The 72,089-nt window shown below is 46.6% G+C and overlaps 1 protein-coding gene and 2 long non-coding RNA genes across 3 annotated transcripts; 2 read left to right on the forward strand and 1 right to left on the reverse strand.

The window, feature by feature from the left end:
• Window positions 1-33,384: 33,384 nt before the first annotated feature.
• LOC139052621 (putative nuclease HARBI1) lies at window positions 33,385-34,668 on the forward strand. Its single transcript, XM_070529693.1, has 2 exons — window positions 33,385-33,897; window positions 34,528-34,668. Exons 1-2 carry the CDS (start codon window positions 33,385-33,387, stop codon window positions 34,666-34,668), a joined length of 654 nt encoding a protein of 217 aa, XP_070385794.1.
• Window positions 34,669-37,210: 2,542 nt separating this feature from the next.
• LOC139052640 (uncharacterized) lies at window positions 37,211-52,865 on the reverse strand. Its single transcript, XR_011510005.1, has 4 exons — window positions 52,597-52,865; window positions 43,933-44,050; window positions 40,543-40,762; window positions 37,211-37,869 (listed from the first exon to the last, which is right to left on the reverse strand). It is a non-coding gene; the product is annotated as an uncharacterized lncRNA (long non-coding RNA).
• Window positions 52,866-53,402: 537 nt separating this feature from the next.
• On the forward strand, window positions 53,403-56,947 carry LOC139052627 (uncharacterized). Its single transcript, XR_011509993.1, has 2 exons — window positions 53,403-53,688; window positions 54,865-56,947. It is a non-coding gene; the product is annotated as an uncharacterized lncRNA (long non-coding RNA).
• Window positions 56,948-72,089: the final 15,142 nt, after the last annotated feature.

Genomic DNA, 72,089 nt, shown 5'->3' on the forward strand with positions numbered 1-72,089 from the left:
AAAAAAATAGTTTCAGTATCTCCAAGCGACGGCAAACAACATTACCTTTGTTCTGTCCAGCTACGCGGCATTTGCATATTTTTTTAAACTCTGGCAAAAGTTATCTGGGACAGCCTGTATATAGCTGCGCATCTGTCATTGTCCCTCAATGTACACCGGTGGCATCATGCTGCAGAGCCCGAACTCAATTCCAACAACAAAGGGGACGGCCCATCTTTTGCATATAAAATTATTTCACTGAAAGTAAGTATTACTTCTAATGGCACCGGCGACAGGTACCCGGCAGCAACCATTAGACGAGTTTCAACTAGCCAGATGGTGCACGCTCCGCTGTCGTAGTTGCTTTGACAGGCTTTCCCGCGCTTCTGTCACGATCGCTTCTAATTTCTGAGCAAATCATCTTTCGGACCTTCTCTCGACAGCAATGGTTGGCTTATGTGCGACGAGCTTATTGTTGGTCGGTTGATGGCTGTGGACGTAAACGACTAACTTTGCCACACTGCCGCTTCATGCGCTTCTTATTTGGTACAGTTTCCTTTGCGAGGCAATTGGCATTAACTCATCGCCTTTCGTGGCACCAAATCAAGCACGAACTAGCGTGGTCACAGCTAGTGGACTGTGGCAGCGCGTCTGTGTGTTTTGTGCATCAAGCCTCAGTGTAGCTAGGACCGCAACTAGAATACATCCATCTTCAACAGTACCACTATACATGCAGAACAGGGACGGCAAATGACAGTGCAGTACATGTGCTGACTATTGTCTGAATTTCACAACGAAGCTGTCTATGGCTATAGATCCTAGGGTTTATTCGTGGTATACCATCGAGAAAAAATTATCATCATCTATAGCTCATACAACCAAATGCTAAGGTTCATACGCAATGGCTCATACCCCCGCATGGCAGAGGCCACAAGCACTCAGCGAAGTGAAGCGAAGAGTGCATGCATTCTTTAGAATCAAGCATGCAACATACAGAACATACGTTTCAGCAAAGAACAAGCTCAAAACAAGCATCTGAACCACATAATTGATAATAAGGTGCTGTTGCGCCTACATGCAATGTGAAGCACGTATCACTCCCCGCATACGTTTCCCGGTAAAGTTTACTGTTGCGCAAGCTGCCACAGCGACGGCAGTTTGACTGTAGCGCAGGAAGAAGGCAGTGACGTAACCACACACTCGTACGTAAAAGAAGAACCCGCCTATCAAGCGATTTGTGTTGTAACAGTGCTAAGCGAAGGCCACGTATAGTCAGTGCTCCTGAAGAGTAGTGCGAATACGAGCCGTGGCGAATTTCTCTTCACTCTGGCCTACTTTTTTAGGTGCACGAAGTAGCGGAGCAAGCCAAATCGCAGGCCATCAATACGTCTTAGGCTAATAATTAGGAAAAGTGCATATGAACGTAGCCAAGTGAATAATTTAAACCTACGTCGGAATGGGTTCACGTTGCAGTTGTTTGCAGCTTTGCGGTCCAACCACCTTCAGAGTGTGGATTGGAGACCATCTTTATTACGTGAATTCTGGCAGCTTATATACGCCACTACGTCACTCCTGCAACCCGCCCCTGCACAGACGTAGTCTGCAACGAGACACTAATAATTTCCATATGGTGGCACAGCATCAGAACCAAAACTCACGCAATAAGCTTATCTTCCAGATAGTCCATTTTGCCATCGCAGAAAGTAATGAAAGGGTAGCTAAACTGCACGCGTCACCATATTTTATTATTGCGATAGGAATTATATGGACACTCCAGGCCCATTTCTGCCGTCGGCGTGAGGTTCCGTATAAAGTCCAAGGGCGATAATATCGTTGCCGCGCACCGTATGCTATATGTGCGAGGGGAAGCGTGCGAGGGTGAACTGGCGATCGCGGCTCAATCTAGACCACGCAAGGGAGGGAAGGGGGGACGAAGCGCGTTGACTCCGGGCGTCCGCGCGCGCCGGCCGGGGTCGTATTTTTACAATTGCTCGTAGGTACAGCAGGGCGTGGCGCTTTTGACGGCGCTCGACGTTTATGCGCAGGCGCGAGTAAGAGCGGGTGCGAGAGAGAAAATCTGGGGGCCTTTGCTTCTTGGATATGTGACTCTGCCTATGGACAAGAACGGCACCGAAAGCGGCGCTGCTGCGCCGGCGTTGAGAGCGCCGCATGCGAAGCAAAATTCTATTAGCGGGTGGTACCCCTCTCCCACCTCTCGTTCGCACCGCCTTGATTGCCTCCTAAACTGCGCGTGTTCGGGAACATTTCGTGCCGCGCGCGGTGTGTACCTACGTGTGTGCGCGTGGACATTTCATACGAAGGGCGATGTACAGTCTGTTTCCTATTTAGGGGAAAACTCGGAGTGCATTGCATCGCGATGCGGCGAGTGCTTGAGTCAGGCGGCGGCAGCAGCTCCCGCAGGTGCTCGAGGGGCGGGATCTTGAACGGCGTCGTCTGCTATGGTTGCGCGCGGTGGCCGCATTGTCGGGAAACGTTCCACTGCCAGTTGCAGGGCGCCGATCTCATGGTTACTGCGGGAAATGAGCCGGTATTTTGTACTAAGCATTGTGCGACGCCCACTGATACGCCTCGAAAGTAAGTTCATCACTGCAGGGCAGTCATAGACGACGTACCGGTTCCATACATTCTTGACGGCCCGTTTCTGGAAGGCGACCATATATTCTAACGCGATAGGTCGCCGATCCACACTGCTCGTGTTGTGCAAGAACTGCTAGAAGAGTTCGCAGTCACTCTCTTGGAGTGGCCGCCTCAATCCCAGCGCGCCAACATCATTTAATATGTCTGGGGCTCGTTGAAAGTATCGCTGGCGCATCATACCCTCTATCAGTCGCCCGAGGATAGGCTTCGATCCACCATCGTCAGTGACTCAGACGTGCTACAAATGAACACGTCCCTGATAAAGTCATTCTACACTTCACTGCCTTCCAGGGGTGCGATCGCGCAAACAGCTCGCTTTTGCGTTCTCTCGCTTGCCCTATCGTGATTCGTTGGCGCCCGCGCGTTTCGTCACGGCCGTCATTGCGCCGTTGCGGGACCACAAAATGCGCCTACGTCACACTCCTGTCAATCATTCCAAAACCGAGTGGAATCGGCCGCTATCGTGGAACGTCCGACAAGGGCATTCGTTTCGAAGAATGAATGGCCGTTGCCATAGCAGCGCCAGTAGCAGACGATGCGCCTGTCGTCTGCTCATAATGTCGGCGCTCGCCGAACATGGCTGGCCCTGGCGGAGGTCCAGTTTTTCGAGATGAAATTCGATCCGCCATCACAGAACGTTAGCGATGTTAATTATTGAAAACAACTGTGATCACAGTGAAATTAAATGTTGTGCCTGCGCTGTGATAAATATAGTTATTTTTTAAATTTTGATTTATGTGAGCGCATTTGTCGAGAATGCTCGCGGTTTCACGTTGTGCTCAGAGAATGGCGTTTATTGTTCGGTGGTTTGGCACTCACTAGTCACGATTGCCACTCCTATTGTCGCACTTTTGGAGTCTCTCGGGCAACCTCGGCGACGCATCTTTCTTGACGCATTTGACGAGCTTACAGAGGAAGAGAGTTCCGCGAGCACTTCAGACTCTCGAAGAGCACTGTGCGGTGGCTCTGCGTGCAATTGGAAGACGCCATCGGTGGCCTTCGGACCGGTGGCATCACGACGCAAGACAAGGTGCTTCCTGCTGTCCGTTTCTTCGCGACGAGGAGCTTCCAAATTCCATCGACAGCGAAAAATTCGTATCCATTGGGCAGGCTTCCGTGAGCGAGAGCATTCATGCAGTTGCGGAAGCAATAACCGTGGTGGACCGGCAACAGGGTTGGGTGAGCTTCCCGTTGACAACGGCTGGCAAGGCTAGTGCAAAGGCGGCCTTTGCGGATCGCGGCCGCATTCCCGGTGTAGTGGCCTGCGGCGACGGGACGCTCATAGCGATAAAACAGCGTGAAGGACTCAGTCCGGGCGAGACTGCGGGTTCATGTGAAGAAAAGGGTTCTACGCATTGAATACCATGATCGAAAGTACTCACGATCTGCCATTTTTTGCACGCTTTCATTTTTTTTAGTAGGCTCGCACACTCCCGTCACCGTGGAGGTGCCAACCCAATTGAGGACACGGCCACGAAGGCCGGGCAGGCGGCCTCCACCCGTGCCGCTGCAATTACGGACAGCATTGTAAATATCGCGAGCAACAGAACCACTCCTCGCAGTCACCTTTGACTTGCGGAAGCTGCGGCGGCAAAACACGTGCCATTGTTCCGCTGTCTTCGTGGCCGGGCCTTCTGCGTTCAGCAGGGCGGCAAGCTCGCTCCAGAGCTGCTGCCTACGCTCGACCGTGCACTCTTGCGTCAGCGCGCACGATGTCCGCACAAGGTACGGGTGGCCCTCCATGAATGCGACCGACAGTTCGCGTTGATGCGGCGACACGTGCCGGCCAAGTCCTACATTTTTGTGCGACGACATAACGATTCGCAGTCGATGAACAGTGATCGCCAATTGAACTACAGAGGCTCTATAATTGAACTGCGCGCTCACACCAATTTGTTTTGGCGTGTGCGATGCCACCTAGCGGACTAAACCAAAATATATGCCGCTTAAATTAGTTTTCTTCTCTCGCATGAAATTTCCGAGGCAGATTATATGTTGGAACAGTAAGAATGTTTGTCTTATATTACGTGTTTAATTATTAAAGCACCACAAACATTCTGCACTTAATATATCGTCCCCGATCGAAGCCCAAACTGGTGACGTAAACTTCCGGGGCTGGACTCGCTCGTTTATTGGCTGTGCTCTCCCTCCCGTTCTCACAAATCTTGCGGACGGCCCACTTTGTGACGTCGCAGCCAGACCGAACGAACGGAAAAGCGAGCTGTTTGCGCGATCGCACCCCAGGATGAGCGCTGTCATCGCTGCCGTTGGGGACATGACGAGATACTAACTGAAGTTCCAAGCGTGATGTGTCCAATTCCCCGCCGGCGGGCAGGGTCTGTCTGGTATAGTGATTGATTGTCGATAAAAATCACTTGCAGCTCACTGTCTTAACCTAAAACATTCCTTTATACGTATCCGTTTGTTTCATCGTGTTCGACCCCCATAGTTATCAGTGTTGAGTGCTTCGTTTTCCTTTCGAATCAAGCAAAGACTGAGCACGTTGCGCGCACATCTTGGTGTGTCTTGTCGCTGCTCATTACGGTAGCACACACAGTGAAGAAATATACGTGCACGCGCTCAGTACCCCGGCCTTTCGAAACAACAAGCGAAGCATGCTGTCAAAAGTAGTTTGTGGAACTCCATTATCGCCAATGAAGGCTCAGAGTTTGGCGGCGCACAACGTTTAGTAAAGAATATCAGCTCAGTTCCCGCAGTACCGATGAAATCGGTGCACTCCCCTTGACAGTAGCACTCTTTCCGACAACGCGGCCAACGCGCGCCGCCGTCGCAGACGACGCAGATCACGACCCTCGAGCGTCTGCGCCTGCTCGAGCTGCTGCCACCGCACGACTCCATTGCTTGCCGTATCACGATGCGATAGGTTCCGAGTTTTCTCCTAAGTGTGAAACAGACTGTACACGCTTCTATTTGTCCTTAAGAAGATTGGTACACTTGACAATTATTTTTATGGCTGCAATGCGGTGAAAGGGCAGCGTCCGCTTTGCCATGTCATTATAATCATTAACCAGTACAGTATGCAAGATATTAGAACATATTATTTTAAAACACGTAAACGCATATCTAGACGTAAATGATATCCTAACCCCTTGTCAGCACGGCTTTCGTAAAGGCCTTTCTACTATTACGCAATTAATTAAATTAACACATGACATATCCAAGAGCATTGATAACCAGAAACAAATAGACCTCATATTTTTAGACTTTTCGAAGGCATTGGACCGCGTGTCACACACTAAACTTCTTGCAAAGCTAGAACTAACTTTGGGAAGCGGCCCTATTCTTGATTGGATCAAAAACTATCTTAGTAATCGCACACAATTTGTTGAAATTAACAACGAGAGGTCCGCAACAACTAACGTTACATCAGGAGTACCCCAAGGAAGTGTCTTAGCCCCAGTATTATTCTTAATCTTTATTAATGACTTACCCGCATATGCTTCACAGAATATCAAACTTTTTGCAGATGACTGCGTTCTTTTCCAGGAAATTAACTGCCTTGATGACCATAGAACTTTAAATAACGCCATAACAGCAGTTTCCCAGTGGTGCAAGGACTGGCAGATGGATATAAATCTAAAAAAGTCTGTTCTATTATCTATAACCAGAAAAAAACATACATCAGCCTTCCAGTACACCCTTAACAACATTCCTCTTGTATCTGTTCATGAGCATAAGTACCTTGGTGTGACACTAACATCTGACTTCAGGTGGGATTCTCACGTTAACAATATCACATCAACCGCAATAAGACAGCTCTTCTTCATTAACAGACGCCTTAAACTAGCACCATCCGAAACAAAGTTACTCGCATATAAAACACTCATAAGACCGGTACTAGAGTACGCCAACACCGTTTGGTTCCCGTATACTAACAAACTGATCAAAAAACTTGAAGTGGTACAGCGAAAAGCGCTGAGATACATATATAATAAACACTCCATCACAGACTCACCAACAGCATTACTGAAACGGGCAGAACTCCTAACCATGCATAACAGAGCTAAGCTTGCTAGACTAAAAATCATGTACCAGTTAATACACAATGAACTTAAACTGCCTATTATGAAATACATATCAACGTCCTCGAATAGAATAACTCGCCATAAACACACACACACAGTAAGCGAACTTCCATTCCACACTGATATTTTCAAATACTCTTTTTTTCCAAGGGCGACACGCGAATGGAATAATCTTAGCACAAGTACCACTGACAGCTCATCCTTAGATACGTTTGGTACCCTGATTGCGCATCAACTATACGCATTGCAGCAATAATTCTTCACATTATTCACATTATTTACGTAGTTCCTTGTTGCCTTATTATTTTAACGGTGTTTGTGCTTGACTATAATTACGGCAATGATGCAATACATTTCCTTTCTTGTTGGCATTATTGTAACCTTGATTGTTGCGCGATTGTTATTACGTCAATACTGACCTTGTAACTGGCCTCTGTAACTGCAATTATCTTTGTCATAACCTCTCCGTTCTATTTATTCTCTTGTATTATCCCGTAATCAAATTGTTATATGCCCAAGTTTTTTATTGTATAAGATTTAGTAAGTAACACCTTATACAATGTTCCTATGTATAACATAGAGCCCTTCCTGTTACAATCCCTGATGGGATTCACAGTATCAATAAATGAAAAGAAAAAATGAAAATGTAAGTGACACTGAGCAGGTAATTGGAAGCCACATCGTATTTGCCACTGGAAAAATCGTCAGCACATACGATGCGGCACATACGAGCTAAAGTCATTTTTGCAGTTTCTCACAATATGTTTGCTACAAATCCGTCTTGGCTCTGATGGCGACAACGGATTTCCATCGACACTGTGCGGAAATAAAGAAAATATATCGCTGCATAGCACAGCTACGACATGCGCACACAACTTTAACTAGTACGTCCGCTACAATATAGAATAGAGGCAGCAATGTAAAGAACTTGGCCATTTTTGAACAGTGCTCAAGAGACGAAAGTTGAAAGTATTAGTAATCATTCCTGCTTCAGCAATGCCGGCGCGACCAAGACGTGGGCGTGTATAGTCCAGTAACTCGAACGATCGGTGCAGTGGTGAAGCGGGAATGAACTCCGGTCATGTTCAATGCATCGTGCACATATTCAATTTCTGAGCACGCGTGAACTTCGGCTCCTGCTAGCGCATACAACAGTAGTGGTTTCCATTCTTGGGCAGCGCACACACAAACGAAACATGAGAAAGAAGACAGGACAAGCGCTCGTCGAATAACTTAGTTTTTATATGAATAAAAAGATTATGTACCGAGTAATTATTAAATTCACGCGTGTTGCATATAGAAACCGCCCTGCACTGAGGAGTGATCAATAGACGATCTCGCCTCGTTTGCCAGTTGTTTACTTCGCTCGGCGCACCGCAGTAATCCAAGTTTGTCGTGTGCTTTTTTTCCTACCATTTTCTTGTGAATCGGCAGAATTTCGCTGGTGGCATCAACCCTTTCGTGTTTACATTGCTGTCGAGACAGTTAACAACACAATAATAATTTCCGGTCATCCGAAAAGGCGCCGTCGCAAGCAAGAGATGTTTCGCGTGCAGCGCGAACTGAACGCGGGCGCAACCGCTAAGGGAAGCGGCGGCGGCGGAAACCTACACCCGTTGGAGATGAAAAATTACGCCAGGGGAGAAACGAGCGCTGGAGTCTAGGATGAAACTTGGCGTGCGGTCTTCCTTAGGCACTACGATGAGGAAGTTCCTTTGCCCATGTAGCGTGCGTTTGTCCCTAGGCGTGTCGGCATGTCGGAGGTGGGTCGAGTTTGTTTACGCTCCGCCGCTGACTGCCCGCGCGGTGAGGCAGTGGGTACGGACGCCCCATTTGGTGATCACTGTCTCTGAAGGGGCAAGGTTCTGACTGGTGTTGCATAAATTGCGAGTCAATTTGTTAGTCGCGACGATAGATTGCATTTTTTACAAGCACTGCTCCAGGAGGGCACATGTAACCGGCAAACCGAGGCCTCAGGAGAGCACCTGAGGTTATAATAATGCAGGCGGCACAGGATCTCCGGGACACCCAAGCGGTAGCTGGGAGATCAAAGCTCGAAGCAGGGCCCGTCTCTGGGTTTGGGGCCGCGGAGGCCGAAGCGTGCTAGGGAGTGTGTCCACTATCGCGGACAGCCAATTTTAACAGACAGCGCCCCGCGACTTCTGCCGGCGCGCCTAGGGACAAGCGCATACAACACGCGCTAAAGAAATTCCTCCATAGTGGCTATGCAGAGCCGTATATTCAAGGAGCAAAAGTCCCCACATTTCCTCTTTTACACCCGCTCTTACTCGTGCATGCGCGCAAGCGTCCGTCGTCTCTGCAAGTGCCACGCGCCGCTGTACCTACTAGCAATTGGAAATACGCGCCCGGATCTCTGTATCTTGAAAGCCACCTGTGACGTGGACGCAGTGTGCCGCGCGCTGTGTTTCCACAACTTAGGTCGCGCTCTTCCGAGACGCAGTACGAGCGTCAATTCAGTCGCTTCTGCTGCCGTGCTTCCTTGCTTGAGCTTCTTGACAGCGAGTTTCCAAGCGCGAGGTTGCGGGGTCAAATCCCGGCCACAGCGCCGCATTTCGATGGGACTAAATGCGAAAGCACCTGTGCACTTAGAGTTATGGGCAGGTTAAAGAACCCCAGGTGGTCGAAATTATTCCGGAGTGCCCCCTTACGGAGTGCCTCATAATCAGGTCGTAGTTCTGGCAGGTAAAATCCACAATTTAATTCAATATAATTTAATTTAATTTTAAATAGCTAGTTTCCGCGGTCGTCGAGTGAGATGTGTTCATGTTTCCTTGTACCCGCGTGCCAGCATGCTAGTTAATTTAGTTAGTATGCCTATGTTTACAAGTTTATACGGCCGATAAAGCTGCTATCCTTAGGTCGATAGCTCTCCACTAATTTGCTGTCGCAATTGGTGCTTCACAGTTTGGGCGAAACTGTGACTTTTTTGTGTGTGAAATTACTCGTGAAACAGCCGAGGCGTTTAGAACAATAAAATAAGCCACGAGTTCGTTTTACGAGCTTTGCGCGATAGTTGTTTATGCTAGTAATGTAATGAAAGAACCTGTGTTGCCGGCTGGAAACGAGGGTGCTTACATCAGGTCCATCTGTAGTTAGCCGAAGACGTGCATCTGGCAATACATCAATCCATTTCTTGCAACCTATTTTAAGCATTGCGAAGTACGCAGCTGCACAAGAATAGGATGTCGCGAATGGCTCGTGTTATCCTTTCTACGAACGACTCCTATCAGTGGAGCGCCTTTGTAGAAGCAGTTAACGTCAGACACTTTGAACCGAGAGCTCAAGGATTGCACTTTGAGAAACACTGTATTAAATCACGACTTCATAACCTCGACGAGTGAACTTGAACTTTTCGATATGGACTGAGGTCTAGCACTAGTAGTCACTGGCTCGATAGCGTACTCTAGTGTTTCGCTTTATTCTACGGGTCTCGTGCCACCCACAGCGTCGCAACAAAGTTCATAACACTGAAGAAGGGAGAATGTCCGATATCGCGTCTTATACCTCGCTCTATATTGTACAGCCTCCATCCATTTCGGAAAATATGCTTTACATCATTCATACGCTGATCAGCGAGGCTGGAATCCACATGCGTCTAGTCCATATCGTTGAATTTCGGAAACCCATGCCGCACATATGGCGGGGCACGGGCGAACAGCTCTCAGGCACTTCTACTGTAGTCGTTATCGGTAGCCGAAGAATGTCGCAATTAAGGCGCGACGAGCAGCCGTTTCCGCAAATACCCAGGTTTTTCTTGTAGTGGCTTTGGTTGTAACAAAGTACTACGCTTTTGAACATGATTTGTTAGCAGTGAGTATATTACCAAAATAGTTTATTCAAAACCCTTGCGCAATTTTGAGTGGATAAAAGTATTAGGCCATGAAGTAAAACTTCTAATCAACGACATTACAACATTTCAGTACAATTTGCATTTGAATGACCCCAGATGCCAATCAAAGCGAATGAAGTGTTTAGCTAGTGTGGTACCAAGGCAAAGTAATATTATATAGCACAGTCGTTCGCATACACGTGAATTTGCAGGCCTCAGTGTATCTAGTCAAGCATCCTTTAAATCACATATACTGAGCACACAGTTGACCACAGGCGAATATGAAATGAAAAGACAGAGTGGCAAAAGAGCACACCCACATAGCTGTCGAGGCACCGGCACTGCAAGGAAGAGACTCCTGTTTGAACCGCACCGATGGCACCGGCTGTTGGAATCTCAGCGCTGCCACCGGCTGTTGGAACCTCAGTGCTGACACCCGTTGTTGCAAATGGGTCGCAAGCCCCAAGGGTAGCGTTGGCCTGGCGGCCTGGGGCACACTGGAAGCATCCGAAGGTCCCAGCAAAGCATGAGGCGACTGCTAACAGAACAACTTGTTTATTCTAGCATCGCAAAGAGCGGGCGGTCAGGTCGACCGAAGTAGAGAGACGGGAGAGCACGTTACTCAACAGAAGAAATCGGAGCCTCTCTCCTGGCGTCCGGGGGCAGCTGCTCTTATACTCTTGGCGTCGCGGGCAAGAAGGAAGGTCACGAGATGACACCACGTGACAGCGGCGACGGAGCGGCGACGGACGGACTGAGAGACACGTTGGGACAAGGAGGTGACGCATCAGCCGGGCCGGCGCCGGTCAGACCTCCTCGCTTCACACTGGGGGAGCTCCTCTCCCCGGCTGCCGCGCTTTGACAAGCGTGGGCACACACACACACACACGCACACACAAGGACACGTGGCACTGAACATGCCGGGACGCGCTCGGCGGGGATGCGTCGCGGCCGCTTCGAACGGGCCAAAATGTCCGCCGCTTTGAACGAAGCTCCGGCGAACGTTGCATCCGCGCAGGCTACACCGCGCGTCGTAGGCGAAACGTAACAGACTGCCCCGCCGGGGGAGGGAGATCCCGATGGTCAGGGGACTGCATCCGCTGTCCGGAGGGATGTCGCTCGATGATGCTCATAACCGAAGTCGGTCGTCCCTCGGCGTTTCTTGAGCGCAGCGCACCGAGAAGGCCTCGTTCTCACGTTCAGGTTCACACAGGACACTGCAAAGTGACTTCGGGAGAGTTCTCATTTTTCTCTCGTTCCCAGCAAGCGTTAGAACTACGCCGAAACTCAGCCGCTCAGTCAGCAAGCACGGCACAACCCTCACTAAGCCATGCCAGGCTCTTTCCCCTTTTATACTACTGCCTAGTTCCTTACAGTAGTCTAGCAGCACTCAGAATGCGTCCACAAATCGGAAAATTGCACTAGAAAGCACATCATCACTTTGAAACACTACACAAAAGCAATATGGTAAAAATCCTGCCTCAGGAAGAAAAACATCAATAACAAACAATTTTGAGGCTGATTCCCACGTTAGGGGCTTCGACTTAAGCCATCGGCGTTACCGTTGAGACTCCCCTTTTTGCAACGCACCTCAAAGGAATATTGTTGCAAAGCGAGGCTCCAGTGCAGGAGGCGGCCATTTGTGAAAGAGATGGTCTGCAGTCATTGGAGAGGGCAGTGATCCGTTTCGAAGCATGCGAAGCGGAGATCGCAGCGAGCGACCGTACACTAGCTCAGCTGGCGAAAACCACATAGCGGCATGCGGCGCGGTCCTTAATGCAAACATCACCCCAGGCAGAAATAGCTCCCAGTCAGTTTGTTGTTCAAACCACAATGTTCTCAACACGCGCTTCATGACGGAGTGGAGCTTCTCAATGGAATTCGACTGGGGGTAGTACACTGAGCTGTGTAACAGCTTTACCCCGCACCTTTCGAGAAAGGCTGTCGTCAAAGCGCTAGTAAACACTGTGCCCTGATCTGATTGGATTTCCGCAGGAAAACCAACTCGCGCAAATATGGACAGTAGTGCATTGACTATCTCAACTGAGCTGAGTTCTTTAAGCGGCACTGCTCCAGGGAACTTCGTCGCTGGGCAGATCACAGTCAAAATGTGTCTGTACCCCGTGGCTGTTACCGGCAGAGGTCCCACTGTATCAATAACGAGCCGTCTAAAAGGCTCCGTAATGATAGGTACCAACTTCAACGGCGCCCTCGATTTGTCCCCTGGTTTGCCCACCCGCTGGCAGGTGTCGCATGTCTTCACAAAGTGGTCTGCGTCCCGAAAACACCCTGGCCAATAGTACTCTTGCAAGAGACGGTCCTTAGTTTTCTTAACTCCTAGGTGTCCGGACCACGAACCTCCATGCGACAAGCGCAACAGATCCTGACGATAGCATTGAGGCACGATCAGCTGATCGAACTCCACTCCCCTGCGGTCTATATACTTCCGGTACAGGACCCCACCTCTTTCCACAAAGCGAGCATTTTTCTTGGTGATACCTTCCTTGACAATGCAGCGTATGTTTTCTAGGCTGCCATCCTTCTTTTGCTCGGCTATCAAAGCCGACCGGCTGACTTTTAGCAACCTATTAAGTTCGTCTGACGTAGGCACTATGAGCAAATCTGCAGATAGCTCTTCTAGCTTTCCCACATCGGACATTTCCTCTCCAGTATCTGGTGCCTTCAACGCTACAGGCACAATTTTATTCAGTTCGGACGTGCTCTGAATATCAGCTTGCTGCGCCTCTGACCCTTTCTCATTGTTTGACAACGTCGGCCCAGCAACTACCGCCTTTGCAGCGAGCTCCCGAACCTTCGATCTGGTTAAGGCCTGAACGCTAGCCTCACCAAACAAAAGCCCCTTCTCGCGCAGGAGGTGATCGGACCTGTTCAAAAATAGGTACGGGTACTGGGCGGGCAGCATAGATGACACTGCCGCCTCCGTCTCAAGTGCTCCAAAAGGACCTTCAATAAGCACTTTTGCTACGGGCAGACACACGCTGTGAGCTTCCACGGCTTGCTTGATCCATGCGCACTCGCCCGTGAACATATCGGGTTCTACGTAAGAGGGGTGAACTACATCCATCGTAGCTGCGGAATCGCGAAGCACTCGGCACTCTTTCCCGTTCACGAGGAGGTCTCGCATGTAAGGCTCGAGAAGCTTCATGTTCTCGTCAGTGCTGCATAACGACAAAAACACGACTTTTGTTTTTGTTTCTGGACACTGCGCCGAAAAATGACCCGGCTTCTGACACGTATAACAAACGCGCGCTTGCCTCGTCTCGAACCGCTTTCTGCGTTCGGCTTCGGCTGCCGCCGTCTCCTTACGTTCGGTCGGACTGCTTTCACTCGCGTCCGCACTACGTGTGTCCCCCTTTGCTCTCATGGGCGTGAACTTCGGCCTCTCAAACTTGGAGCCAAATTCACCCTTTTGACCGTCCTTAGCTCCGCGAGCCCGACGCGTCACAAACTCTTCGGCTAGCTCAGCGGCTCTAGCCACCGTACTAACGTCTGGCCTATCCAAGACCCAGTAGCGCACGTTCTCAGGTAACCGACTATAAAACTGTTCTAGCCCGAAACACTGCAGAACTTTCTCGTGGTCACCAAACGCTTTCTCTTCTTTGAGCCACTCCTGCATATTTGACATTAGCCTGTAGGCAAACTCTGTATACGACTCACTTTTGCCTTTCTCATTTTCTCGAAACTTCCGACGGAACGCCTCCGCCGACAGCCTGTACTTTTTTAGCAGACTCGATTTCACTTTGTCGAAATCCTCTGCCTCCTCTCTCTCCAAGCGAGCGACTACGTCGGCCGCCTCGCCGGGTAACAAAGTGAGCAAGCGCTGTGGCCACGTTTCCCGAGAGAACCCCTGCTTCTCGCACGTTCGCTCAAAGTTAACCAGGAACAAACCAATGTCCTCTCCAAGCTTAAACGGCCGCATTAGGTCAGTCATTTTGAACAATACCATTTCTCCTGCACCGTGTGCCTGACTTCCATTACGAGCGCGTTCCATCTCTAACTCGAGACGCTTCATTTCCAAAGCATGATCGCGCTCTTCTTTTTTCTCTTGTTGCTCTCGCTCTTTTTCTTTCTCTTGTTGCTCTCGTTCTATCTGTTCTTTACGTTCACGCTCATCTTTCTCTTGTTTCTCTCGCTGTTGCTGTTGCTGTTCTTTAAGTTCGCGTTCCTGTCTTTTTGCCGTCTCCCTCTCCTCAATGGTCTCAAGGCATTCCGACAGCTCGTCATCCTCAGCTCCTAACTCAAGAATAGCCCTTAGCAGTTCTGGTTTTCTGAGTTTGTCTGAGACATCCAGACCCAACTCTCTTGCAAGCTCCAACAATTTCGGTTTGCGCAACGACTTCAAATCCATGGCTGCTCTGAATGCTGCTTTCTCTACTGCCTACTATTGTCTTGCCGCAAACTAACCCAGCAGCAACGACAACCACAATTACCAGCTATGTTTCTGACACTAACAAAAGCCTGGCAAAACTCAGAAGAAGAAAGTCCCGCACTCACCAAACCTCGCAGCCAAGAATTCAGCGCAGTCGCTCCCCTGCAGGCAACCAGTCATCACACAGGGCTCGTTGCACTGCTCCCGGATGGTCGTTGTGCTGCTCAGCATACAGTCAACCGCATATCTTCGCTGCTGGCCTCCGTTGTCGCGATCTCACCGCTGGCAACCAGCTGTTTGAACCGCACCGATGGCACCGGCTGTTGGAATCCCACCGCTGCCACCAGATGTTTGAACCGCACCGATGGCACCGGCTGTTGGAATCTCAGCGCTGCCACCGGCTGTTGGAACCTCAGTGCTGACACCCGTTGTTGCAAATGGGTCGCAAGCCCCAAGGGTAGCGTTGGCCTGGCGGCCTGGGGCACACTGGAAGCATCCGAAGGTCCCAGCAAAGCATGAGGCGACTGCTAACAGAACAACTTGTTTATTCTAGCATCGCAAAGAGCGGGCGGTCAGGTCGACCGAAGTAGAGAGACGGGAGAGCACGTTACTCAACAGAAGAAATCGGAGCCTCTCTCCTGGCGTCCGGGGGCAGCTGCTCTTATACTCTTGGCGTCGCGGGCAAGAAGGAAGGTCACGAGATGACACCACGTGACAGCGGCGACGGACGGACTGAGAGACACGTTGGGACAAGGAGGTGACGCATCAGCCAGGCCGGCGCCGGTCAGACCTCCTCGCTTCACACTGGGGGAGCTCCTCTCCCCGGCTGCCGCGCTTTGACAAGCGTGGGCACACACACACACACACGCACACACAAGGACACGTGGCACTGAACATGCCGGGACGCGCTCGGCGGGGATGCGTCGCGGCCGCTTCGAACGGGCCAAAATGTCCGCCGCTTTGAACGAAGCTCCGGCGAACGTTGCATCCGCGCAGGCTACACCGCGCGTCGTAGGCGAAACGTAACACTCCTCTTGTGAATCTGAGTAAGTAAATATTGCACAAATTAATACAGGAGTTTAACTTTGGACCCTGAATTTATTATCCATGAAATGAAACAAACTTTGCCTGCTCCAGTGGCTCATGGATCTGGCTCTCAGATACCGGTCCCTGCGTACTGTGCAATGTCAGTGCACGTTAAACAGCCCCAGACGGTTGAAGCTTCATGGCAGCCATCCACTAGGGTGCCGATTTATCACCTCTTTCTTTCACCGCCTTCATCACAATTTCCCCATGACACAGTCCACCTGCTTATGGTTTAGAATTCCAAGGCTTTAGAAGGAAGGTCCTAGGGAACAACCCAACTCAGCAATGTTGAGTAGTGACCTAGTCTACAATATTCCCGGTTTTGAAAATGTAGTTAATTAAAAAATAAACTTTAATTACTGGCTTCAGGAATAAAAAGTAAGAAAAATGTAGATCACACTGAGAAACAACAATCTAGGCTGTTTCCAACCCAATACCATTGAAGCATGTCTTTTCTGACCTGAAAAAAAATGTCCACAAAATGCACTGCAGCTGCCAATGCCACTGTCAAGCAACTGTTTTTGTATGCTGCAAACAGACGAGTAATGGGAACCTTGTTAAAAGTTTTATGTCAGGAATGCGGGTGTGCGCCGGTGTATGGATCCTGCCGGGTTCTTGCCAAGCACAAAGATAAAGACGTGCGAGAGATTATCGAGGCTCAGGCTATCTGACGGAATAGTGACACGTGTGTTAGTGCCCCTTCAGTCGACTTGTTATATAAGGAGACGGCTTTTTTGGATGGGTAAGATTTGGATAAGGTGGCGCCACTGTGCATGGGTTATATAGGTGTATTTCCTGAAAATCAAGGTTTCGAAGTTAGCGCATTGTGGTGTCATCTCCCTTCCGTTCTTGTTTGTTGGCGCTAAATATGCTTTCAGTGTACCAACGCGCCCAACAAATGGCAATGCTCAAAAATAGTTCAACGCAACGTTTTTAATGTGATCCCCAACTTTGTATTCATGAAACCAAAAATGGGAAAGTTAATTGATCCTGATTAATGAACTTTGCAATACTAGATACACATCTCCCTCCCAACAATTATCAGTTGGTTGCCGTCACCTAGAGCATGTGCTTTCTAAAACCTTGGCTCAACTTTGTTGAACAGCTGGTACGCAAAGGTTCACGCAATAATATATTGTGTGTACACATCCATTACTACATTTTTACATTTTTTTAATTGCCTTAGCTGCACTGAACTTGCAGATCCTTACGATTTAGTAGTTCACAGGCTGCAAAAGGCATTCTGGGAGGTGTTGGTGGAGTTGGAAGATTGTATGGCTCAACAGACTGATCTGAGCTGCTATCGAACTGTCGCTTTTTCTTCCTCCTCCTTGGCTCGTCAGGGTCTGTATCCAAGTTTGACGTGAGCTCTGCATAGGAAAGTTTATTTGTTGCTTCTTTATAATTGTCTAGAATAAAATAGATCTAATTATTTATAAAAAGCAAACCTTAAAGTTCTGAACAAACTGGTACAAATTTCCTTAATAAAAATGCAGAACTTACCATACATACCAAGAATCACACATGAGGTTTGAATCCATTCTGAACCTGGCTCAGTGCAGCTTCTCACCATCTCTCCCACATTTTTAGCCTTTTGTGGCCACATACATATTCCACCACGTATCCAGCTGCGTCGTACTGCAGCAAGAGCATCTCCTTCGTCAGGAAACTTGACAATGGCAAAATCTCCTTCTTTGAAGAGAATAATAAAAGTTAGCGTAACTCATGATTCACTTCTTTACAAATGATAGGCGCTCAGTGGCAAGCGGAAGAAATTACGCTGATACTTAAAGATGCATAGTAGTCTGATAGCAGTCATTCACATGAAAAGACTGTCACCTTTCTGAACCAATGAAATGAATGCAATATGGAAAAGGATGTGAAAATTCAACATACAAGCAACTGCAAAAAAAGAGTCTGCGGTGGTATATTTAACTAGAACAAGAAACAGAACCTCGCTTAGGCAAAAGGGAAGAACTACTGGTTATGGTTGCTACATGACACTACAAACATTTACGTAGCCTTTGCTCACTTCACACATCATTCCCTGCCCATTTGCTCAAGTCCATGCAACCAAACTCACAATACAACCACTGTATATTTAAACTATAATTATTGAAGTCCAGCAACCCAATCATTTAGTTTCAAATCCCTTCTTCTTTAATGAAAATAGCTAATCCTCTTACAAGCATAGTTTAGAGTAAGACAACCATATGTACATTAATTATTGGTATAGCAACTGTACAGGCTCACATATATGCCGGGATGTACTCCAAGTATCTGTTAGAATAACACACATCACTGGGGAAGAAACAGCAAGGCATCCCTAGAAAATAATATTTGCCAAAAAAACAATGTGTTAAGGAATGAAAACCAAAATTATCATAGAAAGAGCAAAGTCTAAACTCTATTTATAAGCTTGACTGCCAGGAGAGATTTGCCAATATGAGCATAACTTCGCAGACTTATCTCCCGAAAAGAGGCATATCCAGAAAAGCAAACATAAGTGAAACACCAGGGCAACATTATTGAACATGTAAAAGAGGAAAAATGGCAAAACTATTGCCAAATGGAAGCTTCACACACTTGCACAATACTTCAGAAAATGGCCACACATAAAGAGGAGAGGGGTTAGAGGCAAAGAACACACTGAGAAGTGATGACGAGCAAGGGTAGTCATAAAGGTCACGTTTAACAGAAAACTTATGACCAACAAGAAGCACTTATCTATAGCGATACTCCACCACAACGTTCACAACATCAAACACTGTTCCATCGAAAAGCAGACACGTGTTGTTAGGGCATGCCACAGTCGAAGTGAAACATTGGTGTGTTACAAGCTTACGGTACTGCTGGCCCTCAAAATGATCTTTTAAAGGACGGCCATCATTAGGAAAAAGCAATGTTGGCTCTGCTTGCTTCCTTCTTGCCTGTGCATTCCTCGATGCAGCCCTCTCCTCACGAACTCTCCTGCAGAGCTGCTCTAGTGCCTTACCGGGCTTACGGTGAAGCCTCTTTAATCTCTGCATGAAATTCTCAAACGGGAAGGCACTCCAACTGTCTAGATGCCCCAAGTTTCTAGCATCATCTGCGAGGTGTATAACACCGTGGACATTATCAGACACAAAATCTATCCCGTATATGCCCTTAAAGGTGTTCACAAAGTGCTGAAGCAACTGTTCACTATAGTCTACAAACTGTACACACAATCTAGGGGAAGATAGGATTGTAATTGCACAACGTAAAACCATGAAGATCCCATGCAAATCACTTCGTGCAAGGTTATAAAAGGTTACAGGCCCCAGGTAAAGCAAAAGGAGCCGAAACTCTGTTGCCTTCCACCTGTCTAGCTCACTCAGTGGCCTTGGTCTGCGGCTAAACTCGCATGGTATACAATCTGCAAGCTTTTCAATTCTTTTAGCAATCTTATCTTTTACTTGAGCGGCCATTCTGAATGAATATTGACCTCGAAACCAAAGCCGCAGCAGCTTATGCAAAACTCCTATGCACACCAAGTACTTCTAGTCAAGAGGAACCTGTTTAACTAAGGCAAATGAGAGGTTCTCTAGAATTGATGTGCCAATATGTGGTCCTCATCAGTGTGCTCCCTAAAGCGGACATCTGTTCTAGGGGCCGCATTCAGTTCTGGGAAGCACATTCGGCCATTAACAAACCTGCCCTCTGTTACACACTTTGTACAGCTGATGTATCCCCTGTGCCTTTTTAGTGACAGCAGAAATGCACGGGCAGGGGCATCACAAACTACAGCAAGGATTTCTACTTCGACGACTCTTCCCCTAAAAGATACCCCTCCTTCTTGTGCTTCACTGAGTTCTGTAACAAACTCGTTCACGAACTCATTGCTATTTGCAGGTTTGCTGTGCCAAAGTACACACCAATGGGAAAAGGCTCACTACTTTCAACGTTCTTCAATTGACACAGTATGGGCCAAAACTGCGCCTTGGGCTCTTAGTCAGAGGCAAGCCATCTATGTTAACAATGAGTTTTAGAAGTGGAGGTGTGGTGCACGTTTGCCTCAAAGCATGTTGTAGGCCAGCCACGAGACCAAAATGGTAGTACTGTCCGTTTCCAATACTGACTATTCCTTCAATTCGCCTGGGCGTTCCTAGCATCGACACAGCAGACCTTGGCAGTCAAGTAAGTACAGCTGGAGATGAATTTCGGAGGTCTTTCAGAAGCGCTGTGAGGCAGCGGTGTGAAACAATGAATTTAACTGCCCAAGACTTCAAATGGTCTTTAAGGCACCCTGTTTTCCTGTCGCTTACACTACACTCAACCATCGCCGGCGGCAGCACACGAGAGCGCTGAGGAGCACCAGGGGATAGACATGCATCGAGTTCATGCTAGGGCGTGTACGCCACTGAAACATGCGCTGAGGACGGCAAAAGGTCTGAGAAAGAATCACATATCTCCAGTTCTCCGTCTGAGTTGTCTGAATCAATTTCTGCTTCGCAGGGCACCTGCAAGCTCGTGCACAACAGCTGCGATGACGCAACTTCGAGGCTGGCATCTACAGCAGGAGGGGGACGCTCCGTACGGCTCCCATTGGCCGTTTTCGAGCAGACGCTCTTTCGACGCTAGCGCCAAGGTCCCCTTCAGTTACGGCCTTAACCAATGCGCGACGCAGAAGCAAAATGGCGGCGCACATGATTGTTTACGTTGTCATGGCAACAGCAAGAGCAGCCGCGCGGCACCTCCTCTCCCAAACGTTTTTCTTTCCTTTTTGTTTTTATTATGCCGACCCGTTCCACTCTCCTTCCCCCACGCCGCGTGCGCCACTCACTTTTTTTTTGTTTTTACCCGTAAGCGGCGCGTTTTTTTTATAGTGCGCTTGTTACGGTACGCCACGCACCAGCTCGCAAGAAATGGCCGCGCTACGCCGCGCATTGGCATTGCTTGCGAGCTGGCGCGTTGTGCGCCGTGGGCTATGCGTTAACACGCACGCAGTCTTGCCCATACTTATATTATACTAGCATGTGCCGGGACAAAAAAAAAAATTCCACTTCCAACACAACAGATGTTTAGTCTCGCTTTATTGACTTCATTTCCGAAAACAGATTTTTCTTACAACGTGGTGTGATACACGCTCGAAAAATGAGCAAAAGTGAAAGGTGCATGACATATACAAGAGTACTAACGACAATAGTTCACAGATAGTAAAATAACAAAAGAAAGCGCTAGAAAACGCGAAGGCCGTTTCATGTACACACATAAAAAAACAAGATTTTTATATAACGTCCACAAGACCTAAATGTAGACGAGCTCCTGATATGTGCACTAAGATATTGCACAAAATTGGACGACGTGTATGACATAGTCATGACAACTTAAAGAAGGGAAAACTCACTGGTAATGGCAAAAACAATGACACGCAAAAATACCTGACAGATACAATAAAATGCTAAAATTGTTTGATTGAGAGCCATACCAAAAGAAAGCTTACTTATAAATGTGCACGAAAGTGTATGAAATGCTGTGAGATGTTCATTACTGCTGAACAAATTGAAAAAAAGAACATGGCAGAAAAAAATAGCATTGTACTAAAAACTGAAACACACATTATCACATTATTTTGCACTTGGCCACAACTTGAGTAACGGTGGCAAGGGGAACACAAGGTAGTCGGCTTTTGCAGCAGCACATAGAAAACACTCGCAGAAAGGCTTATTCCTCAATCAAAGACCAGGTAAAACAAGCCAACACGACTTTTCTTTCTACCCGAATGCAATGCTTAGCAATAAAATTACGTCACTTAAGGCACCAAGTCGTACCTACTGGGCTCTCCTTTGTATATTAAACACGAGCTGCAAAAATCTGCATGTAGGACACTTGCAATGCTCATGCTTTCCAGAAGAAAAAAACAGCGTATCATGCCTACACATGAAGGTTGTTCGCGCGGTTTTCCCATTGGGGGTTACTGAGATAGTACACAAACACTAACAGTAATTTTTCAGCTGTTAGTAGGTTTGTAGAACGTAATGCACAGAAAAAGCACTGAGGGCGGTATGGAAAGCTGGGCAAGTTACTGAAGTTGCAGAATGAGACTTGGCACAGAAAAACACAAGTCACAGACCAGGTGACAATGAAGAAGAACATCTATTTGTCAGCTTTCTCTACCGGGAAGAGGCAAGTGTAGCACAATCAAGGCGCAACGACGTCCGAAGCCTCATGGAGCACACAAATGGACAGGGCTGTGTTAGTGTACATGCGCCTTCTGATGTCCTTGGGTCTGAGCGCTCACCTGTTGTCTTTAGGCACCCGGAACAAACTTGCAGGACTTGTTTTTGAGGTATTTGTGCACCACTGCACAATGCACGAGCGGTAAGAGTCGTGAAACGGGTGAAACATCGCGGAGCACAAGCACACAGCTACCGAGGACCACAGAACTGACGAAACTAGCCACTTCGGTCAACACACAGCAGCGCACGCATATCGATGACAGTAGATAACAAAAATAAAGCGTTACGTAAGCAGCCGCCGGGCCGGCGGGGACGGCACGGCGGCGCGGACGCGTAGACAGTCGAAGGTGAGGGAGTTGCGAGGGGGCGTGGGGAGAGGAGTTGAGCGGGGGGAAGGACTTGGCCACCTGGATCGGCGCGTGTGCGCGCGATGATCTACGAGGCCATGCAAGGGAAACGGATTTCGGCGTTCGCCCATTACAGAGATGGCGCTAATTTCCTGTGCCACCTAAAGCCCCTTGATAACTTGAAAGTAGCGACACTCTCCTCCAAATGGCGCTTTCCTCCTCGATTCTCCTCGCCCACCGGCTGCGCACGGCACGCTATTCCTCCTCGGCTCCCGCGGACGGGCCGCAGGATTCTATGGAGGTGTGTTATTTTGGGGCAGTTGCGCGCCCCAGTGGGGTTGAAATTCTTTAGAAATGCTAATAACAGCATCGATAATCCTGGAGGCAACGTTTATGGGGAGTTTGGTTTTTTCTTAAAGCCGTATGAGTGGAGCATACTGGTTTAAAGGGAGCTTTGAGGCGAGTTCTATATTCCAGACAATTTTTCTGCCACACGATCAGACCCTTTACTTCATGCGTCTGATCTAGTATTGCTTGTGACACATCGCTTTGTTTGTGGCTTATTAAGCGAAAGCCTTAGACCTCTGTTTCAAGGTCCCGTTGTGAGCTACAGAAAACATCACGTGACCGAAGGAAGGCGGGAAGCGAGCCAAAGCATATGCAGCCGCGTATAAGAGATGATTAATGGTTAGCAAAGTAATGATTGATTATTGATTGGATTAAGATGAATTAAGATTAATTAAGGATTAAGATGAATGATTAAGGTGGATTAAAGTCGATGAAGGTGCATTAGGTTGAATGAAGGTGGATTAAGGTGCATAAAGGAGGACTAGATTGGATTAAGGTCGATGAGGTTAATTAGGGTGGATGAAGGTGCGTTGAGGACGATCATAGTGGATTATGGTGGATTAAAGTGCATAAAGAATGGTAAGGGTGGATTAAGAGGGATTAAAGAGGATTATGGAGAGCTAGGGTGTATCAAAGTTAATGAGGAAGCATTAGGGTTGATTAAGGAGGAATAAAGTGCGTTAAGGAGGGTTAGAGTAGATTAAGGTCGATGAAGGTGGATTAAGGTGCATTAAGGAGGACTTTCAGGATTACGGTGGATTAAAATGAATGACGGAGGATTGAGGTCGATGAATGCACATGAAGAGGATTATGGTAGTCTAATCGGTCTTAATATTCAATGAACCCCAATTCACCTTGGTCCACCCTAATCCACCTTAATGCGCCTTCATCCACCTTAATACTCCCAATCCACCTTAATACAAACTAATCAACCTACATCAGCCTACCCTATGCGGTCTTAATCCTCCTTTATCAACCGTAATCCATCGTAATCCACCTTAATCCTCCTTCATCCACCTTAATCCTCATTCACGCACTTTAATCCCACTCAATCCTGCTTAATGGTCCCAATCTACCTTAATACACCCATTTCCGCCTCTACCAAACCTAATCCAGCTCCATGGTCCCTAATCCATAATATTCTACCCTAGTCCTTGGTCCCCAATCCCCATTAATCTACCCTGGTCCACCCAAATCGGTCTTAATCCTCCCTTATCAACCCCAATTCACCTTAATCCACATAAATCGACCTTAATCTTCTTTTATCCACCTTAATCCTCCCTAATCCTTGTTCATGCACCCTAATCCACCCCAATCGGTCTTAATACCCTTTCATCAACACTTCACCTTAATCCACCAGAATCCGACTTAATCCTCCTCCACGCACCTTAACCTCTATTCATGCATCTTAATCCTTCATAATGCACTCTAATACACCTTAATCTTCTCTAATACACTCTAATCAACGTTAATCCTCCCTAATCTACCTTATGTCAACCACTAATGATTAATTATTTACGTGGGTAATCATTCTCTTATACAGGGGTGGACATGCTTTGGGGCCCCTCTGGCCTTCCTTGGGTCACGTGATACTTCCAGTTTACAACGCGACCTTGAAACAAAAAATCTAAAGGCTTTCGCCTTAACACTTGAAAAAGCTCAATTTTGACCAGTTAACGCTCATCAGCTGCAATACTACGGGCATACTTGCCACTAATTTTTTCAGGGCGCAAAGCAGAATCAATAATACTGCACTTCCGACTGAATAACAACAGTTAGCGACGTGCGAAGTGATGGAGCCGCCCCAGAATATTAAGCACACTGAGGACAACCGCACCGAAAACGCTGGTGAGCAGGCCGGAAGAATGAAAAAAATAATGCCGCATTACGGGATGCTTTGATACCAGCTATAAGACTCATCAGCTCTCAAACAACGCTGTTCTTTGTCGAACCAAAGTTCTTTCGGCCAATGTCATGCAGCCACTGCTTCCTACGCAAGCCGTCACACTTTCATTGTGGTATCATAAAAACGGCATAACCATCTTCAGGCTTCTTGCTGCAGGTATATGTGCAACAGCCCGGCATAGCACTAGCACATAGGCAAGAAACACAGCGTATAACATTCGCTACGCCGAGCTAAAGCGCCGAGCCAGCCGTGCTCAGGAGGAAAATGGCGTGAACGAAAAAGAACAACACAAGCAAAACTCAAGATCCGCGCGTTTCCAAGGGCAACGGCAGGGAGACCAATCGGCGTGCAGCAAAACGGGGGCAAAACTGGTTACTGCGGGGGAACACGCAAGGGGCGAGGAGGTCGCGCGGCGGCGGCAGAGTTCAAAGAGTGTCGCTACTTTAACATTATCAAGGGACTTTAGTGCCACCGAAACCAGGGAGTGTCCACCCCCTGTCTACAGCGCCTCTAACGCGACGCCGAAATGAACGGCCGGACTGATCCGCGTCGTGTCCTGCGTATCAATCAAGGATGCTCTTGAAAAGGAAGTGGCTTTCAAACCAGAAATATGTATTAAAAATCGGTTTTCAAAAAGTGAAAGCTTTCTCCGTCCGAATTGGTATGTCATGCAAGCTGAGATTCACCAGGAAGTGTTTGCAAAAAAAGTCGTCTGCAGTGGTCCACTATAATTTAAGCGCTCGGAAAACTGGCAAATTATACATAATTTTGCAGCGCAGCAAGTGAGTGGCATTTATTCTAATTGTGCTCGGCACAAAGTACGATCCTACACTTTCATATCTGGCGACACAGTTCCATGCAACTGTAGGGACATAACAGAGAAATTCAAGCACTTGCCACGCGTCAATATAATTGGCTATCTTGGCTTCCGCCCAGCCTTCTCCGCCGCAGTTGAGATTGCGCAGGAACTCTACAAAGAAACGCCATGCATAGCGACTCGCGGTGCCGCGGTGATCTTATGCAGCTAAACAACACATGCATACAGTCATGCTCCTTTGGCACCAATACAACACGCCATACAGGACTAAGACTAAATAACGGCTCCATGGCCACCGTAGGTCCTGCGTCCAAAGGAGGCGCATAGAGAAAGAAATTCAACAAGAGGGGACACTCTTCAAAAACTGGCAACAGGAAACACGTCACGCCTATATTTTCAACACCATCCGTTAGTTGACGCGAGCATCAGAAAATAAGAATGCGAAATTAACTTCCAGACAACGTTTTATTTTTTTATTCCTTCCCACTAAATGTGAAAAAGTTTTGCGTGTAAATGAACTTATACTTAGCAACTTTTCGTTGCGTTGCCTAGCAACAAACTAGCGGCACACCAGACGCGCGTGCATACGTCATGCGCCAGACAAGCCGCAGGAGTGAGCGAGACCAGTCGTACGTGCGAAGCTCGCGTGCTCGGCGACCCGTCTGTTTTGGATATAGCCCATTTTTAGGGGCTCCCGGCCTTCTCTATGCTTCTCTTGCGTATCGTCTGCATTTGGACACGGCACCACTGCACTACTGGACTACGGCAAGGTGAGCAATTGCGCTTGACAGTGTGCGGCGCATTTTAAAAGCACATTTAGGCTTAGTTCGAGTGGCGCAGTTAGCGAAAAACAGCTCCGCTGTCCTGGCGCAGTTAATTTGAGTTAATGCCTCGTCCTTGGAGATGTTTGCGACGCTTTCTATGAGCCCCAACATTACTGTAACCCATTTCGGTAGTTTTTGGGGCACACTTGCCGCGCCCGGCTTATTGACGCAGTAAGCGAAAACCGGCTCGGCCGTGTGCATGACGCAGTTAGTTTAGCGTGTACTGAATCTTACTGCTAGAAGTTCGTGACGCAATCTCTGACCCGAAAAAGTATTGTAATTTGTTTGGTAACCTTTTGGGATATCTTGAGGCTTGCTCGCCGCGCCTGGGATTGTGAAGCTGTTAGCAAAAAAGCAAGCCAGCCATAGTGAGTTAGTTTTGCGTGTACTGAAATTTAGTGGGACAAGTTTGTGACGCATTTTATAGCCCTGCAACAACATATAGCTTATTTCGGTACTCACGCTTCTCGAAAACGCGACGAGCGATTGCCGAGAGTGATAACACGGGAGTGTTGCATGCGCCGGCAGGACGCGTAAAAGATAACACGGAGGAGCTCAAGAACATGACATGTACAGTGCTCACGGAATGAAATAGGACACGGATCATTTAGTAGAACCCTACATATGTGCAAAGTACGCAAGAGCACCATGTCATGTCGCTAGGAATTTGATCACCAAAGGTGAAGAGGACTCCGATGTAAGTGGACACGCCACAATTACGTCGATGTGACAAGAACTGCGGCCGGTTGAAACGAAAGTATGCACATTACTTAGCCCTAAATTGACGCGTTTCATTCCGTGAGCACTGTACACCCGTGAGCAAAAGTATACGGACCACGGAAGCGCTTGCCAAACTGCATCGAGGCGCCGTCTACCGACGCGGTGCCTGCTGTCGAGAGGGCCGCTAGAGCAGCGGTGCGCATGCGCGTCCCATCATATCTGCTGGCCTGACATGTAGCTTTGCCTTACGTGGTTATGGTGCTCGTAGACTAAACGTCCGCTGGGAGTCGTTTCCTGTGCTCCGTCGCATCTGGGCCATTGTTTTACGCAGCGGCTGCGGCTCGGCGGGCACGCGCGTCCGCCGTGCTTCGCTTTCATTCTTTCTTTGGGGGGATTTTAGCGCGCCGCACTGCCTTCTCTGACGCCTTTAGATGACTCGCACAAAATGCCTTTTTGCGGTGTTGTATTATCTCGAACTGTTCGAATGTTTGCTGCTGAAGGTATAAGCCTGGTTTTGTAATGGGTGTGCGCCGTCGCGTTAAGAAGTAGAACTGAGTTGCAAGCGCTACTATGCTCCTCAAGCAGCAGGATACTAAAAGGAAAAGTTAGTGGCACCGTACTGCCTTTATTTCTTCAAACCCTTCAACAAGGCTTGAATAAGAAATGCACGATTTTATATTCTCGCGCATGTGTCAGCGGTGCCGCAGCTCTCTGTAGTGACACCCTCGCGTGCATTTCTTGTTCAAGCCTTGTTAAAGGGTTTGAAGAAATAAAGGCAGTATGGTGCCACTAAGTTCTCCTTTTAGTATCCTGCTGCTTGAGGAGCATAATAGCGCCTGCAACTCAGTTCTGCTTCTTAACGCGATGGCGCACACCGATTGCAAAACCTTGCTTCTACCTGCAGCAGCAAACACTACAACAGTTCGAGATAATACAACGCAGCAAAAAGCCATGTTGTGCGAGTCATCGAAAGGCGTCAGAGAAGGCAGTGCGGCGCGCTAAAATCCCCCAAAGAAAGAATGAAAGCGAAGCGCGGGCGGACGCGCGTGCCCGCCCAGCCGCAGCCGCTGCGTAAAACAATGGCCCAGATGCGACGGAGCACAGGAAACGACTCCCAGCGGACGTTTAGTCTACGAGCACCATAACCACGTCAGGCAAAGCTACATGTCAGGCCAGCAGATATGATGGGACGCGCATGCGCACCGCTGCTCTAGCGGCCCTCTCGACAGCAGGCACCGCGTCGGTAGACGGCGCCTCGATGCAGTTTGGCACGCGCTCCCGTGGTCCGCCGTATACTTTGCTCACGGGTGTATGTATTCTGAGCGACTGAAAACAGGCTTTGCACCCACGAGTCTGACTTGAGTGCGATTAGAAGGCATTCTGCGAGCGTGTAACATGGTCTGGCTGAGCCTGTGTTGTAGCCACCTTTGTGTACTTGGCGTACCATCGTGTCGACTGAGGCCAAGTTGTTTTGGAAACGCGCAGTCACCCGTGTATTTGTACACTTAATGTGCAGGAAGTAATGCCCGGGAAAGCAGGGGTGCTTGAAAATGGGATGTTCAGATTTTATGGCATTGTTTGGGAGGAGTCTTTGCTGTGAAATGTACGTAAAAGTGAATTTATCTGTAATGCCGCTCATTCACCACTTACGCACGTTTCGCCTCTACAAGCAATACTCCTATTAGGTCAATATTCCGAAATGATACATGCTTGTAATTTACTTTCTTTCAGCTGATGGCATCCGGTGGAGCATCGTACGGCAACGACTGCTGCTTACCTGGTGCCAAAAGTTTGGATGAATGCAGAAGAAGCCCGGAATGAGCATTTATATAGAGCAAAATAAACATTTCATCATTTCAGAAGGCGTCTTTCGTTTTCTTTATGAAATTGCACCTGACAGATTCGGCGCAGTCTAATAAAGGTCAATCGCAATCATTTCTACTTAATAATGAAACGATTCCACACCAAGGCCACGCGAGGTTCAGCAGAAGCGAAAAAAATGAATGCTGCGCCGAGGAGCGGAGCCGGCGCGGCGTGTACCAACTGGTGTTCAAAACGCGCGCGCCCAAAACCGAAACCGGAAGGAGTCAACAACATTTGCTTGGTGTGCTACAGTCAATTCGGCCGCTGGGCTCTATGGGAGTGTCCGTTCTTGTTGAAATGTCTTTCTCTATGGGAGGCGTATGAACAAGATGTGAAAAATTACTTACCTTTGGACGTGCACATGGCCACGCCAGCGCCGTTCGCTTCAACGCGTGTTGCAATCGCGGCGTGCGCAGAAAACGCAAAAACAAGCTACAAGTCTGCCAAACGCCAAACACGCAGAAACACACGCAGCCTGCGCTGCCGAAAGGAACAAAATGCTACACGGCAGGACCGCAGCATGTCAAATGCTTCATATATGCAACAGTTATAATTTGTTTTAACGTAGGCATAAATGACAAAACGCATTTATTTTTTATTTGTGTCCAAGTATTTCTCAATTTGATTTTTTTTATTTATTATCAACTGCCGACATCTGTGCGCGGCAAACTTCAAAGTTCGAGGAAAAACCTATGAATAGAATACGTTGCACACGTGCTCAACATGAGGTCATGTTGAGATTCCAGATTGATTGAAAAGCAAAGAAACGACTCGAACATTGCTCTCAAGGCCGCAGTGTTGATTATATCTGACGAGGCGAAAAGACTGGGCAGGTTATTTAATTGAGAGACATGCATCCCTGTAAAAGGCACCTGGTATGAAAAGTGAACATATATCCAGGTAAAGGAAGCTACTGCGAGAGCAGGTCTTACTAAGGTTTGCGCAAAATTACGGTAAGAATGCATATCAAGTAAGCGTCCTGGGTATTACGTGTTAGGACATCTAAAAGGAGGACTTCCCTCGGACATCCTGCGGAAGTACGCAAATGAGCTGGGATATGCGGATATGATTCGGATATCCTTGGGAGCTGGTGTTGTCACTGGGGCCCGAATCCAGCAAATTTCGTTAAAATCGGCCAGGGGTTTTCTCAGAAAAGCGTTTCGGCATTTTGCATCTGTTTGAACAGGCTGCGTCAGAGTTGGTCCAGAATTAAAGTTTACTCTTAACGACCTCGTCGTAAAAAAAGGAATAAAAGAAAAAAAGCCTCAGCCGTCAATATCGCCGCCTCAGATTTCGTCATGATGGCACCGCCACCACCGGCACGGCTCCGTGAGCAGCTACCAAGCTGTTCAGTTTCATTATCTTCCTTCCCTCGGCGGAAGCGCATTGTCTTGATGCTAGCGACGCGCTAAATCTGCACCATCACTCCGTCATGCATCGCTTCTGCGGCCAAGCAAGCTTTCGGCGGCATACGTTCACTGCCGTATTGACACCATTGACACTAACTAGGGTGCTATCTTGTACGCGTTCCAAAATAGAACGGAGGCGGTCCGTTCCATCGAGCCGCACACGATTGGTCAACTTGAACCGCGACGAATGCCATGACGTCAATTGTCACGTGATCCATGACTTCTTGCTGCCCATAATCATTCCGTGTCGTCTGCTAAAGGTGGATACACACGCGAGGGCAAAATCCCGCCTGCTCCGCGGACAAAATAGTGACGTCATCACTTGAATCCGTGCAGCCGAGTTAGGTCGCATTCCCACAGCCGGAGCACCGTTTGCGGAATCCGCGTGCTTACTCTCGGCGCCAACGCCACGCACGTTGCCAAATTGCTGGGTACGAGTGCGCATTCCAAAATAGACAGCTATCGGAGGCGGCGTTCGTCTGCGTTGGCTGTTCTACTCGAAGTAAGCGAAGACGACTAGGTGTAGGGTGTAAAAAGAAAACGATTATGCTGGAAGAAACCACGGATGTCGAAGAATACGCTTTGTGTTCAGAGCTTGCTTTGTGAAGATCTACTCGAGTGTGATCCGGACGAATACAAGCGCCTACTGCGCGTCAGCAGCACGCAGTTTTTCGAACTTCTGGCCCGCGTTCAACATACAATCGAGTGGCAAGAAACCATCGTGAGATCATCTGTGCCAGCGAAGACACGGCTTCAAATCACTATTCGCTTTCTCGCCGCAGGTAAGCACTAGCGTTTGCTTCAATTTGAAGTACCAAGTGTCACTTTTCATGAGGCGTGCTGACTTTTAAAGCAAAGGCATCCCCCAGCTTTCTCGACTGTGACTGCTGCCGCTCTCTTGGAAAGTGCGCGCTTCACGTCGCGTGTAATGTGCGCGCGCACTTATTTCCGTTAGCCCGTGGACGCAGGAATAAAACGAAAAAAAAAGAACCAAACCACTCTTTAGCGTCCTAGATCTCTGTGTAGTGTGTACAATGACAAACACATCTTCGTTGTGACGTGAATGCCCTTACCTCTCGCAATGAACAGTTCGTGTATTGCGGCGTAGATATAGCAAATGCTACGGCGCATCAACAGCACTAAATTGTTTTGACCGGCACGGCGCATGAACATCGTATAAACATGTTGCATAAGAATGTTGGAAATATGGTGAAATAAAGACAACTGTGTGCATGGAATTTAGTTTCATAACATGAAAATAGCAGCTTTATAAGAGATCCGCTTCACACAGATACCAGTGTGAATATCAGATGTGCATATTTTATTCGAATGCGGAGTTCTGTCTTTCTCTGTTTATTTTTAGCGTAACCAACAATTTCTTGTTTTTCTTTTTTTAACAGGAGAAACGCACTACTCCTTAAGCTGACAGTTCAGGGAGGACACTCAACTGTCAACCAGCTCATAAAGAGAGATGTGTGGCAATTTACCTGGAGCTGAAAGACGAATTCTTGAAGACCCCCAAGACTGACGGAGAGTGGTCTCGAGCCATGCAAGACATCAAAGAAAAGTGGCAGTTCGCCAATTGCATTGGTGCGATAGATGGAAAGCATGTGTGCATCATCAAGCGAAATATTCAGGCTCTTTGTGTTTCTACTACAATAAAACCTTCAGCATAGTGCTATTTGCGCTTGTTGATGCGAACTATATTTTTCGCTATTTGGACATTGGCGCCCCTGGTTCACAAGACGATGGCGGAATTTGGCAGTCAACACCTCTGCGAAAAGCAATTGATGAAATAAAATGCGGGACTGCCCAAAACCGTAAAAGTGGCAAGTTCGCCAGATATTCAAATGCCCCCGGCTATTGTAGGAGATGATGCTTTTCCTCTGGGTGAAAATTCCTGAAGGTGCGGCGTTTGTTCGCGAAAACCGTTTTTAGAAACTCTGCAGAGGTTCAATCAGATGAAGAAAACGAAATGGTTCAAATCTAGAAGAGCATTCCCAAAAAAGAAGTAAATGTTTCGGCTACATGGTTCATATTGAACTGGTAACGTGCTGCTGACCACAAAAGAAGAAAAAAGAGAGACAGGGCTGAGCGCCGAAATGACAGAGCACCCTGCCCTCTCTCTTTATTTTTTGGTTACGCAGCACGTCATTATCCCAAAAATGAAGTTATAGCTAATAATACACACCGACAGAGTAAGGCGCTGATTCTGCATGCCTCTGAGCCATTTCGAGAGCGATCTCTTGCCATAGCCTGTTACGCAGCTGCGCGCTTGCATAATCGGCGAGCTCTATATTAAATAGCGCTGCGCATCCATCAACAAGAGCAATAAAAGTACCGGTTGCTTCGTCACTTAGCATTTTCTTGTCCACCTCACTCATGTTGAGGTCACGCAGGCTGCGCGGTCTAAATAGACATGCGCGCGCAACCACGACTCGCCTTTCCCGCTGCACCACAACAAAAGCACATGCGGTCACTCCTGCACAACAAAGACACACGTGGCATCAAGCCACGGATGCATCAAGCCGACAACACGCCATCGTAGCCACGCCAACCCGTCCTATGTTGGCAGATTTGACGCTGACTACGTTAAATTGAGGCCAGACGACCGCCAAACGGACGGATGGAAATACCGGCGAGCAATTTCAATCCGGACCGCGAGCGGAGGAGGCCGGACAAGGCGAGGGCGGCAAGTTTTGATGACGCGCGCGTCACGTGATGCGCCATCCGCTGCGAAAATTCCTTCTCCGTCCTGTCGTGTGAATGCACCTTTAACGGACGAACGCCACGGATCGGACGGAGAGTGCGTCCGGAGCGATAGAACGGATTAGAACGGCTACCAGACGGCTTGGATTGGATTAGAACGTAAGTGCTTGGGACAGTTAGCATCTTTCGTATCCGGCTCAATCCGATTTCGTGCTCCCAACAGTTGGACAACATGGCGTTTTTCTCTGCCGTGCCTTTTCGTGTCGCCTGGGCGGCTGCTGCAGTCGCGCAGAGACGACGACCCGAGGTAGATGATGCATTTGAAGAGTTGACGGAAGAAGAGCTCCGGCAGTATTTTCATCTGTCCAAACGAGCAGTGCGTAGCTTTTGCGACGAGCTTGACCCTATCATTGGATGCCAGCGAGCCAGTGGCCTTTCCTCAGAAACGAAGGTGTTGTGCGCGCTGCGATTATTCGGCACCGGGAGCTTCCAGAGGAGCGTTGGTCGCGAGGAGCACGTAGGCATGGCACAGTCGGCCGTGAGCAGCACCATTCAGGAGGTGACGGAGGCCATCATTTCCGTGTCTGCCAGGAGAAAGTTGGTGGACTTTGCATTGACACCGGCTGCCAAGGATGAGGCAAAGGCGGCGTTTGCGCGACGCGGCGCCATTCCAGGCGTGCTGGCGTGCGTCGATGGCACATTGATCGCCATTAAGAAGCAAGAGGGACTCAGCCCGGCTGACACGGTGAGGTTCACGTCGAGAAAGGGTTATTACGCCCTAAACGTCATGGTCGTAAGTACTGTTGGAATGTTTTACTTCAAACTGTGGTTGCCATTTTTACTCGCCCATAGTTGCAATTGTTCAGTTTAATGCCCAAGCTGGCAAAACAAGTAATGTAACGATTAAAAGAGGACGTGCGGGGAACTGTTTATGAGCTCGTTGAAATCTGACATGTCGGAAATAATAATGAGTGCCATGTGTTGTGTATAATCAGTCTGCCGTTCCAAAATTGTGTTTTAAATCGGCAGCAGTCGTAGCAGAAATGAAAACACTGTAGGGAAGACACGATAGAAGCATTTTGAACACGGAAGTACTTACAACCATTGCATGGGCTGGCTTTGGCTCGTATGGGTGTTCTTGCGCAATATCGGGCCTCGAGTTTTCATTTGGCTATCAATTAGTGCGAACCATAGGCTTCCACACAAGGGGGGGGCGCATTGCCCCCCCCCTCCCCAATTGCAAGACCCTGTGCATGCCCATGGCTGAAACAGTCTGCTACTTGTACCAGCGTACGTGTATTCTTTTGTGCATATGAATGGCCAAACGGATTTCAAGCATATCTGCAGCGCTATTTTGTATTGCTCCCCATTGCAGGTGTGCAACGCGGAACTTCGCATTCTTGTTGGGGACCCCCGGTTCCCTGGTTCATGCCATGATTCTTGGGTGTGGCAGCACAACCCACTGCGTGCACGCCTAGCCGCACAACTGCAGCCTGGCGAGTATCTGCTTGGTTAGTATTCGTAATGCGTACCCCTAAATAGGGCAGAGCACTCAGCTGTCACTTTCTGTAATAGGAGATTCAGGATATCCCCTCGAGCCATGGCTGCTTGTTCCAGTACCTGGCAGCCATGCCGGCACCACCTCTGAAGGCCACTCCAACCGGGAGCACGCATCCATGCGCAATGTTGTGGAGAGATGTATCGGAGTGTTGAAAAGCAAGTTCTGCTGCTTGCAGCACTTTCGGACACTGCTATACAGCCCCGATAGAGCAGCGCGAATCATTTATGCATGCGTAGCTCTCCATAACATTGCCTTGGACGCGGGCGCCGTGACATTGGACGATTATGGTTGGAAGTACCACCAGCTGAGGAGCCAGAGGAGCCAGGAGACATCCAGGTGCTGGCACCGCATGACGCATTCCTTAGAGGAAGGCAGCAGCGCAGCGCCTTTGTCAACCTTTTCTGAAGGACGCAGGAATGGTGAGTTTTCATAACATGTAATTTATTTATACAAATTGCAGTGCCCTTAGGCTACCACAGGGCTGTGTTTGTATAGCGGAAAATACATGAAAAAAATTGTATACACGACAAGTGCACCTCCAAACCGATGGTCAATGTTCCAAATCCACACATCTGACAGATTATGATAATTTAAACACAAACGAAGTACACTTATACAAAGAATCCTTTAAGTAGAATGCCACAGCCATGGACTCGTAAACAATTGTACCCTCTTCACTATGCACGAGTGTCCAAGGCGGCCACTTATGAACAGTAGTACTCGTGAAGCAGTCGTGAGGCAATGCTTCATGCCCCTTCATCTGTGAAGAATTGCATTTGCTGCTGCTTCCAATCCAGCATGGTTTTGTGCAATATGCACAACACAAAGTGATTCTTTCCTCATGTAACGTTAGAAATACGATGCTACAACAGCTTGTATGTGTTGTGTGCATCCTGTGATATGCCACTTTCTGTTGATGCAGCAGTTGTTACTTTCTACTCATATCCAAACATGTGTTTGTTTTGCCAGAGTTGTTGGTTACAGTAATGGGAAATTGGCACAAAGTACTTCTTTCCTAGTGCAACATGAAACATGGTAGCAACGTGAAAGTGCAGCCTTTTCTTTAACCCTTTGAGGGTCGACGCCGTAAATATACGGCGCCGCGAACAGGTCCGAAAATGGTCGACGCCGTATATTTACGGCGCCGTCTGTACGTTTAAAACGCGCGCTAATTTCCTAACTTTTTCTTGCCTGGCATGTGCTGCTACTATGTGGGAATACATGGTACTTTTTTCTCGCGTCTCTTTCTTTCGGTTTTCGTTGTATAGCTCTTTTTTTGCTCCGGAGCGTCTGCAACCGCTCGCGCATTGGCGCCCTCGCGGGCGCGCGGCGGTTAGTTTCTGTTTTGTTCCGCGCGCTGTTTCGGCTTCTTGCGCCCGCAACACTGATAGCTACCTCGTTCTTGTCACTCAAAGGGTGACCACCTGTTACTCGCTCGTTTGTTGCTCACAGGGGCCCGCATACGAAGGATGCCGCCGTGCATGCGTTTCCTTTTTTGGCACTTTATTCTGAAGTTGCCTCCCACGGCTGCTCAGGGAAGCAGTACCCAGAGGAGGTGCCACGTATGCGCCAACACCACTCAACAGCAAAAATATCGCAAGGACACAAGGTACATGTGCGCTGAGTGCAACAAACCGCTCTGTATGGAGTCATGCTTCAAGGACTACCACACGCTGAAAAAATATTAGTGCAAGAGGAACATTCGAGATTTGCGAAAAATTTTCGTGTGCGCATTCTTCTTGTGTATTTTACTCGTGTGGACATTGTATATAACAATGCGCCAATTGTTTTAAAATTCTTTTAACTTTATTTGCTATTTTTTGTTGTTTTTCATGAATAGAGAGTACATGTATACCAATGGAAATAATTTTTTTTCTCACTTTATAGTCACCCTAGAAAAATTACAGTAAATTTTTTTCGAAATAGATCCCTCTGAAGAATTTAAATGTGCAATAAAAAAAATCGACCCTGGGTGGTCGCATATGGCGAAAAAAATCGACCCTCAAAGGGTTAAATATCACATGAAATATGACATGGAAACATCCCTTGACCCATTATATTCATGACAGACTTGATGGAAGCAGTACATATGATTGGCACTCTGTGCTCATGGTCACCATCAGCAAAAGGTGCGCGAAATTTCCATAAAACACACCAGAATGAACGCAACCGCCGCATCCTGTGCATTCGGACGCTCGGTGTACACTGGTAGGAAGGAGGCAATATGCTTGCTAGCAATCTCTTCTGCTAGGTGTATCAAAACTTCCGTGCAAGCATTAATATGAAGACGAGGCAAGCAAGTAAAGCGTAATGAATGCGGATTCAAACACAAACAAAATGTAACGCTGAGTGTGGTGACAACATTACATTTGTCACATCATGTCCAAAAGGTAGACGTAAATTAACGTAAAAGCGCAAAAAATAGATAGGTCAACTTTATCACACTCTATGATGACAAGTACATCACAAACCTTCCCTTATGAAAATTAGTGTTGAATTTTAGTAGATATTCCATTGCCGTCCTATTGCTCAATCAACAAAATTTTTGTTGAAATATCATTGTCCCACTATTGCAGATTTGTTGACCAGCATTGAAAAGTGGCCACCGTGAAACCATTGTAATTTCATTTACCAGTTATTGCCTTGACTTTCTATGGAATTCCCATGGACGAACAATTGTATTTCCATGAAATGTAATGTGGAATACAACATTAAGTTTATGGATTGTAAAATGGAATGCAACAATAAGTTTATGGATTTTCAAGTGGAATGCAACAATAAGTTTATGGATTTTCAAGTGGAATGCAACATTAAGTTTATGGATTGTAAAGTGGAATGCAATATTAAATTTATGGATTGTAAGGTGCAATGCAACATGAAATTAACTAATGTTGATCTTCGCCATTGAGGCATGGCTTGGCCTCGGGACATCTTCAAGGTGCATTTTCTAGCTTTCCATTGCAAGGCCTCTTTCCCTGTGGTGTTATGAAAAGAAACAACTTCGTGATTAACAAAAAGCATGTGAATCATTCCTTTTATACAATAGTCCACAAATTTATTGAGCTTCAGGCTCTTTCATTTCTCTTGCCAGTACTGAGGAGATGATGTTCTTTATGTAGGAGAGGCTGGCAGAGGGAAACTTGGAGCATGTGTAGTCTGTAAAAGAAATACAGCATAAGATTACCGATGCATACAGGATTTTCTAGCTGTCTAATAAAATAATAACAAATTGAAGCCTTATGCTATGTTTAAGTACAGGCCACACCGCTAGTGTCAGTCATAAAACATCATCACACAGTAATTTAGCTACGTTGTGTACTTTGAGCCAGGGTCTGCAGTTATCAAGTGTGCACCACGATATTGTAAAGAGCAGAGGCAGAATGAAGATAAACATCTCAGTACTGGCACCAAGCTCTTTGGCATGCATAAAGAACAGGTCAGTGTGTTAGCAACTATTCATTGGAATTTTATATAATTCATTTGCACGTACAGGTAATCCTCTATAACGAAGCCAGTAAAACCAGCACTTTACTTCGTTGTATAAAAATTTCATTGAATGAAAATTTGACCTTTTATAAATTCATTTATCCTCACAGCAAATTTCTCTTACCCAAAAGGGTGCGTAAACCTTATCAAATTATCGGACAATCAGAAAAAATTAATTTCAATGACAAAAACAGTTGAAGCTTCACCCAAAAGTGGAAGCAATGATAGCAACACTAAAGTATCACAGCTATATGAAGGCTAATAAGCGTTGACATACAGCCTTGTTGCTAAGACACACTTATGGGTCCCCGAAATGGTCCGGACAAATTTTGTAGGCACGTGGGGCACAGCTACAGTAAAACATTCACACAACAATCTGTGTAAAGCATCTCACATTAGAGGGACCCCGAAATGATTTTGATGATTCTGTACAAACATACTGAGCCATTAGAGGATAGGTCCTTCTGATCATTATTTGACACATGTAAGTGCTCCGGTTAAAGCACATAATTTATTATAAGATTTCAAAAATTTACATTGCTGCCGATCACAGCACACCACTCGGCTGAATTTTCAGCCGCATCTAACCGTTTGATGTAAACTGTCCTAATGATGCTGGTAGGGCAAGCTATCGGACTGGCCGCCCAGCGCGCTTCATCAATAATTTTGTTAACTTTATGGTGAACCAATGTTGTTCTTAATAGTTGGAATGTTAGTTAATTTGTTTCTATAAAAAGAAAGTAACAGAAAGAGAATGCACAAGAAAAATTTGTCACTACACTCCTGGCGCACAGCAAGTGTCGTCTGCTTGTGTTGCAACATGCTCCATTTTTACGAGAGCTCCGCAGTCATTGTCGGTCTCAGTCCTTTCGCAAGAAACACGATTCGCCTTTGTTACGTTGAAGGCTGAAAACGTAGTAACTGGCAATGTCGAGCTGCGACACCATGTTTCTCTGCAAGGCAGCAGACGAGCGAAGTGGCTGCAGTGCATCGGACTGTCGATATCGAATCGGCGCCAGGATTTGCACGTTTGCAGCCGTCACTTTATACCGGAGGATTACTAAAAACCACAATAGAGTTTCGCGAGTCCGGTATTTGGGTAAATGCAAGCACAAGGAGACAGGGCCTGGCCGTTTGACTGTGCCGTTTCACAGGATGAGCAGAAGCACAAACTGCACGGCGCAGCCACCTGATGGCACAGAGCTTGACCAAAAACAGTAACAGTAACAAAGTATATTCTTCCTTGCTGCTGGTGTAAATATTTTGCCCGAGCGTAATCGTTAACATGTTTTTGTAAATGCTTAAATTGTTTTACGCCGAGACAGAGCAATATTAGCTCGCTGTTTGGCTGGTTAAGCTCTGCGCCAACAGGTGGCTAGACAGTGCAGACCAATCAGTCCGCTCAGCTGTGGTTACCGGAATGCCAGACACATTCGGTGTTGCGACAGACTGCTCAGAATGCGCTCTGCTTCGATAGCTCTCGCTTGGGGTCGACTGCCAAGCAACTGGTGGAGAGGTTGGAGAGGCTTCGCGCACTCGGTCTTAGAGAACTGGAAGTAGATGGCACGACGTGCCGTCCTGACGCAGAGCCAGTGAAGGCGGAGCTTAGCCCTGATCACTTGGCAAACAAGTTGAGGAGAAAACGCATGGCTACGGAGGAGGGTAACTTGTAATCGTCAGTGGCTCTCTTAATACGCAAGGCTTCACACAAATTGTGGTGTGAATGATTAAGTTTAGCTGTATCCTACGCGTCTACAAAATTTGTCCGAACTGTTTCAAGGGCCCGTTAAGAGAACTTTAGCCAATTACAAGTTACCCTCCTCCATAGCCATGCTTTTTCTCCATCTCATTCGCCAGGCTAAGCTCTGCCTTCACTGGCTCTGCATTGTGATGGGACATCCTGTCACCTCCTTCTAGTTGTCTTGAGCCAGCGCACCAAGCCTCTCAAACTTCTCCGCCAGCTGACTGGCAGTCGATCCCAAGCGAGCTGTCGAAGCAGCATGTGTTGCGAGCATTCTGTCGCAATGCCAAGCGTGTTTGGTTTTCTGTTAACCACAGGTAAGATTTGGAGATTTTGATGGATAGGTGGAGGCGTACACTAAATCATCTTCGTGCTACTATTGCTGTGATAAGGAGCTTTTAGCCTAGACGTCCGTGAGTGGCCTGATCGCTCTGTACGGTCCAGCTACCTGGTGGTGCCGAGCTTGACCAGTCAAACTAAAAGCTAATATTGCTGTGCTAGCGCATATCTCTTGCTAAGTAACGCACGAGGAGATGCGAATTTTTAAAATAATGTTCCAAGACTGGAATTTGGAGTTGTACCACTAGGACTGACGTACATACCAATCACAGCTCGGATACGAATAGGGTCCAAGGCCTCCTTGAATGGCTGGTTTAAGTGCAAGTTTCTCTTCTCACCCAGGAGCGGTTCGTCCCGTAGCTCCTCTGGGGTGAATACATTCCACAAAAGAGCCCTGGCAAATCTGCCAAGGCCACTTTCGCATGCTTAGCATAGCTTCTCTAGGGTGCCTTGTTCAACACTCACACCGGCTCCAATGTCCACCTGGGAACATGAAAAAAAATATCATGTGGGAGCTGTATAGCCCATGACCTTTTGCAGAGTAAGATTCAGAATTTGCTGGCAATGACATACCTAACAAAAAATTAAATTATGCTGTTTTACATGCCATAACCACGATCTGATTATGAGGCACACTGTAGTGGGGGACTCCTGAATAATCTGGACCACCTGGGGTTTTTAACGTGCATCTGTATCTAAGTACACTGGCGCTTTTCCATTTTGTCTTTATTGAAATGCAGCCGCTGTGGCCGGGATTCGATCCCGCGACCTCATGCTTACCAGCCCAACGCCATAGCCACTAAGCAACCACAGCGGGTGACACATCTAGGAACAAATAGCTAAGTTTAAAGGAGAAAAACAATGCGGTAACCTGCAGCAGTTACTGACATGACTTACAGCAGCAAGTTGTTTTTCATCGACTATCATTTTGCTTTATCATTTCTACACTTAAATAAAAAATAAAGATAACTTCCTTTATGCTTTATTTGGCTTATTATCTGTTGATTTCACATGATTGTGTTTAACAAAATTGGGCCCCTCAGTTCCCTTTGTCTTTAATTTCATAATGAGGGTCTTGAATCAGGCAGGTTTGATGTCTTCAAATAGCATACAAGAGTTTATTGGTCAGCTGCCTGCTCATAAAGTTCACATATGCGTCACCATTGGCCAAAAGGATGGTCCACATCCAATGGATTGGCATGAATAGAACTGGCTAACACACCCACGGTTACACATAAACAAAATACCCAAGAATCTAGAAGTTGGAACAGTTGCCGCAGTAACGCAACTTGTAGTGAAGAGGTTGTGGGTTCGGCTCCCACAGGAGGCAAGTTTGGTTTTTCTGGCACTTTCTAATATCTAAACACAGCATAAAGGCAGAGGAAAAGCTCAAGTGCATACTACTCTGATAAGCACCATAGCCCTCAATATCAGGTGACACTTTTTTGTCATGTAACACCAAAGTGACCTCCATCAAGTGAAATTGTACAAGCTCATGACATTAAAGTTACTGTCTGGTGATGGTGTAAGTTATCAGTGGCTTAAAAGGATTTGAACGCAAGCTCACTGTTATGAATTCATCGAAGAAAACACGGATGAGAAAGGGAGACAGGACGAGTGCTTTTTGGCAATAGTAAGTACAGGTTCAGACACGGATGCTACACAGCACACATTATATTAGGACTATAAATGACGTTTCTAGCCAGAAACATAAATGCATAATTACAGTGAAGACAGTGACAAGTTTCCTCAGGCATCAACCCTAATGTGTGCTTTCACAGACAAAATTGATATGAAAAATGCAGCCTATCAATGAGAGGTCATCCTGCTTACTACCTTTTTAAATAAACAGCAATTTCTGATGATGCATTGCTATACCAATGTGCATGTTCCTGCCTTTGACTTGAAGAGACTTGGAGCTTGCAGAGAACAAGTTTAAGGATAGTGCGAAAAATTCATTTTTCTGACAGTACCATTTAATGCATTTATGTTCGCTAGCTAAGACAGAGGATATGATAGATATATGCACCTTTGGGCAAGCAACAAAAGGCCCACTGTTTGTTTGGCTTGATTTACAACCTTGCCAAGTGCCGTTTTAGGTCGTTTTGACTAATTTGGGTGCTTCTACAAAATAAATTGGTTACAAAATTATGAAAGCAATCACTTATGGTTCTTTAGTATATCACAACAGACAGGTGCTTTTGGATTGCACCACAGTCAAAATGCAGCCACTGAGCCATGGCAGCATGTGAAATGAAACTGGAAGTGGATAAATGCACAAGTTACGCAGAATGAAAAAGCGATCACTCGCCACTTTGTTTATCTCATTGTGCTTCTGCTGTCCTTTTATAAGTTTTTGTGCTAGAGGATGCATGCACATTTTATTTCTTTTCTTTCGTCCTTTCATCTCTTGTTATATATTGAGCCTGTAGTACTAAACACGAGCGTTACTGTGCCATAAGGGTAGTGCAAACTGATTTTATGTTGATTCCTTCAGTACTGGGGTGGTTACGAGCCTCTTCAGTCAAGCAGAGCTGCTAGATTACGTGTATTTAGTAGCATGTCGCTGTCTACTAATGGCCGGCTCATCATCCTTACACAATACTGGGCAGCTCATTCCCACCAACTTACTCGTTTGATATTTACGAGAATCTGGAATTATTATTATTTTATTTATTGCATTCTGCCCAATTCTAACTAGACTGGCACAAGTAGTCGGGTAGCAAATACGTCGGTATCAATGCACTGCCCAATGCTGTGTAAGGGCACCAAGCAGGAAATTAGCAGACAGTGACATGCTGGTAAACACAAGTAATCTAGCAGCCCTGCTTGACTGAAGAGGCTTATAACCACCCTAGCAATGAAGCAATTACCTTAAAATCAGTTTAGACTAACCTCTATTTATTGGCACAGGAGCGCTCGTATCCATGCATTCCGTCTTTGGCGCCAAGAGGCTTCCTGAAGTGAGAAGATGTATTGTACATTTTGAGATCGGCGGAATAGCACTTCAATATCCTTTTTTCTCCCTTTAAGCAAAAAATTATTCTAACAAAGCTTTCTCAGTTTAATAACAACAGAATGAGCTATCACAAGAGGCAGTGTTTGCATATTTTTTTTCAATTCATTGTTAAATTAGCACACCGTATCAGCTTTCTTGAGTGGTCGTCACATGTGTACAGTATTGTACCATATTACGTCCAAGCATTTTTTTTTCAGCATTGCACAGGTCCTGACCATTTGCCTGATGCAAAATTTAAGCTTTTACTGGAAAAAATCCTAAATACAGGCCATTTTACTGCCTTTCAATGGCCTATAAAAATGTTAGAAATGGCTGATAATCGACGAATGCATTACGGTGTAAAACTTCTTTCTCTTCATTTACCTGAAAAATTTTGTTGTGCTTTCATAGGAAAGGAAGAGTGTTCTTACCAGCGCCTTTTATGACATAGTTTGGCACTTTGTGACCAAGTTCACATGGTAATAACGGAAGCAAAAACCTTTCCGTTGAAAAACATGTTTCATGAAATTAACTTCTTTCTTATTTTGAAGGGTCTTCAACTTTTTCAAAAGCAATGGCAAGTGGTCAAACACCAAGGTTAGGACAGCTGCTGACTGTATAATGTTGTGGCAACTTATGTTTAAAGGCTTTTTACCAGAAATGTAATCGTGTTTTTCTGCCATCCGCTTCATATGTTCCACTTCATCTTTTAATTCCCGATTTTCTTCTTGAAGTGCCTTTACCTGAACAGTACAGGTGCTGCACGGGTTGATCTGAAATAAAAAAAATCATCTATTTTTTTAAAGACATACAAAAACAATTGGTTTAGCAGTATCACGCGCACGAAAATTATCTGTGGGCAGTGCATTTTCACAGAATGTCTTCGAAGTTATCAACATAATGCCTTCTTACAAACACGCCTTAATTCAATATTGCCAATGGTAGTTGACAAACTATAAAAGCACCATTAAATCAGGCCTTTGGCAATACCAGTTATTCGGTTGCTTGATTCCCAACTTATTCAAAGATTAAAACTGGACAACCAGTGATCAGTCAGCCTGCATGGTTGTTTGATGAATAATGTTCGAATGTTCAGATGTCCCGATATTTTTGTTTACTCCACACCGTCGAACGGTTTCAATGGAAACCTTATTTAAAAATATATAAACACAGACAATGATCCCTTTAGAATAAAAGCAGGAACAGCGCAACACAGGGCGAGCGAGTAAAGAGCACAGCACAGAGCGCTGTCCTGTACTCTATGATGTGCTGTCCCTGTCTTTATTCTAAACATGAACCAACCAGCCCCACTGAACACAATGCTAACAATGATCACTTGCTTCATCATCATCAGCCTGGCTACGCCCACTGTGGGGCAAAGGCCTCTCCCATACTTCTCCAACTACCCCGGTCATGTGCTAATTGTGGCCATGTTGTCCCTGCGAACTTCTACTCTCATCCGCCCACCTAACTTTCTGCTGCTCCCTGCTACGCTTCCTTTCTATTTGAATCCAGTCCGTAACCCTTAATGACCATCAGTTATCTTCCCGCCTCATTACATGCCCTGGCCAGGCCCATTTCTTTCTTGATTTCAACTAAGATGTAATTAACTTGTGCTTGTTCCCTCACCCAACTTGCTCTCTTATCCCCCTTAATGTTACACCCATCATTCTTCTTTCCATAGCTCGTTGCATCGTCCTCAATTTAAGGAGAACCCTTTTCATAAGCCTCCAGGTTTCTGCCCCGTAGATGGGTACTGGTAAGACACAGCTGTTACACACTTTTCTCTTGAGGGATAATGGCAACCTGCTGTTCACGATCTGAAAATGCCTGCCAAACGCACCCCAGCCCATTCTTATTCTTCTGATTGTTTCAGTCTCATGATCCGGATCCACGGTCACTACCTGCCCTAAGTAGATGTATTCCCTTACCACTTCCAGTACCTCGCTGCTTAATTATCGTAAACTACTGTTCTCTTCCGAGACTGTTAAGCATTAGTTTTCTGCAGATTAATTTTTAGACCCACCCTTCTGCTTTGCCTGTCCAGGTCTGTGAGCATACATTGCAATTGGTCCCCCGAGTTCCTAAGCAAGGCAATATCATCAGCGATTCGCAAGTTACTAAGCTATTCTCCATTAACTCTTATGCCCAATTCTTATGCTGTGTCAAGTCCTGTACATTTGTGAGCCAATTTGTATTTGTATTTACTTATACAGAAAGAAGTGGCGAGCATGGCCAGTACTTTGTAGCGATGCCTTTTCTCGATGCCAATGCCTTTCAGTGCTTTTCGCATTTATGAGTGGCCTCTTTTAAAGCTCCGCCCGATACACAGCCTCGCTTGACCACGCACTAAAGCGAAGAGCACTGAAAGGCATTGTTATCGGGAAAAGGCATGGAGGAAGGAGAGCGTAGGAGAGGCGCCGGCCAACACAGACGTCTTGGAGGTAGTGTGACGGAAGTCGCATGCTGTTTTTCGCAATGCAGCACTGGTAATGGTGCCCCAAATGAAAACCTTGCCATAGCAACCATGCCCCTTAAGCTCTCGCTGCTGTGCTAGGCCTCTGAAAAGTGAAATAAGCTTGTTCGACCCGCGTCTTTCTCGCAGCACATTATGTTCGCAAGACAAGCTGACTTTGAAGCGACGTGTGTAAGCTTGAAAGATGTTTTGGGTCTGTGAGTGCAAGTGTCAGCAACAGACATACTCAAGTATTTGCGGTGCAGGTCTTTGTCATCTTCTTCAACATGCCCCAGATGGGCACAGGATCGCGTCTTCTTCACTAAAACTGATCAAGAAGTTTCACAGGCATTGTTCTGATGCGCATCACCAGCACACACTTCTGGCAGCTCATAGCAATGCAAGTTCAAAGCTCGTGCCTAACTATTCTGGCGAGCTGATTGGAGGCACAAAGGGAGATGGCACACCAACATGGCTGCATTTCCGGCTTCAAAAATGTGGGGTGCGAGACCGGGCTAGTTGGTATTCCATGGTGAAGTAACTAGCGCAAGAGTGGACACAAAAAGGCGACAAGGACAGGCGCTTGTCCTTGTCATCTTTTTAGTGTCTCATTGTCTCATGTCCACCCTTGCGCTAGTCACTTCTTCAAAAATGTGACGTCAAGCCCTCCTACTTTGTTTCTTTCCTCCATGGGAAAAGGCATTGCTACAAAAACCGGCCCATGCTTGTCTTTACTAAGTAAGTCTGGTTAAGTACCAACCTAGTTTACATAATGAGCTTATTCGCAACCAGTGATAAATGAGGGTTAGTTATTAAATTTACAAACAACTTTTTTGGTAATAGTGTAATGAACAGCCAGCTATGTCATCAAACCTTTCAATCTCCCTCCTGTACTATATATACAGCTTGTCCCACCTAGCTTGAGCCAAAGTTTTAAAAATGAAAGGCACTCCGGACGCAAGTTGAACCAAATTCATAATGTTGGCACTGTTCTAGAGTTACTCGGGCTGTTTTTTTATTTTCCCCTTAACTAACGGATTATTTATGTTTAATTAATCAACTTTTTAAGTATTGGCTGCAGACCCCAAGTGTGAGATGCAAAGTTGTAGAGCATTTACAGAAACCTCTCAACAAATTGTTTCCAACACGGTATATTTCACATGGCCCCTTTTTCCGCGTTCCAAAGAAAGCCCACAACATATGAAAAAATACCACGTGGCGGGGCACTTGTGCACTGTTACTGTGCTGCTCTGATGCGTGCGATGGATGAACAGTGTCGGCAGCAGTGAGACTGGCCCGCAAGAGGGTGTTATGCCTGGTGTAGGTAGCCGGGCATGCGGCTGTTATTGCAGGACGGTGCAAATGCATGCTGCTGGCCAAATGTTGCCAAAGCTATAAAGCATCTAAGGCCACAAAAGAGAAAAGATGAAAGCAGCATTTTGATTCTGCTTGAAAGAAGGAAAGGGCGAAGTGCGTGGGAATGATGGAAAGCAATTACTGCTGCTGCAATTTTGCCTTTGTACACAAATGACCTTGTAAAAGTTTTCAAATTGAACGATGATGCTACAACTTTAAACCTTAGGGCTCGAATAACAGCGGATAAGTCGCATGCGGACAAAACTAACTAATGGTAAAAAAACCTTGGCTATATTCAAGGAAGATTACACATGTATTCTTCAGACAACTCTTTCCATACTGGCCCCGTCTGCTCTCCTTCTCGCACTTACTGTCTACCAGACTTTTTTTTTATCTCGCACCCCACGGATGCACATCACTTTGTGGTCACAGTATCGGGTGGCCGCGTCTGGCTTCACACTTGTGCACCGTCACCAGCGTGTCAGTCCCCGAGAGAGTGCGCCCACAGGCTGTGCCAGTTTACCCGATGTAGATCATACCTTATGTACCTCGTCTGAACCAATTCCAGCGAACTGCAATGTTGGCGGCGAGGACTTATGGAGTCGCCATCTGTCAGAAGCTCCTCCCTTGCGTAGTATGAGATCACGCGGCGCACTCCTCATAGGTTTCGCTTACAGCGCTAAAAAAAAACACCACGTGGCGGCCCTCCTCAACATTTATGTAAGTACTCTCACAATGAGGGAAGTTTTTGACTGTCGATATAATAATCTTGGGCAAACTGAAAGCACAGAATTGTTTACAGACGCTATCTCTTTGCCGAATACATATGTACAGTGAGCGCCACTGCACGCGGTCGCCAGGATGGAGTCTCCCTAATTGCGTGAAAGGTAGGCAAATGCTGCAAATAAACTATGTGAAATATGTTCTTATAGTGGGCTGTCTGTGTAACCAAATGGGGCATAACAGAATGAAGCCTCAATGCAGCGATCGCACGGGTTCGCAGCGACCAACTGCACGTCTGCATGCATGTCTGTGAACAATGTTTTGCTTTCGCTGTGAGCGCGTTTTCGCACCGTGCCGTGAGCTTTAGGCTGCAGCATATGAGCATTTTACAGTACAATGGCAATCTTTCTTGCATGGACGCTATCACAACTGTTCAAAAATAATTTTGTGATAGAGATTTCGACACCTACGGTGACTGTGATGTGCCATCGCAACGATTAAATCTTTTTTTGTCTTCTAAATTCTTGGGCGTTCCAATATTATTTCTCAAGTTGCATCGCACTGTATGCTTATCGGTCTTCTCAGCGTGCAATTTCCCTGTGCTTCTTCTTCGTAATCCAGTGCAATAATTCATAACACAAACGTGACATGCCATAACACAAACGTGACATGACAGGATATGCCATGCCTTTTTTTTTAATGTGCTTCTTGCCGCTCCCTTTCCGTTCCAGTGAACTTGCCAGTATCTAACGTCAACAAGTTCATAGACCAAAACCGTCATGACATTAGCTAGGCAGTGGGCGCGGGCAAGCTTCTCGGTGTGCGTTTTCTGCTACTCACCGAACATCGCGCAATCCTGACACCATAGCAGAAATCTTCCTCGCACCTGTTTGCTGCATACCGGAGTTGTAGGTGATGGCTGTCTGCCACTTCTAAGTTTCGCGAGTCAAGCTTCATGTGGCTCTTTGTTCTGTGGCTACGTGTGAATAAGGCTGACACCAGGCTCCACTGCGTACGTCCGGCACAACGGCACCGAGCAGCAGCCTACCATGCTGCACGCTTCCAAAGGCAGCCACTACCTATTAGAGTACTTTCAAATGTTGTCAAGCGGTAAAGCCTCACCACTTAATCAGAACTGTAGCACAGGTGGCACTTTAAACTTTCATTTTCAGCTCGCTTCGGTGCTTCCAATGCAGCCGATGCGGCCACTGTGTCTACGTGACCTCTCATGTCACGTCACGCCGATGGTGGCATGAGCTTTTCCAGTGGTGGAGCTCGCCCCCAATATCCAGAGCTCCTCAGGCACACATATCCCTGCGTGTTCTCTACAGCAACGCTATTCAGCTGTGACCAACGTTGAGCAGCGGATATGGCTTACTCCAATGAGGAAAGGGAGGATATGGTTTTGGCTCTAGGCGCGTCAAGTGGACATAGAAGGCGTGCACTTTAGCTATTTCCACACTGGCATCCAGGTAAGCATCTGAGCTCAATGATGATTGTGCATGCATATGAAACGCTGAGACAGACTGGGACTTTTACGAAGAAGCAACATAAATCTTCAATCCTGGGCGAGGACGTGGAGATACGATACTGTGTCAGTTTTCTTCAGACCCACATGCAAGTGCTCGTAGTGTGGGTGCTGAAGCTGGAGTGCCAAATTCTTGAATGTGGAGAGTACTTAAGAAGAGGCAGCCTCATTCATACCACATGCAGCTGCACCAGATGTTGGAGCCCCGCTATTTCAAAAATCGAAAGCACTTTGCAAACTGGATTATAATCAAGGTGGAAGATTATCTTCCGCCGGGCTTTGCCAACAAAACACTGTGGACTGATGAAGCTACCTTCTCATGTAATGCCCACGTGGACATCCACAACACTCACTATTGGAGCAACGAAAACCCTCACTGGGTTTTGAAGACATTACCAATATCAGTGGTCGGTTAACGTGTAGTGTGGAATTTACGGTGGCACTATCATTGGCCCCCTGTTTTTTAATAACATGCTTACAGGCGAAACATATGAATGACATCCTTGATGGGGCGCCTGAGGATTTTCTTTGCCGAGTTCCATTGGCTAGGATCAAGGATATTTGGTATCAGCATGATGGTGCTCATGCACACGGCAGCAGCAAAGCTTGCAAATGGCTGCATGAATTATTCCTGCAGCAGTGTATTGGACAGCATGGGCTCATTGCTTGGCCAGCGTGGTCGCCAGATTTAACTCCCTTGCTTTCTTTCTCTGGGGCTACATCAAGGATCAAGTATACCCGACACCAACTACAACATCAGAGAACCTAAAAGAAAAAGTAAGACAAGTTTGCAACTCCATCCCTGATACCATGATCAAGAACGGCTTGGAAAATGTGCCTATGAGATGGTGACCTCTTCGAACATGCATTATAATCGAAAGGCACTTTTTGGATTGAAGGTCACTGCAAAATCACTCCGGCCCTAACGCCGCCTCCCCGCCCAACTCCATTACACTCCATCGGCAGGCCGCCAGCTCGTGTCCATTTCAAAAATAAAAAAGAAATAAAGCTATCTTCTTGTTCTCTTTCGTCTCCTTAGATGCTTTATCGCTTCGGCACCGCTCAGCCAGCAGCATGCATTTGTGCCGTCGTGCGATAAAAGCCGCACGCCCAGATACCTACACCAGACGTAACCCCCTGTCACGGGCCAGTCTCGCTGCAGCCGACGTCTTCATCCATCGCAAGCTTGAGGGCAAGCAACACAATAACAGTGCACCATTGCCCCGTCACATGGTATTTTTTGATATTTCGCAGGCTTTCTTTGGAATGCGGAAGAAAGGAGCACGTGAGATATATCGTGTGAGTGTGTGTCCTTTTTTTTTGGGGGGGGGGGGGACTTCGAGAAAGGATTTGATAACGTTCCTCATGAACGCCCGTTTCTAAAACTTTCATGCGTTAATTCTTTTGCTTTTGAATGGATTTGTGACTTTCTAACTAACCGCCAGCAATTCGTGCGCGCCAATAAACAGTCTTCTGCCTACCTTCCTGTCAGCTTCGGCGTGCCTCAGGGCACGATCCTAGGCCCACTATTATTCCTAATATATATCAATGATTTAACGAGTGATATTTCTTCTAACATCACACTTTTTGCAGACGACTGCATGCTACATATATCGTCCAATTAACAACCTGTCTGACATTCACTCCCTTCGGTCTGACTTTCAACGGTTCGAAATCTGGTGCAACGAGTAGCTCATGTCACTAAACACAAATAAAACATCACTACTTTCTTTTCATTGCCAACAATATTACTCATCACTGAATTATTTGATCTATAACTTCGCAATTTCATGTGTAAGTGCGTACAAGTACGTAGGTGTTCATTTGTCATCACATTTAACACGGTCCTTTCATACAATGCACACTACTAATGAAGCTAACCGCGTTCTTGGTTGTTTACATCGTAACCTTTATCTAGCACATCCTTCTGTCCTACTTCTCGCCTATCACACAATAATCAGACCAAACTGGAATACACATGTACTGTTTGGGACCCTCACCAAAGTAACCCTAATAAAATGCTAAAATCTGTACAGAACCATGCAGCCAGATTCATTTTCTCAGAATGCTCATACCATTCTAGTCTCATCAAACTAAAATCTCGTGCAAACCTTGGAAGTCTTTCAGCACGCCGCAGAATAGCACGTCTGTGCCTATTGTTCAAGTTTTATCACACGTCACCTTGTACTCCTGCCATCAAGTCAGCACCAATCACGAAACAGCTGTATACCCACCATCTGCTCGAACCACTGTGAATCTTTCTTCATTTTTTGTCAAAACATTACAAGATTTGAATTACCTTCCCTCTGACGCTGCGCTCCTCTCCAGTAGCACCGACTTCAATACAGTAATAAAAAAAATTGGATATAACACTTAATGCATTTGTAAATAGCCCACCCCTCATGTAAAATCCCTTTAGTGGGGCCTTTGCGATATTGTAAACAAATAAATATTACTTCTTTTTCATAAATGCGTGACCATCCACCTGTAGAAGACCGGCAGCTCGAAATACGAATGCCTTACAGTGTGAATGCCCCTGACACGCTTCGGCCTCCGCGGCCCCAACTCACGGGCCGCCCTGCTTCCAGCTTTGATCCTCCCGCACCCCTTGGGTGCCCTGGAGAACCTGCGCCGCCTCTTTTGTTATAATCTCAAGTGCACTTCTGAAGCGTTCGTTTGCCGGTTACATGTCCCCTCCGGGAGCAGTGCTTGTAAAAAATCCTCCAATCACTTGTCGCGACGATAAAAGCGGCCCGCGACTTTTATGCGACACCAGTCAGAACTTTGCTGAAATATCGAGCAGAAGGAGTGATAAGCGGGCAAGCTGGCACGAATTTGTGGCTAGGCTGTATTACATTGCGCTGCTCGGGCATACGTATGAAAAATGTCAAGGTCTAGCACACAAACTGGTCGCGTCGATCATATTCGCTATGAGATGTTTTTTGTTTTTTTCCGTGTCTTAGTGATCAATTGATTGTACGCGCAACACGCTACACCGGCAACCTGGACAGCGCATAAAATTTTCTGAGAAAGGTTCCGTGTAACGTGCCTTTAGTTGGGATGCATCATGTAACCACGCAAACGAAAACGGACGAGGAAAGAAACACACAGGACAGGCGCGGATGTTTCATCGTCCGTTGTCGTTTTCGCGGTTACATGATGCATTCCAATATCGACCACCAACGAGCCCGCCTCTCCCTGTTAAATATGTTACTTTAGTGGGGACAGCCGTCAAAAAAAACACGAGATGTACTCACCGAAGGCAAGGAGTACTGCCGGGTCCGGTGGCGCTCCTTCTTTCCAACTGATGAGTTGAATACTTCTTTAATTGACCCCTGCTGCGATATGAGACGGAAGGCCACATCCGTGTCGGCCAAAGCATTCACGGGATACACGTCCCACTTGTTATCGTCAACTCACTTCGCAAGGACGTGAGACATCTTACGCTCCAGCTGTCTGAGCAAACAAACGCACGTGCAGAGGCCGGAACATAAAATAAAGAACCAACTTGACGGGAGACAACTAACAAAAAATACGTACGAAATGGCGACGGAAAAAATGCAAACACGACGCAAACGAAAGAGATGGTGTCAGTGTTTCCTGCTCACTTTTTAGATATGGCTGTGTTTGGCTTAAAATTATTTTTTTAAAAAACTCATAACAAAAAACTTGAAACAAAACTTTAATAAATGTTTGCGGCCCTGTGAGCCACACAATATTGCCTAATACTATAAAATGCATTTTCCAGACCTACCTCTTGGATACGCTGATCTAACGTTTCACTGTTGAGTCATTGAGCGTCGAGGCAGTTGACCGTCTGGCAACGCTTTAGGTTTTCTAGCCAGCGGGTGCACTACTACGTGATTGTATGACTACTCCGCTGTACTCCGCATTCGCCGTTCGCTATGTTTTACTTGGGTGTTGCGCTCTATATTTTATCGTAAAGTAATCGTGCAAGGCCCAGCGCCGTTCACGAATAATGTCGCCGAGAAGACAATTCGGAAATTACTTATGGGACCCGTCCATCGACGTGCCCATACGCTCAAAATAGGTTCAAAAAACGTTCCTCAGTAGGTGCTTCGTCTGCCGCGTTGGACAGTGAACTGGTTTCTACTGATGCAAGTGAACAGAGTTTCTGCGAAAACGAAGCAGACGCTGACGCAGGCCGCATCGCACCATCCCCTTCAATTGACGCTGCAACTGAAGACTGTCATCCATTGGAAAGCACGCATGAAACCTTGTCTACCTCGTCGTCTGAGAGCAGCGAATCGGAATGTGACGCTGATTGCGCTGACGTGTATCCTGACCCCGGCGAGCAGCATTTTCCGAGAGGCTGGAAGGATGACTTGGTAAGCGTTGTGGTGTCAGGCGTAATTTCCAGATATTATTTTGTTGCTGTGACGTCTTATTTTGCCCCGCTGTAACGCCTGCCGCAGGGTATCTCCTGAAGCTTATGCAGCGTAGTGACCGAGTCATATAGTGAAAATATTGACGTGATGGAATGAAGTAGGGAGCGTACCGATGCGATCATTGCTCGCAGCAGTTATTTCTCCCAATTAAGGAGAAAAACCACGCTGTTAAATTCATATTACTGATGTAAACACAGTTTACATCAGTAAACTGTGTTTACTGATGGTAAAGCATTAGTAAACCGGTGCTGGTAAAGTGGAGCTGAGGCAGGAACAGAGCACCGCAGAGCCTTAGAATACGTAATGTGCTGATGGAATTTCCTAGGGTTTTCCTTTAACGTTCAGGCGTTGTCTTGGCGCCTGTTCTAGCATATATACATAATGCGTGCGTGCGTTCGTGTGTGTGTGTGTGTGTGTGTGTGTGTGTGTGTGTGTGTGTGTGTGTGTGTGTGTGTGTGTGTGTGTGTGTGTGTGTGTGTGTGTGTGTGTGTGTGTGTGTGTGTGTGTGTGTGTGTGTGTGTGTGTGTGTGTGTGTGTGTGTGTGTGTGTGTGTGTGTGTGTGTGTGTGTGTGTGTGTGTGTGTGTGTGTGTGTGTGTGTGTGTGTGTGTGTGTGTAATTTTGTCGTGTTGTGGCCAAAGCCTGCTTTTTTTGGGGTTGTTTGCAAATGAAGCCCTCAAATCTTCCTTGAACATCTGTCGTTATTTAATAGTACTCCAAAAGTACATGTTAAAAATATCTGCTGTCACGAAGCACACATTTCATGGCAAGACAGTGCTTAGGCTCACTGTGCTGCATGTACCATGGCTGCTTTAAAGAGGTTTCTTTGGTGGCCATCTGGTGTTCACCATGCACAGTTGGCATCTGCATTATTTCGAGGCAGGTTCACAAAGTAAAAGGGGTAGCTTAAAATGGTGCATTAAAGTTGCTTGCCACGTTAAGTAACATGTTAGCCAGTATACTCGGTGCCACAAGATAACTCATGAAGCCCTTGTCATGGCAGGACTTTCTGTCCAATTTACTGTGCAGGTAACAAAACAGGCATCTACAAGTGTATGATTGTAATGTTGTACTTTTTCTAACACCACCATTGTTTGCTACCATTCCTCTCTGCTTAGGATGAAGACCTGTTTCCTGGAGCCAAGCTTACGAAAGCCGAAAGCCTCTTAATGGTCATGGCCCACAGCTTGCGCCATGGCTGCTCAAAAGAAGCCACCGATAGCTTACTGCAGCTTCTCAGAGCTCACTTGCCAGAAGGTGTCGCATACCCAACATCAAAGTATACTTCTTTTTTGACACTTTGCCGGATCCGAAAAGCAGTATGCTAAGCACTTATACTGTAGTGTGTGCTCTGGGTATATTGGTGAACTACCAGAATTACCAGGAAATGATGTGGTTGGCAGTCAGTGCAATGTGAACTATGCGAGTGGCAGCTTACTGAAAAGCTCATCATTTTTTCTTGTAATAGATCTGAAGGGCCAAATTCCAGATGTGTTAGAATCAGGAAAGCTGCAATGCAGTAGAACAGGCACTTCCTTTGATGTGTGTGACATCACAAAAAGCTATCAGTACAAGTTGCCTGTGACTTCGAATGACATTACATTGACATTGAATACTGACGGTGTGCCCCTTTTCGAAAGTTCTGAAGCGAGCATGTAGTCTCTTCTTTTGATGATTAGTGAACTGCCATGCAAAGAATGTGCACAGACTCTTTTGTTGTCTGGGCTGTGGTTTGGCACAGGGAAGCCATCAATGAACTCTTTTTTGATACAGTTTGTGAAAACAATGAATGAAATATTATCCACTGGAGTTGTTTGGAGGGACAGCAGGGGTGTATCGCTAAGTCAAAGACATTTCCTGGTCCCCGTACAGTAGACAGCGTTTCTAAATGTGAACTAACTAGTATGACACAATTCAACAGTGCTTATGGTTGTGCATTGTGTGAGGACTCTGGGTAGGTTGTTTCAAAAGGAAATGGGTTTTGTCGTGTGTGTCTGCCAAGTGCTTCTGCAAACAAGCTCAGAACACGAGCCATTTTTGTACCATGCACAAAAGGCCGTGCAGGCCCCTAGTTGTGGCATCAAAGTAGCAAGTGTGCTGACACTTCTTTCATTTTTTTTTTCATTTAGTGAGGCCTTTGTAGTACACTACGTGCATGCCGTTTGTTCTGGTTTTGTTCGGGCAACAATGTTTATGTGGCGGAAGTCCAGACAGTGCCACCGATTTCATCTATGCCGACATCTTCCTGATGCAGACAAATGTCTTCTGAGCCTCGCCCCCATATGGGAGCTCACGAGGCTGCCAAGGTCTTTAAAGGACATAAAGGAGTGGAAAGCTGCCGGTTGGAGGAATTGGCTGCTGTTTTGTTCCCCAGTCACATTAATAGGACGCATTCTAGAAAGACAGTACAACCATTAGTTGAAATTTTTTGTGATCATGCATTACCTTCTTGACCCTTGCATCTGCATTCAGAAGCTTGCTACAGTTAGGAGAAAGATGAAGTTTCTTCTTGAGTACCAGGAATTGTACGGTATCAAGTACGTGACATATAATGCTCTCCTCTTTTGCATGTTGTCGACAGTGCCGTAAACTGGGGTCCTTTGTGGAGTCACCCTCTTTTTCCATTTGAATTTATGAATGGTACACTTAGACGCTAAGTCAATGGCATCAGATATCCACAATTTCAGATTGCCAACTGTAGCTGGCAAAATTAGATGTTTGCGTAATATTTTGTTTGAGATAAGTGAGTGATGGTTATCCAAATGGCATGGTGAAGTAACATTTTCCTTAAACTACATAATAAAAGATGAGTAATATGAGATGCCATCAAAGGGCTTTAGACTTGCTTTAGCTATTCGCTGTCTGGAAGTTGCTCACAAGACCTTACAGTCACTTTCATCGCTTGTTACAAAATGAATACTACAGCTGCATTTTGTTTTTCCAATACCATAGAAAATGTTACATTACCTTGCAACAGAGTTCAGTTTTGTTGGAAAGCTCTATGGACTCTTTTGAATTAAGCACATCCTATTTAACCATGCTTGCTTTTGTTAAGTTATTACGTGATGTTGTGCCACATTTTTATGCTTTGTTATGATGTGTGCTGTGAGCAAAAGTGATATATACAGATTTTTTTCATGTATAGTATGCTTTTGTACACTTTTGCGATGCCTGTAAATAATAAAGAGCATTATATGTCTAGTTCCTTGAGTAATCGCTGCTTGGGGGAGTAGCACACAGGTTCACGAGTGGCCCCTCATATTATCACAAGCAATACATTGGAATCATGGGGTGGCACAAAACATGCGTTTCATTTTCTCTTCATTTGCTTATCCACGTCTGCAAATCTCAAAATTGGTGCAGCAACACTGTGTGGCCAACAGCAGTCATCATTTGCATGCTAGATCTAACTTGCAAAATATAGGTCTATTGGGGAATATATTATAAGTCCAAACAGTGTGACATATTTCAAATGAGCTTTTTCCTATGAGGACAAAAACACGTTTCTTATTAGACAATCACTTAGTGAAATAGCTAGGGTAATTGAAATGCACACTTGCAGCATGCTAACAAACATCATTAAACAGCATTGCACTTGTATCAATACAAGCAGGGTGCTTGTAAATCTGCGTATAGACACTTACATTTAATAAGAAACAAGCAGTGCAATAGAGTGAGAGGTGTATTTTCTTTCATATTGTAGCAGACGGCTATCCTGACTCCCTTTATGATACTCGTACTGTAACGAGTGTGACCTAGCTGATCCTCGGGCAACAATCACGATGGTTGTCAGTAATTTGCAGATAGTTGCTGTTGCCTTGTTGCAGTGTGCCTGTACTCTATCCTAATTTACACCTCTGGAATATTAAGAAAACATGGATGCCTGTTGAGAAAATGTAGAGCAGAAAAACATGGACAGACAAAAGAAACTAGATGACAAACAAGCATTCGTATCATTCTTTCTGTCTGTGTTTTCTCTGCTCAGTTTGTCAACATGTGGAACAACAAGCCCAAACAGCCACAAGCTGAAGAACGCCTGGCTTTCGTCATTCCATCTAATACCTGGTGTCACAGAGCCACTTTCGATTGCAATCAAGCCTGATATGGATCAAATTTCTTGATTGCAATTGACAGTGACAGCTGATAACACTGTCCAATTAAGTGATCCTCATGGAGTTTCAGGTGTTGCAGGTCCAAGGGACTTGTCAAATTTGTCTAATGTGCTGTAAAAATTTCAACATAAAACATTTTTTAAAGGAAAATATTTCGTTTGTCATTGTGAATAGGGCCGTTATTATCAGCTGATTGTATGACACTGTTCTCGACATATTCTTGCTCCTCATTATTATTCGCTCTATTATGCTATTCCTTCATTCTCTCAGTTTTCTGTTTCATTTCTATATTTATGATTTCAGTAGTCTTCAGTATGTAAACAATTGTCCTAAAAAAATTCAATGCTACTTATAGTGCTTGGATCCACACTAACCTTTGGCTAAGCATCGAGACACTGTATCAAACAAATGGTAGTCGCGATATATGATCATATACAAATATATGATATACGATATATGATCATATACAAATATGATCGCGATAAAGAGGCTCGAACGCGATGCGCATATTATTGATCCTAATGGAGCAAGATCACGATTGAAAGTGACCATGTGGTACCGGTGTAATCGCAACGTGAAAATACAACGAGAAATCAATTGGAAAGCATTCAACGGAAAAATCATTGGCAGTGCACAACGGAAATTCCGTTGAACTCTCGTTGTGGTGAGTCAACTGGTGTTGAAATTCCATGTACTTTGACTTGACTCAATTATAGTACAACAAATCGACAATGGAAATTCAACACCCATTTTCGTAAGGGTTGTAGTACAGCATGTGACATCATTGCAACATCAGCATCACACAATTCGTTTTCACCACGGCAAATAAAACTTGCAGATACATTTATGTGACCTTGCAAGAAAGTATGAGTTTCACAGGTATGTCCGTTTCCTTGTCAGTGTTATGAGTCACTGACTAGAAGCATTCATTTCTCGGCAGCAATTGTAGTGCGATGCTAAACAGCAGGTGAATCATAATTGTAGAAAGGTGAGTGCACTTGCCAGCTGTGATGAAACATGTTACATGAAACATGAATAATTAGCTCTGAAACCTCACAGCACCCACATAGCGTCAAACGTGAAAGTTATTCTTGCAATGACTCCCTTGGAACGAAGACTAGAGAAAACCAGTCACTGGCGTGGTGTAATTATGATGGTCATTTTCATTTGTGAAACTATGCAACTTAAAGAGTGACTAGTTTGGTGCTCTGAAAAAAGAGCACAGAGTAGTTGCACCTTAGCCTCACTGTGCCGAAATGAAAATATCACAGTGCAAACACTATGCGGTAACGCTTCATAATGAGTGCAGTAAGCTACAACACAGTGAAGCAATATAAATGTCACAGTACAAAACCCATACACAGGAATCGACAATTATTTGTAATTATTCCAGTGTTAATGACTAGGCGCCTTCTAAATGTGTAAATAACGAACGCACGCTGGCATTGCAGCTGGATAAGCATAAATAGAAAGAGGAAAATACTACAAAACAAAAAATGGGTGCACGCATTACACCTTGCAACCAAAAAATCCTCCTGTATTATTCATAAAGGAAACTTAAAACACTAAAACTCAAGCAATAAATAAATAAAACAAACGGAGCTGATGAAACACAAATGAATAAAATGATGTCGAAACAATGATAAATTAATTTCTGTCTTGTTGCAGGTGCGCAGCGATGTCTTGCGCTATGGCGCGCACCTGCTCCAAGATCCCTTCTTGAGCTGCTGCCGTCCGCTCTGCCGCGACAGCGAGGCGGGAGGTAGAGGCCTCGATTCTCCGCAGCACCTGGAATGAATAATCATGGTGGAACTGTTCGCATGAGTTGCCGATTACTCGCAACCAGCTCATGGCTAGAAGCTGCTGTCGTCAAGAATTGCAACGTGCACAACGATTCCTTTTCTATTGAAGAGCCACTGGCCTCATGGCATCCATTGGCAGTGTCAAGCGTCGCGTACAAGCTATGCTCTCTTTATTTGGACAGACAAAGACCTGCTGGATCTACTCTTCCGTCATCTACTTAAATGCATCTCTCACCACCAAACAGCCCTTTTCAGGGCTAACCAACCTTTTGCCCGGCGGCTGATCGTTGGCAAGACACGATACCGAGCCTTCAATACAACGCATATTTCTTGCTTACATCCCAAGCTGATTTGTTTTTTCAGATTGATGGTTTACGTATAACAAAGCATAAAGAATATTTATGTCCTTCATGTAAAATGACACCAAAGGACCTACCAACCTGCAGCAACTCGTCGCCCTATTCCACGCTGCGGGCGCACTGCGATGACATCGTCGTCAAGGTATCCACCCGTCGCGGTCACTGTTGACGTGGTGGCCGAACAGGGTGCTGCAACACTGAAAGCATACAGCATTTTCTACAGTTGCACTGCATATTTTGGTACGAATAAACGTGGCCATGGCCATGTTATGGCTTATTGGGCTAGTTTAAAAAACATGAGAGCGCATTTTCTTTAACAGCTTGAGGATCAATAACTTACCAGGTGCAGCGGCCACCCTTTCGGTAGGCGACGCGTGGTGCGGTAGATCTTCTGCCGCTGTACAGTGAACACATTAAAAGTTTACGAACTGCACACACATTTGGCGATAATTAAAACACTCATTGCTCTGATGCTTACGTGTCGCTGTGCTCCTCACGCCCGCAGCCTCGTCTTGGACGACGACTTCCATGGCGGAGGTGGGGACGTCAGCCTGCTGGAAAGTGTCATAAGCGTGGCTATTCGTTACAATGCCTATGTTACAAGTTTTCGTACTACACATTTGCGGAAATATTCTGCAATCATTGAGTGCCCAATGATTCCATGTATTACCATCCTCGTGCACTTCCCTGAAGGCATTTTAATTCTGTGTTGATCACTTAATCCCCCTTTTCCCGAAAGCGCAGCCAACTGAGGTTCTAGTTGATTAACCTACCTGCTTTTCCATTCTCTCCTACGGTCACGGAAATGCGGCTACGGCGGCCGCATTTCGATGGGGGCGAAATGCGAAAACACCCGTGTACTTAGATTTAGGTGCACGTTAAAGAACCCCAGGTAGTCAAAATTTTCAGGGTCCTCCACTACGGCGTGCCTCATAATCAGAAAGTGGTTTTGGCACGTAAAACCCCATAATTTAATTTTTTAGGCTATTTTCCTGCTCACCAACGGTGTAGCGTTCCGCTAAAGGTACCACTTACAGATAATGGCAAACTCTAAACCGGCACCGATCAGGAACCCATGATATTACGGCGGCAGTGTGCTTACCTCTTGGTAGGGGAGGTCGGTCAGGCCGTGGAGGCGGACCATCGCGGACAGTTGTAGGACTCGCCCACGAAAACCGTGTAGCCGTCCCTCTCCTGTGCTTCTGAAAATACACGCCAATGTCGAAGGACAAATGGCCCAGACCATTGGACGGTCGCTCACCTTTGTTCTTGGGCAATTGCGGCAGCATCGCGGTGGGCCTCAAAAACCTGTTTGCGCCACCACTTCTGCGACTGCTCAGTACTTTTGACAACAGGGCCTTCGCTGTTCAGAGTGTCGGTCAGCTGCTGCCACAGCCGTCGGCGGCCGCCAAAAGTGAAGCGCGGCCCCAGCTCGCTGGATCTTATAGCCAGCTGGGGATGCTGCTCCATGAAGGCGACCACCGTCTCTCTATGTGCCTCCGACAAACGTGGCCCCTTCGGTGCTGCTACGTTTAGCGCCATGGCCATAGAATAAAGGACGAACTTCCCGTGCTCGACCAAAGGAGGCGTTGGCTCGACTGATCGACTGAACCAACCGCTTCAAAATTTGCGCCGTGTGCTTGAAACGGGGTGGTGGCTAGCGCCATCACTAAACGTTTCGCAAAACTGCGACACCGCCTAGCGCCATTTGAAGACATTAACCGCAATATTTTGTTTCAGTCGTTTTGCATTCCAAATTCAATCTTTGAAAAGCAACACCAACACATTTTGCTACTCAGTCATATTAGCAAAATATTTCTCAACATGTTGAAAACGGTTCCCAATATATTATACGGTCCCCAAGCAGACGTCAAAAGCGTGACGCAGGCTTCCACTTCGCTCATGGGCTGTTTGCTTCCTCTCGTTCTAGCGAACACTGCGGACCGCCCATTTCGTGACGTAAAGAACGGACCACCTCCGTTCTATTTTGTAACGCGTGCAAGATCGCGCCCTAAAACTTCAAAATGCTTGCCTTCGAGAAAGCCGCATGACTGAAACACGACTATGTGGCCTTGGGCAACATGTTCATGGGGCCATACTAATGACTACAGCATGACAAAAGGCTAGATGTGGTCAGGTTGACTTTACAGGTTTGGAAGGAGTGACCGACGGGCTAGTTGCTTCATTATCACATAAAGAAAAGCGCTTAAAGTTAGCGCAGTTTGTGTGTGGTTCTTCCTTTGTGTCCCGTCGTGAAGTGCAGTTCTTTCTGTGACTTTGAAGTTGTTCTTTTTCTGCGTCTTTTACGTCTTCCAAGAGTGCTTACTTGGAAAACTTTTGTTTGCATGGCTCTTACCGAAGCATGTTTAGTCAAACTTTTTTCGCTTGGTTGCATAATCTCGAGGACGGGCTCCAAACTGCTCATTTTCTTTAGCCACGTAAAAACCATCACTGAAAATTTAATTAAGGTAGCTTTGTTAATTGCGCAAACAACTTCTCAACTTACTCCGCATCAAGAGGTTACCAATCTGAACACTGGAATGATAAAATCATGTTAACATTGTTTGTATCGTTTCGATAGTTTTGTTTCGTGCAGCTAAAAGCAGCCGGCATATTGGTGGTGCAGTAGACTTCTTATAAAGTAAGTGTGAAAGCTTGAACAGGTTACCTTGGCACAAATCAACTTCATGAGCTTAAGCACATGGCCCAACATTGCACGTCTGTCTTTACAACCGATTCTCATACATTATAAAAGAAGCACCTCAGCGCTACGGTACTTCCCACAAGGTGTGCGAGAACATTGTGCGCGCTTCCGATTAGATTTCTGAGCGTTGGTGGCATCAGGCTTGATTTCTTGGCATAAGGTATAAAAACAGTTTCCTGGAGGAAAGCATTGGGTACATTTTCGGTACTTTGTAACATATGGATCAGCACGGATATGTACGTTAGAACTAAATATAGTGAAATAATAAGGTGAGGGTTTCGCTGGATGTATTTTAGCTGTCTAATGATAAGATCTAATGAAAAAAAATATTGTGATTTTGTGAAAATTAATGCTGACATGAAATATGAGCTCCGACACAGTACCCGTGGTGGAACTGGCCCCTGCACTACAGGGCTACATTGAACCATAATATGGTGGTTTGATAAATACCAGTAATTGCAAAGTGGTTCGCTCTTGAATTTCCTGTATGTCGGCGCAGCTGTGTAGTGTTGGGGGCCCTGTTAAACCACAAGCAATATGTTTAAGCTAATATTGAAAGCTACTGTATTTTTTAGGCAGGGGGTGCTTTTTTTAGTGTCTAACCACAGTTCCATAGTTATCAGTTAGCTCAAGATGCGTGTGCATGTGTTTCTAATATCCAGTATGCTGTCACGGATTCGATAGCGAGAGAGCGTTATCTTATCAGATTGCGCGCGTGAAGCGCATACTGGCGTACAATCTCCATAACATTTGACGACCCGAGATCGCGCTGCAATGTACAGTCGCGGACAGAATAAAATGGACCACGGCATCTCCGAAAACGTTCAATTCCCGAGCAGCCTGTAGCAGTAACCAGTAAAACTGCCCACGACAACGTTGTTAGCATATTCTAGTCGAGGTCCAAAATGCAAATACCAGATTGCGTTGTGAGGTTGCGGATATATTCAGCTTTTTCTTAGATTTCATGGTCCATAATATTCTGTCCGCGACTGTACGTACATGCATTCCAATCAGACGAAGCGACGCCTTGATCCGTAGATCGGAATCAGAGGAAGAACTTTGCGCGCAGCCATCGTTATGTTTCAGTGTTATTTCCTTTTCCAGCGCAAGCTCATCTTATGAGTAACATTCGTGACTGACTCTTTTGGATGTGTGTTGTTCTTGACAGTACTACAACGTGAGAGTATAGAGGTGCTCCATCTCCATTGAGTAAAAAAATAAATTATTGGGTTTTACGTGCAAAAACCATTTCTGATTATGAGGCACGCCGTAGTGGAGGACTCCGGAAATTTCTACCACCCGGGGATCCTTAACGTGCACCTAAATATAAGTACACGGGCGTTTTCGCATTTCGCCCCCATCGAAATGCGGCCGCCGTGGCCGGGATTCGATCCCGCGACATCGTGCTCAGTAGCCCAACACCATAGCCACTGAGCAATCATGGCGGGTCTCTTCATTGAGTGTATACTGGGAAACGGACTAGGCCTTTTCTTGCTTCTGCGTTTACACGTTTACCGCACCAATTTATTTTTCATAACGTATTTTTTAATTTAGGGGCCTGTAAAGCACAGTAACCTTTAATTAACAGGATGTTTTAATAACACAGATAATTTAAATGCTACCAACGAGCTACCGTAACTCACCTCATCTATATCGCGGTCATTTAGGCTTAGATAAGAAATATATATATTTTTTCAATCAACGCATCACGATCCCAAAAAGAGCTGCCCGCGACCAGCCCAGCTAGGTTTCTTTCATTTCATACTGCGTCGTAGCGGCTAATAGTAGCTGACGAAGCAGAGTACTGAGTGTGGATATGGCAGAGAAGGTGTTCTATATACTGTCTCGTCACCCACCGAAAATTGCCGGCCATGCTACTAGCCATTCCTAGAAAATTGTATGTGTGACGCCCAGCCATTTGCAGCAGAACAACTTTGTTTTGCAATGGCAAAGGCCAGGTGAGAGACAGAGTGGTTATGGACATAAAAACACGCTATTTTCTGAAGTAACTTAGGAATGCATGAATGAATGGCTTCATTTATTGAGAAAAAGGAGGAGCAAGCATCAGTGGAAGCCCGTCTCAGCACATTGGGAAAGAAACAGGGGACAAAGAGGAAAAGCTTAGGCCTGGGTGGCAGGCGAAGTCGCTGCTTAGGCGCGAAAGAATATAAGCGAGAATTGGCGAAATCAGTTGAATTCTAGTGTAGATGTGTGATGTGCCGAGTAAATGACGGGAGTCACCGCCCAGCATCCGTCCTTTGCGGCAATATAAGCTCCCAGCGTTCTTGGTAACAAACCTTTACTGAAAACCAATCTTCGCAATTACTTATTCATCAGCCATGCCTAGCGAACTATTCCTTAGTGGCAGGGCCTGTGGATTACAACTACGCTGTCCCGACAAGTTACGACCATAACGTGACGCTTGTGGTACTCGTGAATCTTAATATACTACTACTATACTGCGTGAATACTATAAACATGGGTTTACTGCAGAAGTTAGTGAACAGACATTTTAGAACCGCGTTTTTCGCCTTACATACGCTCAACGCAAGCACCATTGCAGCATGTTACGGTGCGCATCCCTTCGAGACAGAGACGCGAACGCAAACATAAAGACACGTTCGAAGACAGGATCTTGGGCCTCGTGCATAACATATCCAAGCCAATAATATGTTAACAATCATGCCGTTGTTTCTATGCAAAGAATTTATGTATATAAACTGTTGGGGTGACAGTCCAATCCGCCACCTACGGGAGCGCGTGAAGCCGCTGGGGGCAACATTGTTAAAGGAAAAGGAGCGTGGTCACAGTACGTGGCTGCGGTATACGCGCGACGCAACCTGTGCGTGCGGTTCCGCGATGAAAAAATAAAATGAAACCCCCTTAGGAAGTATATCAGTCCGCCATTGTGTGTCGCTGTTGTCAAAAATAAGATGTCATGGTGGTGGGTGCCTTGTGTTCTGTGTACAATATGTTGCGAGAACTGAAAAACAGTCGTTTCCTGTTTGCTTCATTCAGTAACCTGCCGCGTGCATCTGCACTGTGATGCCCTTTCGTCGATACGTGGTGCCGGCCCGTATTGACACGACATGACCTCGATATATAGTACCCGTATGGCATTTCTTTAAAAAAAATGCTATTTGTGTAAATGAGCGTTTTTGGTTTAAACCAAGCAAACAAGAAAAAAATATTCAACGGTAGGTCTCATTTTTTGCACGGCATATCAGTTCTAGCTGAAAAGAGTCGGTGAAATCAAATTTAAAATAAAGCTAAGGTGACCCACAATCTGCACGCAGCCGCAAGCCTTCATGCGCTCCAATGAGAATAACCTGCTAAAGCTAAGGTCAGCTGTAAGCTGGCTGTCCGTCGTTTCTGCATCCGGTCTGCCTGCGTCTGCGGCAAAAACGTGAAGTGGGAAGGCAGATTATCAAAATTTGGTGGATGCAGTCGGTAGCGTAATGGTTAGCGTGCCCATCTCCCAAATGCAAGATTGTGCATTTGGGAGATGGACTCAAATCCCGGTGGTTTTTTTTGTGAAGACAGCTTTCTGTGCTCTCTGGTGACTGCGAAGCTCAGAATGAGACGGCAGCCTGACCACAACGGTCGCCGTCAACGTAACAGAATAAGCGGGCGTGCAAGGTCACACCTAAAGCCGAAAGCACATTCAGAGGAAAGACACTATGCTCTTGTCGAGAAAAAAAAACATGATGAGTAACGAGCGGTGTTGTTGGGCGAGGCTGTAGACGGATAATGTCACAATAGACAGGACCACGCTCCAATCCCGGCGCTCAGCGGAAATATACATCGACAGCTTGTCAACTAGGGTGTAATTGATGCTTCATTAAGGTCGTTGCGTGTTTATGTTGTGTCTAGCAGGAGCGAGTAGTGTAAGAGATGACACTGGAGAGAAGGCGGTGAGCGAAGTCTGCGAAAAGTAATTGAGGATAGCCATATTGAACGTCGACGCCATGTTGAATAAAGCCTGCGACTTCAGTTGCTCAGCCGCCAGAAATGCTTGAGTGGTAGGATACCGCTGGGCCTATTTGGTAACCACAGCGATAGACACACACTTTGCGGAAGTAAACAGAGGAAAGGGACATAGTAAGTTGGCCGCCCTTTTCGAGCTCTGGCATAGTTTGAAAAATGAATGTGGCGAAGTATGACGCACAATATAGTATATGTCAACCCAAATGAATCAGCGTGGTCATACTTTCGCGACACGCCATGGTGGCCTCCCACCAGGACATCATGAAGTTGCAGAGATGAGAGTTGTCACTGGATACTTGAGAATAAAAACAAGCACATCAGAGACGTCCGAGGGACATTTCTAGGGTACAAGGGCACATCGCCCCCCCCCCCCCCCCCAAAAAAAAAATCACGAATATAAGCTTACGAATAGGGACATTATAAGATCGAGCACTACGGCTTGTTGATCTTGTGTAGGATGACGTCAGCATTTCATTCAGCCTTCTTTTCTGAGAAAATGAGTTGAAGTTCTGTTTATTTGCATCACAATGGCAGGCGTAATCAGGCTATCACTGACAGCACTTCGTTAAAGAGCGCCAGTCTACTCTGTGGAAATTACGTATGACAACGACAACAAACCCAGAACGGTTTCCTTACATCGATTCGCACATACATGGGATTCACATAATTTTTTGACTGTCAATTTAAATGCTTAAGATTGGCGCTCATTAACGCAATATTTCCATTTACAGTGAACAAAAGCAGCTGTCGTATCCACAGTAGAATTGATTTATATGGCTTTAATCTCATGGAAATTGTCACAGACGAAGCCACAAAGGACTGCGGTCGACGCTGTAGATCTCTTTATTTATCGCTGTCCTGGCACCTCCGTCGTTCTCTCCTTCTGCGAGCCACCCAACATGCCTAGTCTGTGGCACCGAATTGCACCATGTGGCTGTCAGCTGTGTCGAGGTCGTGGCATTACCCCCCTCCCTAGGAGCATCGTCTCGATGCGGAACATTGATGCACTGGAGATTGCCACGGGGATACTGTTAAGAGAGACGCAGATGGTGAGAGAGGTGTGGAGCTTTGCGTTCAGCGGCTGTTGTATAACTTCAGTCGAGAGACGTGAACGACATCGGACAGGGGTGGGCGTCGGGGACGGTGAGTGGTGCCTTCTCCTTCAGGAATCACTTCGTATGTGACGTCGCCGAGTCGTTGAACGATCCTGTAAGGTCCAAAGTAGCGGCGGAAAAGCTTCTCCGACCGACCACGTCGGCGGATCGGTGTCCACACCCATTCTTTGTTACCGGGTCGATAAGTGACGTCGCGGTGACGAAGATTGTATCGGTCGGCGTCATTTTGTTGTTGGTAGCGGATACGCATTCGTGCGAGCTGGCGCGCCTCTTGGGCACATCGAGCGAATTCGGCAGCATCAGTGACAACGTTGGAACAGTAGGTGGGTAAAAGCATTGCGTCCAACGTTGTGACAGCTTCCCGGCCGTGCACCAAGCGAAAAGGGGTGAAGCCGGTAGTTTCTTGAACGGCAGTATTGTATGCAAGCGTAACATATGGGAGAACGTCGTCCCAGTTCTTGTGGTCGACGTGAACATACATGGAAATCATATCAGCGATCGTTTTGTTTAGCCTTTCTGTGAGCCCATTCGTCTGGGGATGGTAAGCAGTGGCTTTGCGGTGAAGTGTACCACTGAGAAGCATGATATCTTCTGTGAGCTGCGCTGTAAATGCTGCGCCCCGGTCGGTTATAACCGCTCTTGGAGCACCGTGGCGGAGTACGATACCATGTACAAAGAAGGTCGCAATATCATTAGCAGTGCCTCGTGGGAGAGCTCTGGTTTCAATGTATCGCGTAAGGTAGTCTGTGGCAACAGCAATTCAACGGTTACCAGCCCTCGACGTGGGGAATGGTCCAAGCAAATCTATGCCAACCTGCTGAAAAGGGATCCTCGGAGGATCCACGGGATGGAGAAGTCCACCAGGACGCACGGGTGATGTCTTGCGTCTCTGGCAGTCGCGGCATGTCTTCACGTATTGCTTTACGTCACGGCGAAGGTTAGGCCAGAAGTACTTTTGGCGTGTCCGTGAAAACGTCCGTGCGAATCCCAAGTGGCCCGAAGATGGCTCGTCGTGAGAGGCCCGCAGGATGTCGTCACGTAGTGAAGACGGCACTACAAGGAGGCAGGCGGTTGCGGTCGAGTGGAAACCTAATTTGTAGAGCACGCCATCGCGGAGAAAAAAGGAGGATAACTTGCGCATAAACATACGAGGCGGCTCTGCTAGACGGTTCTCAAGGTAGTCGACGAGAGGCCAGAGTTCTGAATCATCGCGGTGTTGCTTGCTGATGTCTGATGCTGTGATAATGGACAGAAATGCGTCCTCTTCATCAAAGTCGTTTGGCGACGGTTGAAGTGTAGCACGTGACAGGCAGTCGGCGTCGCTGTGTTTACGCCCGGACTTCAATACTATCGTCACATCGTATTCTTGCAAGCGAAGACTCCAGCGTGCAAGACGGCCAGATGGATCCTTCAGATTGGCGAGCCACCACAATGAATGGTGATCTGTCACAACTCGAAACGATCGGCCGTACAAAATGACGCCGACCGTCGAGGAGGTGGTGATCGTGACTGGCGTCTCTGCGGAGACGGAGATCGGGTCGTTGGCAGGGACTGTTCAACCGGTGGGAACTGCGCGTGCGGCGACGAAGGTTGACTGGCCAGATATTGCTGGATTTCTCTCGGGCGCTCTCCCTCACGTAGGCGACGAGCGCGGGGGTGATAGCCCTGGAGTCCTATTCTTCGGTAGTAGCAGTTACGGTACAAGTGGCCCGCTTCGCCACAGTGGAAGCAGAGTGGCTGATAGTCCGGTGTGCGCCACACGTCTGACTTTCGCGTATTGATTCGGGGGCTCGTGGACCCGTATATATTTGTACGTGAAGCTTGGCCCTGGAAGTGGCACAGCGGTTCTTCAGAAGAAGGCGGGTTACAGTGGCTCCCGGGTTGCGATGGTAGCCTCACTGCTTGTACATAAGTCAGTGCGGGGGCGGCTTCAGGTCTGGTTTGCAGGGATGGCTGTGCCGCCTGGCGGACTTCTTCGCGGACGATATCTGTGAGGGACGTTACGGTCGGTTGAAATCGTGCTCCCTGTAGTCGATCGAGCTCCTCACGCACGACACTACGCACAAGCTCTCGAAGCGCATTGGTGTCATAGGGCAACGAGAGAGAAGATGCTGATCTCAGGCTGATTTGGCGATCGTAGACTGAGGAACAATGCTGAAGGGCTCGCTCCATTGTCGTAGCCTCACTGAGGAACTCAGCTACTGTAGCTGGAGGCCTTCGCATCAGTCCAGCAAACAGCTGCTCTTTCACTGCACGCATCAGCAGGCGTACCTTCTTCGCTTCTGTCATGCCAGGGTCAGCACGCTTGAAAAGCCACGACATTTCCTCGACGAACATGGCGACGCTTTCGTTCGGCCTTTGAACCCTGTTATGAAGGACTTGCTCTGCTCGCTCTTTTCTTGCGGGGCTGCTGTATGTATCGCGTATCTGGTGTTGAAATTCTTGCCAGGTGGTAATGAATGGCTTGTGGTTAGCGAACCATGTTCCGGCAGAGTACACGTTCCTTAACTTTTTCTGCTCGTCCCAATAATTGACGTCAGCCACACGATTAAAGTCGTCGAGCCAGTCTTCCACGTCCTCAAAAGGCTCACCATGGAACGGCCGCGGCCAGCGTGGGGTGTGGAGAACCAGCGACTCAGGAGGCTGCCCCGTACCGTATGTCTCCTTTGTCTGGCTTGCGGTTGTGGTGGACATCCTCGGCAGATCTTGCAGGCCGTATTCCGGAGGGAGTCTTTGAAGCCGTCGGCTCTTGCGTAGGTTGTCCACTTCTAGTTTCTGGGGGTCAGAGTGCATTGACGCGTACCCAGCACCTCCACCAGTTTGTCACAGACAAAGCCACAAAGGACTTCGGTCGACGCTGTAGATCTCTTTATTTATCGCTGTCCTGGCACCTCCGTCGTTCTCTTCTTCTGCGAGCCACCCAACATGCCTAGTCTGTGGCACCGAATTGCACCGTGTGACTGTCAGCTGTGTCGAAGTCGTGGCAATATTATATCGTTGCGAACTTCCCTGGGATCGGAGTCGTTAAAATGGGATACAGTTGACAGGAAAATCAGGACGTTGATAAACGGCAAGAAGGCAGAAGCTTGCACAAGACCTCAGGGATATAAAATGACTTTTTGTGCAGCTTGGTCAGGGTGCCTCGTAATGGTTTCCACGTCGATTAAAAATCCTCCAAAATATGAACCGAGGCCGACAAAAATGTGGGCATTTTGGGAAAGGTGAAACCGCTGAAAATTTCAAGAGAGCATTAGCCTATATATAAAAGATGACTTAAATATCAGAAACCATAACGTTGGCAGGGTGGCCAAATTTTGGCACAAATAAATTGGCTGTTGAAGCAGTTCAGCTGAAACGCAATGGTTCGAAATAAAGCGAGAATGTCGGCAAGTGTTGAACAAAGGTCAAGTAGGTCCTGTGGCCGACGCCAGCGCTCGGCAGCTGTCAAGCGACTGCACTTATTAGCGAGATGCCTGGTCGTCAGTAGTTACAGTATGATTCGGGTCTGAAATATTGGACGCGGACTCCATCACATTGAATACAGTGCATTCTACGGTGTCATTCTTACAGATGGTACAGATGGTACCGAATCTCGCGCGATGAGGATGGGAACAAATTGTCTCACATGCCTGCTGCCACCTGACTCCTATTGCCAACATTCCTTCTCCTCCGTAGTAGTTTAGCTTTTATTGGATTCGGCTGGTAATCACGATGTCTTGGCATCGAATCCCAACCACGGCAGTCGTATTTCAATGGGTGTCAAATGCGAAAACCCGCGTACTTAGGTTTAGGCGCGCGTTAAAAAATCCTAAGTGGTCTAAATTATTCCCGAATTCTCCACTACGGTGTGCCTCATAATGAAATCGAGGTTTTGGCAAGTAAAACCTCATAATGTGTTATGTAACATTCGTTAAGAATGTCCTGGGAAGTCGCACAACTCTTGAATACAATTAAGTGTCAGGAGGTGGGCGCGAGGTCCTTGACTATGTGGATAGCCTTTATGGCGTTCGATAGCTGCTAGTCTACATTGCAGCTTTATAATAAACGCGGAACGGCAACATGGTAGAGAATGTGGAGAACATACAAATCCCGCATATGTTACTGTACGATAACTTTAAACGGCGTTCTTACTTCACGAACGTGTATAACCGCCATAGGAGACTACTTTGAAAACTAACTGCAAGTATACTGTATATGTCGTACCCAAGGGTGTAGCTGGCCTGGTGGCCAGTAAATGTGACGTAATATTGCGAGCAGCTTCGGC

This window comes from Dermacentor albipictus, unplaced genomic scaffold (assembly GCF_038994185.2).
Source record: "Dermacentor albipictus isolate Rhodes 1998 colony unplaced genomic scaffold, USDA_Dalb.pri_finalv2 scaffold_28, whole genome shotgun sequence".
NCBI lineage: Eukaryota > Metazoa > Arthropoda > Arachnida > Ixodida > Ixodidae > Dermacentor > Dermacentor albipictus.

Excerpts from the sequence above, each read along its gene's own strand:
- LOC139052621 (XM_070529693.1), top strand. The coding sequence starts at position 33,385 with ATGGCGTTTTTCTCTGCCGTGCCTTTTCGTGTCGCCTGGGCGGCTGCT. Across the intron at positions 33,898-34,527 it reads GACTCAGCCCGGCTGACACG|GTGTGCAACGCGGAACTTCG; the intron begins GTGAGGTTCACG and ends TCCCCATTGCAG.